We start from the raw sequence: 69,011 nt of genomic DNA, 5'->3' as shown, positions 1-69,011 counted from the left end.
GCCTTGCTCCCACTCCCCCCCCCCCCTCTCTCTCTTTCCCCCTCTCTCTCTGTCTCTCTTTCTCTCTGTCCCTCTCTCTCTTGCTCTCTTTCTCTCACACGCTTTGGTTCACCTTCTCCACGTGTTTGGCATGATCAAATCGCCCACCAGCTGAACACAGTTACACATCCCCAAACACAAAAAGCTGCTCAACTACAGCCCCATACTGCTGACTACACCACATGTCTAAGGTTCAACCAAATGAGTCAAGAGAAAGCAACTCTGCATCGAACAACTCGTTAGCTATGGTCAGCTAAATATTTCACCTTGTCAGTGTTTTTTTTAGGTGAACATAATATAACAGATGACAAACCAAATGGATTTATCTCAAGTTCTTACATCCCAGAAAACAATGTGGTGTTTGGCTTTGTATTAATCTCTTTCCCTGTATTCTCACTCCTTTAGTAGAAGGGCAAACAGCCTCTAGTTTGCTGGGAGACTTGTGGTGCTAAAACCAATAGGAAGTAGGTCAATGAACGTGTCTTGAGCCGCAAGACAAAAAAGCAGAGTAATAGACAGGATCCCTGGGGGTTAGCACACAGCTCTCCCTTTGCCCTGCGCTCTGACAAACAGCACAGTCACATTATTCTGAATTCCCTTCATCTGGAAAGAGACTCTTTCAAAAGAGTGTGTGTGTCCGTGTTGTTTGCATGTGTGAGGAAAAGTAAAGAAGCTGATTGTGTGTGCCGTTTGAATGTGTCAACGTGTGCCCGAGTGTGCATGCGTACACTAGCAATGTTTGTGGTTTTCTGGTGTGGGAATGGAGTGTGTGTGTGAGTGTGTGTGTGTGTTTGAGTGTGTGTGTGAGTGTGTGTGTGTGTGGGTGAATGTGTGTGTGTGTGTGTATATGTAGGCGCTCTTATTCTCTTCAGCCTCGGCAGGGAAAGTTTGTCCTGGTTTGAAGTGACCAGGTCTTGACCTTCACTCCCACCACATGGCACAATGTACACACACACACACACACACACACACACACACAGTAGTTGAACCACACATGCACATACACAGACACTTTGCATGTCACACACACATGACTAGCATACCCACACACAGACACACAGACACACACACACACTCTTACACTCACACACACCTACAATTATGATACAAATAAAGTTCATATTGTCTTGTTCTCTCATGTCCCCTCTTCCCTCCTCACCATATACGCTCTCGATTTTTGGTGTTCTACAGAGCGCAAGCCACAGTGAAATCTTTATTTTTTGGACTCAAACTCAAAGTATCTTGACTATAGCATGTCGGAATATTGATATAATTAGCTTTTTTTAAAACCATCACCATGACAATCATGACACACCATTGACAGGACATTGAGGCACCATTGTTGTGTGGCAGTATCTGGCTAGCACTGGTACTGGCTGTCCCATACACAGAGTGGGTAATTGTTTGACTGGTTGACAGACAGCCCAAACATTGGCCTGATTCTTTCCCTGAGCAGAAGGAGACCCTTGGAAGAGAACATTGTGATGATGGGCCGGGTTTTGTTACACTGGGAATCCATAGAGTTAGCTATCATGGAGTTTCCTATTGGAAACGTTCAATGCCGTTAGCTACATTGTATAGTTAGCATACGTGACTGAAAAATATACGCGCCTTGTATTGAACTCTTCTATCAGCTGCTGTGATAATACAGTTTGTGCAGTTGCTGTATAACATGACATCTTTCAAAACCACTGTTCAACAAACACTCGGCTTTGTTTCCCCGTGTCAGTCGACCAAACGCATTGATTTACAGTTTGAATCTCACATGTTCCACCTTGATAACACCATCCGCAGCGCTGTCTTAGATAACAGTCAATCATTGACATCACACACGGAGTGTGTGTCCTCTTCTTTTATTTGAATGAATACACAAAAATCCCAGCAGTCAAACCGTGGCCCCCTGAAGATAAATCATCTTTACCTTCTGCCCAAAACCCCCCCAATCACTACAGCTGGAGTCTCCCCTCTGTAACACTGGATGCCTGTGGTCTCCATTACGGCTCCAACGAGGATACAGTTTCCTGGGCGGCTGCACGGGGGCATGTCTGGACAAGAAGCAGAGTAAATGGATTTGTGTAACTAGACCTCTCTTCCTGCATTGCATTTCTTTGCCCCCCCCCCCTCATGTTTTGCTGAACTGCTTTAGGTTTGATGCAAATTAGCCATATTGCTTCTTCTGGTTGAGGGGAGTGGGGTTCGGTGTCCTTTGTTTCACCCTAGACACCGGAGATGAAAACAGTTGTTGCGCTATAGCTAAGATAAAATAAGGCACCACCATAGTTGGCAATGTAGTAAATGATTTGCCTGTGGGCAAATGTGACACTCAACTACAAAGAGTGAGAGCCTCGTCTCTCTCCGGCCCGTAAATGTGATTTACTGTACACCTCGGAACTGGAAACCCTAACTCTAGCCCTTACCTCACCCTGAACCCCTGCCTCACCTGAATGAAAGACAGATTTAAGATTTCCTGCAACGTGTGGGATTCCTGACATATTTAGCTCATTGTGCCATGGCTTGGAGCCAGCAGCCAGCTGTGCCACACGGCCCCATGTACCAGGTGTGGATATGCTGAGGTTGTGCTGATTGAGTAATGGGCCTCTGGTGAGTGGAGGCCCATGAAGAGAGTTGGTTTAGGGCACAAATGAACATGCTAAATCAACGCAAAGCTAATCACAGTGGAGTTCAACTGCTTGTGTGTCAGAAGCTCTTTGTGTGAAAGTACTACAGTAAACACTGTTAAATATTGAAAGACTTTCATTTGATGGGTTGATATTTTATTTGGTGTGCGGCCTTTTGCAATTTACAGTGAAAGGAAACTTATTTTGAAGTATATGAAATCTGTAAAGCTGGACTTTGAAAACATACACAATGCTATTAAAATGATTGCCTAGCAATTGTCCAACTGTGCAAAGTGCCTGTCAACGGAAGTTTGTTTGTGAAAGCATTTCCCTGCCCAAGTTCTTGTGGCAAGACTGCAGAAGTGACTGAGGCCTGGTGGGTCAAAGCACTTAATGCTTTCAGGAAAATAAGTCTGCCTCATAACCTGTGTTGCAGAAAGACCCACTGTACTGTAATTTGAGAGTTGGTGTTGACTGAAATAATGTTTTGTGAGGGGTGCCATAACCCCTCCTAGCCAGGTATAGGGGTATCACTGTACAAGAACGTCTCACAAAGTTCTCAAAGCAGGGGGCCTTCAGCAGGCTCTCAAAACCTACCTGACCCAGTTAGGCAAACACTGGTTTATTTAAACATCTTCGTCAGACAAGTCTCCATTCCCAGCATGCCGGCTCGCACTTCTACTCCGCCACTTCCTGACAGTAAACCCTGTCTACAGTCCTCTCTCTCTACACACACGTACACAGAGAGTGGTAACAGAAAAGAAGCCTTTGAATAACTTATCAAGCTCACTCGCAAATGAGTGTAAAAAAAACACACCCCAGGAAAATATTCGGAAAAAGACTAACAGTGTCCATTGTGTTTATTTTCGTCTCAATAAAGCTTGTTGTGCTTTTGGTCTTCTCCTGTTTCCAATTCCGTGTTTGGATATGCTTGATTGAATTTGGTTAATGATTCATACGTTTTTTCCTCCGAAAGATTCTTGAGCTCTGAGAAGAGTAGAGGTTATTCTATAGAGCTATTTCATAAAGGAAGCAACCAGGAAGCCTGTGAGTTTGGAGGGATTTGGCCAGGGTGAGGGGAGGGCGGATTTTGACTGGGAAGACAAAGACAGAAAACGTTTTTGAAGGAGGTTTTTCTGGTCTGTTCGTTGTGATTATTGCGAAGAATTGCCTTTAAGTTACTTTGACCTTATCCTCCATTGAAGTGTGAGGGACACAAACTTGAATTTATCAAATGTGAAATATGATTTAAAAAATGTACAGTCATATGAAAGGTGGAAACGGTGACACTTCCAAATATAGAAGCAAATCTTTTCACACGCCATTTTGCCCCAAACTATATTGAGTCCAAAACAGCATAAGCGTGACCTTAAAAAGGTGAAAAATGTGCGTGCCCCTCTCTACACACTACCAGAAGTGTGGCTAACGCCAGCGTTATGCCAATTCTGCCGCATCACACCATGCTAAGCAAACACACAACAAAGTTCCACCCTAGTCATTATTTAGCTACTCTCGGAACAGCAAAAGCAGCAGGCCAGGCACGATGATTCGAGTGCTGAGAGACAGATCACCTCGGATTGATGAGGTGATCCGACACCACGCCCCCTCATCTCCCCAGGCCCCCCTTTCTCCCTTTGTCGCTGTACGCCAGACTTCTCTCTTACACACACCCTCACACACATCACAAACACACCACACAGACAGAAAGGTCTCATTGGTTCTTATATAGCTCCATATCATAGAGCATCTCCAGAACTTATACACTCAATTCTCCTTTCAAACAGACAACCTTTAAAGAACCAACAAAACAACTAACTGGACTGTATGTCAAGGGAGGCAGGGACAGCAATGGGATTCAAGGTTTCAGATATCCAGCTGGCAATGATACAATACAAACTAGACAATAGCTCTTTTGGAAAAAGAAGCAAGCACTTTACCAGTAAACAGGTCGATATGAAAATATTATCCTTGGACCCTAAATTAACCAATCAATATCCAAAGCACTGAACATTCATTCTGAAGATCTAGTGCGCCCTCTAATCCGAAGAACCAATTAAAAATGTCTGTAGCCTCATAAAGAATCCCTACAGAAACCTTCAATGGCGATTATCTATACTAATAAACACGTTGTGCGCTCTGATTGGTGGTTTTGTTGCAGAGAGGAAGGAAGGCCGGGCCCAGGCTTGTACACCACTGGCTGTGGTTCCCTGACTACTCAGAAGGAAAGGCAAATTACCATGCGCTCATTGGAAATGGGTCAACTGGGATATTATCATACATTACTGACATGGTGCAACATCAAGGAAAACTATTTTTCATTGGAGCTTGTCATAGAACAGCATTTCCATAGTTGTAGCTGCAGCACTAGGCCTCGGAGGAGCATGTGCCATCGATTTACAAAAAGTACATAACACATGCGTACATGGCTTGACGGTCTTTATTTTGATTTTGTTTCTGCCACTTCATTTTATGAATCAAAAATACTCTTTGAGCTGCTTTGAATACCGTTTATTCCAAGTGCTTCAGTTGGAGCTAGAGCGAAAATGATTTCCCAATCTATCAGCCATTTCCCCCTCTCTTTGTGAACATTTAAATGCCCTCGGAAATCGTTCTGGTCATAATTCTCTTTTGCCGTCATCCAGTAAAAGCCCAGTTGAACCCACTTTATGATTAAATGTTATTTTTTGAAGTAGCAAAACAGGAAAATGAATTATAAGTTGATCGAATCTCCTGTGGTCCGTAATGTCTGGTTAAACATCTGACTGTTACACAAGAACGCCCACACTAGACCGAGGCGAGGTTCCCTGCCGTTCTAAAAAAGGGTCAAAGTTAGAAATCGATAGAGAAAAAATGAGACTCCGCAAAAAGAAACCAAAGGCCACAATTTTACCAATTGTGTGAAATCTAATTCACGTCAGATAACATTTGGATTTGAAAACATGTCGATTTTAAATGGAAGTTCAATAATAGAAAACAGTCACCAAAGCTTTGGTTGCTAAAATGTTGCGTGCATGCACACAATGATTGAACAATGATTGAACTCTTAGATTACTGGCACACAATATGGAGAGGATGAGGCACCTAGTCAAAAGTAAATGCCTGTTAAATGTCAAAACCCAGAAACCCTCACCATTGAATGTGCGTGTGTGTGTACACCCATAATAAGCCCACCCACTCATTCCCCCCCCCCCCCACACAGACAGAGCAGTTGCGCCTTGGATCCAAATCTAAAATAGCCTTCCCTCTGTCCGCTAAAACCCCAAACAAAACGAACCACAACCAAACAAGTGGTCGGTCCACGCACCTGTCCTCCGCTCCAACCCCACCTCCCCCACCTCGCCCACCTCCCCCACCCGCCGCCCCGCGACGCCCCCCCCTCCTCCTACCATCATTGTAGAACACGTCCTCCGCCTCGTCGCGCATCACTTCATCGAGGTCATCCTCGCCGATGTCGGCCATGGCCATGGCTTCTCCTCCCCGGCCCCCCCGCCCCCACGAGTTGTGCGGCGCGGCGTGGGGCTTGTCTGAGCGAGGGACTGGGCTGTAAAATGGAACCAGGCTTCTTCCTCCAGGCACCGGGGCTCCAGCTATCCCTGTCAGCTGAGTGAGTCCCAGCACAGACAGCTTCTCTTCTGCTCACTGCACCAGGGTGAGTGTGTGTATGTGTGTAGGGGGATGGCAATGCGAGGGAGTGTATATGTGTGTGCGTGTGTGTGTCGGTCTATGTGCGGACGAGAGTGAGCGTGTGTGTGGGAGAGTGGAGTCCAACCAACCACCTCTGGCTACTTTCATCCACAGCGATGATTTCATCATTTCCTGTGTGAAACTGAAGAGTGTGTTGGAGCTGGAGTGCTCTTGTGTGAGTGTGGGGTTAGTGCGTGGGGGAGGAGTTTTGGGTTAGTGTGTGTGTGCCCGTGTGCGTGCGCGCGGTCAGGAAAAATGCTGTCCACAGTGAGTCAGCCCAAGTAGCAGGGTGATTAACAGGAATAATTAGCTTCTTTATTTTGAGCCGGAGGGACATGAGGAGAGGTGGTATGTGTGTGTGTGTTGGCGCCTGTGTGCGTGTGCGCGTGAGGTGGTGAGAGGTGTGAGGCTGTCTCTGCTTGGCGTTCCTTCACAGCTCGCTGGGAACCCTGGGATTGCTCGCTCCTCTGTCTCTCTCCCCCCTCAGCACAGATAAGATAGGCTGGTGGCGGTAGGTGAACGGAGGCAGTCCTTCCTGTGCCTCAGTCACAAGAGGAACCAACGGGGTTCAAATCCGGTGAGCCGGGACCAGACTACCCGCCAAGCTAAAGCTAGTTTTCAGTTTTCAACATCAATGAATAGGACTGATAAATTGTTTGCCTACCGAAAGTAGAAAGCCTACTGTTTTTAAGTTTGGGGTCCTAACCTTTCAGTTTTAATGAAAGATCATGTGGATCCAACAAGCTAAAGCCTGGGTCTCGTTCCCTGAAATGAAACACCCTCCCGGTATAACAGTTTCCTAAAGGTTGAACAAGAGAAAGTTGAAAAAGGACCCCTGGAGAAGTTAAAGACGAGAGCTTCCTCTTCATCCTCTTCCTCTGCTACCTGTAGCTCTCTCCGTGTCAGGTGATACGTGGACTCCCATGGAGGACTGGTACCCAATCCAATGCCCGAGCCAAAATAGAATCTAGGCTAGTTTTTTTCTTTCCTCCTTTTGCTTTGTCCGACTTTTATGGATCCAGTGAGCACCTTCTAAGAAGAAAACCCAGCGGAATAGTCCCGGTGACAAAACTCATTATCGAGGAGGCCAGCCCAGACAAAACCAAGACGAGAAGCAGGCAAAAAACGAAAGTAAAACACGCCCCCGATAAGCGGATAAGAATAGATGCACCAAATAAATGCACTCGTTTATTTGAAGTGAAAAGGTCAACGCGTTTGAGTTTTTGTAGAATCTGTGACGCTAATCGAGCTTCATCATCCCGTCCGTTCCTGGTTCGACGACATCCGCGTGTGAGTGTGTGTACGTTGAGTGTTTCCCGTTCACTAAACAGATGTTTGTCTGTGCAAGTTGGGTGTATGTGTGCTTGTGTTTACGCACTTCACGTTTGGTGGCTACATGTGTGCTCATGGGTCATTGTATGTGCTCGCTGAAGTGTGGACTGCGCATGTCTTGGTGTGTCCTATGAACAGGACACTGGCCCCTTGGCCTGCGCTTGGGAACCTGGGAGGTGCATCTGGAGTTCCAGACATGAATAATAGAGGTCCTAGAGGAAACAGGAGCCTTGAGACCCACACGCACACACGCACACAGTCAAAGGGTCAGTGTGACTGTTTACAACAGCACACAGCTCAGTAAACTGCTTCAGAGATGAGTATTGGTGAAGACAAAGGCACAGTTGATATACTGAAATTGTGAGGAACCACCACATATTCTCCTTTGAAGCTCTGAGGGAATATTTATCGCTCCAAAAATCTTTTGGAGATACTTATTTGGAAGGTTTCATGAACGATTTCAGTTTCAGGAATCAGCGAGGGAGTAGGCTGGTTGAGAAGAGGTTAAGGCGTGGGCTGTGGTCGTCTGGTGGTTGTCGGGCAATGTAACCACAACGTTGGGTTGCTCTTATCATAGAGCCTCGATGGACACAGTGATTATCAAAGCCATCCTTCAGACAAGACCCTTAAACACACACACACACACACACACACACACACACACACACACACACTCTCGCCAACACATCCTACTCCTCCCATCTGCTTACTGCAATATCACACATCCTGTGTTTTGTTTGTGCGTCCATCACACATTTTCTGGAGTCAAAGACAAAATGACAGATTCAGAAGAGTAGGTGTATGACTCACTCACGTCAGAAGAAAAAAAACGAATTTACAAGCACTGAAGCCAACAAACTAAGGTCATGTTTGCTGTGAATCCACTCTGGAATCTCAATGACTGGATACATTGTTACACAGAGAAAGCACCCCTAACGTAGAAGAAAAAAACACACTATTGCACACACACCTAATCACACACACATAAACAAACACACACACATGAACACACACAAATAAACACACACACATGAACACACAAGGAGGGAATACAAACAGTCACTTGGACACGCACACCCTCACGTAACACAAATTGTTGCGCCCCCATTAACACGCTGTGCTAGAGTACAAACACGGCACTACTAAACTGCTCTGCAACAATCCAGCAGCTTGCAACAATACTGCCAGAGCACACACACATAAACAGCACAATTGGACCTGCTCGTACAATAGATTTTTTTGAATGGTCTTCAACAATGGCACTCTTTGTCATGAAACAAGCCAGATGATAGTGTTCCACACAGCTGAATAGGGGTTTCAGCATCCTACATTCGGCATTCTGTTCCTAACAATGTAGATCAGTGTGCTAGCTGTCACTGCACGCTGAAATATAGCTTATTAGCATGGATGCTAGCACAGCTAATTGGCATGAATGCAAATCTATGCCTTGTGAATTAATAGCAATGACGCTACCACAGCTTGTTAGCATGAAGTGAATTATTTGCTAGCTCTGTTATGGAAACCATTCATCAACACAGCCACTAATAGGCTTCGAATACGTTGCATCTGCACACATGTGAACACCAGGAGCACTGTGGAAACACTCGGGGTTAACGTCATTCCGGAGGGTACTGGAGTTGTGAAAGAACACCACTAATGTAACATGGCAGCACAATCTGTTCCCATGTGAAATACGTGTGAACTTCAAATGAGGAAGGAAGGGGGGAGAAACTTTAGGGTGTCTTGAACGAAAGCTTTCACTCAAGTTTCAAGTCTTTTGATGTTCTCAACAGTGTGCTGAACCAAAGAGAGAGGGTTGCCATCTCAGTTCGACGGTCGAAGTAGGGAGGAGGTGCCGGAGAAGGGAGGGAAAACTAGACACGGTGGGAAAACAGCAGGAGAGATGAGAGAGGGGGGGGATTGAGAGAAAGAGGGAGAGAGAGTCATGTGCCAGCAGTAGGTAAAGTGGGCGACAGCACCTCATTTACAGACTGCCACCTGACCCCACTACCAAGACACCCTCAGTGAATTTGTCCACAGAGCTGTGTAATACACACACACACACACACACATCTCCATTTTCTACACAACGAGAGATATGATTGCATAAAGGTTCGCCTGGTTTCTGTGGTAACCGCAATGAGGCTATTGCTGGGTTTAAAGCATTTTATTTCCCGCTCTGACTCATTCTGAGGGGTGAGGGTGAAAAGGTGGTAAGCTGTGTGTGTGTGTGTGTGTGTGTGTGTGTGTGTGTGTGTAGGGGAGTCAACAAATGGAGTCACATGAGACACAGTCATTCTTTAGTGCAGATACCTTTAGGATAGCACTGCTGTACATTCAATAACACGTGCATGCACTTCACAGTAGATATCAAGTGGCACACTAGCCACGGTAGACATAAAACAAGCAATATAATCTAGACTAGAGAGAACAGATACTGGCTGCCACTCTCTCTGTACCTGTTCCTCTCCCTGTGGGGGAATAGAGTGGGGTGGCTGTTAGATGCCAGCTGTGCTGACTGGCCCAGCTCCGGTCAGCACGTGTTTGTGTCCACACCCGGACAGTCACGTGCGACCAGGCTGCGCCACACCTTCTTCTGTCCCTACATGTTCTCGGGCTTCTGGTTCGATGAGAGACCTCGGAAGAGTTTTCCGTTGATGAGGTTTTCAAGGAAGCCGGTTGGTGGACACTGCTTCGTGAAAGTGATGGCACACTTTTACAAACATTGCCCCTCGAGATTTGGGGGGGAAATTGGTTGAGATTTATACTTCCACCTCATCAAAAGTCCTTCCACCTTTTCCACCAGATTTCTTCAGATTATTTCTATTCGGGGGAACAATGTATTATCAACAAACCTGATCGATATAACATGAGGTAGTGACAGAGATTGACAAAGCCTCTTCTAGGGCTCTGCCCCCTGGTAGTGCAGGCTGGATGGGGGGTTTTCTTCCTCCCTGAAGATATCCCCACAGTGATATGCAGATCAGGATAGGGTGGGGTGACACCCTAACAGATGTGACCGCCACAACTTCCCCTCTGCTGATGCTGACACACCTGCTAACTCCAGGGTCCACGCTACCGCTAATGGTGGGCCAGCGCTAATGCAACCGCGGATGCGTTTGCTAACGCGTCTGCTCATGCTAATGAGACCATGAGTTCAAATGCCAATTGCCATTGCGGTGATGCTATATGCAGTTTATGCTACTGCTAGACATGGACTTGCTGTGCCACCACGCCCGCAGCTTCCTGGGGAACAAGACGGTGCATGAGCCATGACAAATGAAAAAGAGGGTGGCATGTGGGTGGTGGCTGTGGTACAAAGGTTAACGAGGGGACAGGAAGGGTAGCATCGAGGGAGACATTTAGGGTGCCTCTCACTAGTTACAACACCAAATGATTCTTAGTAAAACTGATCATGTTGTCGAAACAAGTGTTTGTTTGTTTTTATCGCGGAGCTAGTTGATCTTGCCTCATCCTGTCCCTTGTCACGGGGGAAAGGACACAAGGGAAGGAAGTTCATGTGCACAATTGAGACACACCTATTCTCTATGTTGTATTATTAGCCTCAGAAGCACCCTGGAACCGAAACGCGTGTGGGAACCAGGATGTTCTGCAGAGCGGAACAGGAGGTTGGGCAACAGGACAGAGATGGGCAGGGCACAGAGGTGGCCCCAACCGAGTGGCAAGTGTTGCACCGTGACCAGCATTAAATATCTCTGCTTTAGTGAAGTCGAGGCACCACTTCCACTATTGCAATAACGGATGTTCCAAAGAGCATAGGGGTGGGGAACATATTGGGTGCCTGAGAATGGCAGAAGTACGGTTCCTGTTACACCCCAGGTGTTTCTCCACTACTCCCCCTATTACTGTCTCCATCGCCTCTCCCCAACCCAGTAGCCTGATGAATGAATCACAGTAGCAAGAGACAGCTTGTGTGTGTGTGTGGTCTGGCAGGGTGTGTAGGTCTGCAGTACACGTGTGTGTGTGTGTTCTTATAGGGTGTGTATGGCTGTCTTGACATCTGTGCACTGATTGGGCCTTTCTGTGTGGGTGTATGTGTGTGGTCTAGTAGGGTGTGTGTTGCCCTACGTCTGTGTTGGGGATTGTGTGGTTGTGTGTGTCCATGTGGGAGTATGGATATGATTTTGTGGGTGTGTCACAGTGCTTTCTCTGTCTGCCCACCAGTCAAGAAAGATCGCATCTGGTTTAGCTGCTCATCTATCCCCAGGTCACCCACGGTGACCCACATTTGAGCCATGTTTCAATGCAACTGTCGATATCCATTTGGCATCATAAAAGCTCACTCCACGGAGTCCAGACATGTTAGTCTGGTGGAAACCCGGACAGGGTTTGCTTTTCCAAAGGTTCACCAAAGGCTGCTCAATTTCTCTCTTTCATGGTTTTCCCAGAATGGAGAGAGAGAGAGGTTCTCACACAGAGTTCCAGAGTTCTAGACAAGGAGTATTTTCCGGTTCATCAGCATGTGAATGTTTCTTCCCACTGGTGGTGTGTGGGATTCACCCTCGACTCATTCACCAGAGTCCAGCCAGAGGGAAGCGCACACACACACCCGCACGCCACCAACCCCACGTGCTTACAAACACACACACATGCATGCGCGCACACACACACTGCATGGGCAGCTTGGCAGTCAGTCTGAAGGGAACCACTCCATAAAGCCACATCCTGTCTGTCATGAAGTCCATGAGGCCTAAGAAGCCGTCAATGAGAGCTCCCAAGCAAAACCTGGCAACCCGGCCCAGATTCTGGCAAACCAGTCTAAACCCACTGACATGAAACCATGAGCCCACCTTTTAGAAAAAGAAAGAAAACGTTATTCTACTCTGAAGCTACAATGCCAGATAAACCCCTTGAATTTATGTTTACCTGCCAATATAAGTGACACTACGAAGGAATAAATCCAAATGAACCGAAAGGAATAAAATGACTTTTATTTTGTTAAGGGCCAAGAATTTGGCTTTGGAAGTAGTGTGGTCAAACATTTCCTCTATGTTGGAAGCTGTCAACACTGAAAACCACAGAAGAAGAGCGGTGGAGAAACATCCTAGTTTCATCATGACAGGAAGGGTAACTGGGCATGTATTTTCTGGCTGTATTCCATTCAAAAACTCGTAATAGGAATGCAAAACACAATCACTCACAAGTGGAAAGCCAGTTCAGAGCTGATGTCATGCCATTGTTGTCAGATGTTTACCTGTACTGATAATTATGTGTGATGACAATGCATTATCTATATAAAAGACACTATATAGTGTGTGTGCACGTGTTTATTGGCAGTCTTGGCATAATCACAATGACTCCTGCTTGCTGACGTTTCACTGGGAAATAGGACAGAAATGCCAGCAAGAAAGTATGACGACTCTCAAAGTGGATTTATCTGAAGGCTTTGACCCTGCTGAGTGTAAGACAGAAAGAAAGACAGACAGAAAGAAAGAAAGAATGAAAGAAAGAAAAGAGAGTGAATCTTGTGAGAGTGAATGTGAAAAAGACAAAGGAACAGACCGAGAAAGAGAGAGAGACTGAATAAGAGAGGATCAAAAATATATATAAATGAGTGTCCGAGAAAAGAGTGAGGAGCTATGTGCTCATAAGGCAAGAGGCACAGAGTAAGAGAGAGAAACAACAAGGAAAGAAAGAGAGAGAGAAAAGTTGGGAAGGCAAGTGTTCAGAGAGCCGGTGACTCAGAGACAATCTGCAACGATGATGATGTTGTTGTTCTGGAACTGTTGACTGCTCTATGAGATCCACTTGGGAAACAGAGGGAGAGAGACAGAGAGAGAGAGACAGAGACAGAGAGAGAGAGACAGAGACAGAGAGACAGAGAGAGAGAGACAGAGAGAGAGAGAGAGAGAGAGAGAGAGAGAGAGAGAGAGAGAGAGAGAGAGAGAGAGAGAGAGAGAGAGATAGAGAGAGAGACAGAGAGAGAGAGGCGTGTTGCCATGGAGTGGGAGGATGTTCCTCACTGTGAAAACCATTACAAATCACATCACGGCTATAATGCAGAGAGACAGTGATGGAGACAGATGAAAGCTGGGGAAAGTAGGAAAATGAGGCCGATGAGAGATGGAGGTTTGAGACAAAGGCGGGGGGAGGAAGGAAGGAGGAAGGAAAGTGGAGAGGACGGGACGAGAAGGAACGGGGAGAGGGAGGTGACCAGAGTGGAGAGTGGGAAGGAGGAGAGGGCTGGGGGGGGGGGGGGTGGCGGAGGGCAAGACTGAAGGGAAAGTAGAGACAGCAGGGAGAAGACCTGGAAGGAAATCTAGAGGAAAGGGTTGATGGAGCCCAAAAAAGATTAAGAAAGAGGGATGGAGGAAAAAGAGAGAGGAGGTCACAGGACAATGGACTGCCCGGATGACTCAGTGATGACACAGACACAGCAACAATGCAATGTGGTTAGCTGGCAGTATCCAGGTCTGAAATGGCACTTCATCCTGATAAGATTTGCAGGAAGAGTCTGACGACTTCACATCGACTTGCACCAGACAAACATGTCCCTCATGGTCAGTAACACGGTGGACATGCTCCTGCAGAGTGAAGGTGTTTCACATTTCTCTTCTATTCATTCACTTTTTGTGGAAATTCCACGGTGGTGTTGTGTTAATGACATACCATCAGTTTGTCTTTTCACCGCCATTTGCCTACCGTCTACCTTTCAATCCAAGGAATTGCCTGTCAGGGTGAAGACGAGATGAGTGACAACGCTTTTGCGATTGCCTCATAAACTTGGAGACGGAAAATAAAACTGCAAAAATCTGCTTGCTGAACCAGTTTATGGAAGTCAAATGCAACCACGAAGGTTAAGCAAACGCAGGAAACGAGCAGATAAAAAAAAGGGTGTGGTGGAGAAGGTATATTTCAGTGTGAGCAGGATGAGAGTGCGTATGTGTAAAATTGGACATGGCCGATTATATTAGTCGCTAACAATAAATTCACATTACTGTAGGCCCTCAAACTCAAGCCCCCTTGTGGTCACTATTGGAGTCTCCCCAAGGGTCATTTCAAAAGGGAAGAATCCCTCTTACATCTCATGATGTCATGTATGTCATATATAACACATCCACACACAGATAAGCTCACATTGCCTTCATAACAGAGCTTGAGGAACCAGGGATCAAGGATTTAGGAACAAAGTACTAGTAGGACTCTAGAAACAAAATATGATATAAGCATAGAGACTGTACGAGTATGTAGGGAACAAAGGAATAACAACTAGTGTTCGAGAGTTGTCTGATTGCTAACACACGTCACCATTGGCAACTAATAATAGCATCTTCCCTCTCCAGAGAGAGCAGGCAGTAGGGAACTGGGTTATCAAAAGGAAGGCAAATATCTATTTATGGCTGCTCCTAATCAGTGTTTCATGCATGTGTGTCGTCCCATGTATTTTCCATACGGAAACTCCATTCCATTCATCGGAAATGAGGCTTTGAGCATGTCATGTTTCAAAGATTATTTTTTTTGCTGATGTCTAGGTAAATGTTCGGAAATATGCCATTCTCTATATAAGCTGGAAAAAAGTTTCAATGAAAAAGCTTTATAAAAAATAAATAATCTAGTTTTATAGAGAATTCTTTAGCAGACCCATGTTTGATTGCTCACAGAAGATGTCAACAACAACATGTTTTGTCATTTCAAGCCAGCTCTGCGCCTGTCACACACTCACGCACACACGTGCACACACACACACAAACATACGCACACACACACACGCACACACACACTGTTCGGGGACCTGTGCTCTCTCTGACACAGCCCCTCAGATTACAGAAAGAGAGAGAGAGACTGATCAAGAATACCTCATGCCACCTCCATCCTCTTGTCTTACTTGTTAAAACACAAACCATCAAAAACATGGCTTTCAGCCTGATAGGAGTCAGACAGGGGGCCAGTCCCCAATGACATGAAAGGGGCTTTGAAATTAAATGAGCCCCACAAAGCCCTTTGGCCACAATGGGGCCTGGGTAGAGAGTGTCTGTGTGTTAGTGTGTGTGTGCGTGTGTGTGTGTGTGTGAAAGAGAGAGAGAGAGAGAGAGAGAGAGAGAGAGAGAGAGAGAGAGAGAGAGAGAGAGAGAGAGAGAGAGAGAGAGAGAGAGAGAGAGAGAGAGAGAGAGAGAGAGAGAGAGAGAGAAGTAGGGTGTGTGTGTGTTGGAGGGCTCTGGCTCTTGATCGCTGTGATGTGTTCAGAAACAATCTCTTTCATATGGAAAGGGAGGGGTTTGAGATATGTTCCTTGGGATGATCCTTTTAGCCCTTCTCTCTTGTGCATGGCCTCTCCTTGTACAAAAGGCTGATGGCAGACACAAGGACACTTACTATACACTGAAAATCCTCTGATGCCATTTGGTATAATGGCATTATAGACTGGCATTTGACAGAAAAATGCACATTGCTTTGGGGATTTACAGCAATAAAATTGAGATAACTGTATTTCTGGACTTTTAAAACCCATCATTCACACTTCTACAGACCTTGTGGTCTTTGTGTGTGCACCAGCATGTGTGTGCCTGCATGAATGAGTGTGTGTGTGATGTGCGTCATGCTCGACCAACCAAAAATAGTTGGTTATGAGCTGATTCTGTGTGCGTGCCTGTGTGTATGTAAAATCCAGAATGCCATCCTTAGTTAAACCCATGCACAAGCCCTGTTTGTGTCATTCTAGCAGAACCCTCATTAATGAACTGTGCCATGAAATGGTCTGTGTGTGTGTGTGTTGCAAATTCTCTCCCTGCTGTCACTGGCTGTTGAACATGGCATTCAGCTGATAAGCCTGAACTAAATTCTCTCTGTCACACATGCAACACGATTGCCCCCTCTCTCATCCTTCCTGTCCTCTCTTCTTCATTTGCATCGGGAGTAGCATTTAGGCAGCTCTATTCTCTCTCTCTCTCTCTCTCTCCCTCCGTCTCTCCCTCTCCCCCTCCCTCTCCCCCTCCCCCTCCCCCTCCCCCTCCCCCTCCCTCCCTCCCTCCCTCCCTCCCTCCCTCCCTCCCTCCCTCCCTCCCTCCCTCCCTCCCTCCCTCCCTCCCTCCCTCCCTCCCTCCCTCCCTCCCTCCCTCCCTCCCTCTCTCTCTCTCTCTCTCTCTCTCTCTCTCTCTCTCTCTCACTCACTCACTCACTCACTCTCACAAGTCTCCCACTCTCCTCTTTTTTTATCCTTTTCTCCCTCATTTGCATGGTGCACTTAATCTTTATCTTTCACTCTTCCCCCTCCACTTTTTTTTTTTTACCTTTCTCCGTCTCCTGTATGTCCATGGTGCGGCCGTACTACTGCTTAACACACACACGCAGCAGTCACTTTGTACATAGGCTGCTGTCACATGTTGAGCAGTGCCTGGAACATGGCCATGTGAGAACCAGGACCGGGTGGACGACAGGCAGGAGAAAATGGACCCAGGATCAACCCCAGCCCTCCCAGCTGCAAGGGGAAATGGAGCGTCTGCAGAAACGTCCACTAACACTGATCTACCTCCCTTCTTTCTCTCTCCCCCCCCCACACTCCTCCCCCCCCCCCCTCCTCTGGATGTTATGAGGGTACACTCAAAAGGCAGCATGGATAGACATGCTCAGTGGTCATTTCAATTCCAGCACACACACAACTCACGTGAGAGACCTGAGGTTGTAGCATACACACAGGAACATATACACTGTTGATAGTATACACTGTAGATGGTATACACTGTAGATGGTATACACTGTAGATATATACACTGTAGATAGTATACACTGTAGATGGTATACACTGTAGATATATACACTGTAGATGGTATACACTGTAGATAGTATGCACTGTAGATGTTATACACTGTAGATGTTATACACTGTAGATGGTATACACTGTAGATATATACACTGTAGATGGTATACACTGTAGATGGTACACTGCAGATGGTATACACTGTAGATAGTATACACTGTAGACGGTATACACTGTAGATATATACACTGTAGATGGTATACACTGGGGCATGTGTGCACACCCATGGACAAGCAGACGCCTGCATACCAACACACCCATTGAGCGGAGCTTTTAAGACGAAACCGCTCAATAAATGGAGACACTCAAAGAGGGGTAGGGTAAGCCAGACTTCCACCACTCAGGAAAAGTTGCGGAGCAAATCGTTTTTTTCTGGACGGGTCAGCAACACTAACCGTTCGAGAGTGATACAAGGTCTCTAAAATGGAGGCGTTACTGTCTTAATACACTCTGTTAGCACGATTGTAATCTGCCATTGAACCATTTTATCAGGGGTCTGTCGCGTGAAAAACTTGTAATTAAATTGATGCCCGATTTACAAGTATGTCTTGTGTGTGTCGGTTTATCGTGCCACTGTTTAACTTCATCTCGGTAATAGTGTGCCCTTTTGCAAACACATGAATTCGGAAGTAATCACAGTATCATGTGTGTTGACCGGCACGTACTCGACGGATCAGATCAGCAATTCGTCATTTATTCTGTCGGGCCTGATCTCTTACACGAGCGACCGTATGCTTTCTTAATGACATCTTCCGATCAACCCACCCCAGACAACAAGATTAAATAGCACCGCAATTAAGTCAGCTGACACGACAATACATTCTGAAGTAAGGACACTGGTTTTAAGCAGATTTTTTGGATTAGGGACATCTACTGGACTGGACGTACACGCATAGAGGACACACACATTCTGACATCACACACACACACACACACACACACACACACACACACACACACACACACACACACACACAGAGACTTTCAGAGAAGAGCCATTTCACTCACGCCATTAGCAACCCTGGCTCAAGTGATGGGAGACATGGCTGGCTGGTGACTTCATAGGTGAGCTTCTCCATTTCACAGGACGTGCATACACAATCATGCACAGGGTGAAAAGCCACTCTCGGACAATGGACGCACTAATGGAGTGTGTACACACATAAAACACACACACACACACAAATGCTGCATACGCACAAACACACACACAGCCGTATGGAAAAATGTTTCCACAGGCACCAAACTACAAACTCACCAACTGAAAATCCATCCATCCATCCATCCACACACATCCACACACACACAGAGCAACACTCACGGTTGAAGTCTCGGTGGCGGGCCCTGGCCCTCCAGGGTCTGTTGTGTATCCAGTGCAGCCGTCTGTGCAGCTCCATGGCTGGGGGCCAGTCTCTGGTGCTGTGGGCCTCTCATCCAAGGGCCTCACCCACTCCTCCGACCTACCTCACCCCCAAGAAGGGGTCTCATCCCCGGGCACCAGCACTGTCAGTCCCCCCTACCCTTCCCTTGGGCTGTCTTGGATCTCGAGAGCGAAAGGTTGCCAACAACCAGGTTCCGTAATGGCGTCCGCTGAGGCTGTATAGCGTCGGCTACTGCACCTTGTTGGTTTGGTCGTGCTAGCTGGCTTGTCTCCGCTCTAATCTTTTATGCATGAGTCAGTGGAACCCAACTCCCAGGGAGGGAGAGGGAAGATGAGGCCTCAACCCAGGCCAGAGCACCTATCCCTGGGCAGCATCAGAGATGAGGACTGCACACCCCTGGTGAAACGTGATCCACACACAATGCTGACGGGACTGGGAGGGGCTGGTTGGAGAGTCATTAGAAAATGCTGCTAAGTGCACCAGCCTCTCTCAGACTCATTAGCCCGGTGAAGTCTTTTATGTACGCCACAAACTCACTTTATTCAACACACAGCATTCTCACTGACAAGCGCACACACGCTCGTTTTACACACTCACGGGTCACACAAAGGGCCGTAATTCCCACTTAGTACACAACAGACTCACTAAATGCATGCTCCAACACGCAGGTCACACTCCCTCACTTACATATTGAGCTGTCTGGTTGGTAACGAGATCAATTCATTTATTCCACCGAAATACTCAAAAGCACGTGATCCCACATTTACCTCAGGTGAACCAATAACGTTCTCCCTCTACTTCCATTCCAGAGCTCTTAAGAGCTTTCATTGGGAAAAGGGACCCTCCTAGTGGATAGTCCTGTAAATGCAGGATGTGAGGTGACCCAAAACAGAATCAGGGTCTCTGTAACACATAGGGTGAATGAATTACATTGGGTCACTGGCAGGGTAGACCAGAAGCCATATATAATTTATTTTTTATTTTATATAATTATATTAAGTATATAATTAAGTATATAATTTATTTTTATATATGTAATCTTGGGATCACTACTCATAGGTTTACATATCTTTAAAACTATGAGCACTTTGAAAATGTCTCTTATTGGGGGTCCCCCAACTTTTGTGAGAGGTCGTTCCAGTCAATGGATATTGGTTCCAGGTAAAGAACCCTATGAGATGGTTTGAGGATATCTGACAAAACAACATTGTGAGAAGCCAGGACCAACTTCAAGTTACTCAGATCAAGCATTCTGTTGAATATTTGATTCAAATAAATCCACATTCCAGTCAGTCAGAGATTCCACCAAGAATTCCTTTACGTTCTAAAGCTAGTCATTAATCGTTCGCTGTATAAAGAACACTGACAAAAATAATAAATAAAACAGGAGAGCAATATGATAGTGGAATCTCAATCTTTAACATTGCAGTTTGACGACCCAATTGAAAGACTGGGCTTCACAACAGGACCTAAACAGTACCACAACACAATGGACAACACAGTACAGACCACCACCTTCTTTGTAGGAATGACGGACCAAATGACCAAAACAACATCACGTGACCATGACATTGACCTTTTCTCGAAGTACCCAATTTATTTAAATGGTTTAGAAATGAAATTCAAACTTTCTCCACTTTTATTTTGGGGAAAACTACAAAATGTGTGCATGCATGATTCAGATGCTGGTGGCACAAGAAACAGTGGAAAGGGTCGTCTAATTGTCCTTCACATATTCTAAATATGCACAGCACATGATGAAGTGGGTGAGGAAATTGAACACTGATGCGATAAAGAAACCCCTAGAACACTGACATTCCAGAATCTTCTTTTATTAAAGAGGAAACGCTCCTACGCTCTTCCATGGCTTCATGGCAAATATCTGACGCATAAACACAGTACACAAAAGGTTTGCATAACAATATCAACCATCAAGGCTATTTGGTCCAGGAGTGATGAAGGCACAACTGAAGACACTACAGCACACTTACATGGTGAACACACACACACAACATTTTCTTCAAGACAGCAGAGAACGGAAATTTCACATATGCATTTTTTTTTCTTCTTCCTATAAAAAGGCAACTTTCACGTACTAAGACTGAGGGTTGATGGAAATGGGTCTCCTGCAGTTCTGCTCTGGACGCGGTGGTCCTTCAGAGGAGTGTTGGAGCTTCTGAGCAGCAGCTTCTGCGCTGGCGTCAAAGCCTACGTCTAAAGCACACAGTACATGACTTGATGCAGGAGGACAGAACTGGCAGAGTCTGCCAGCTGACCTCATCAGTTAAAACATCACAGCTCACCTGGAATACAAAACCAGGCAGTAGAAGAAGACGACAAGATCATGTCAAAAGGTTACGTTTGTATACGTGGTTACACACACTGCAATCAGAGACCTGCGTGCACAGACTGATGCATTACAACATGATATAAGAGTGATTGAGAAAATAGAACCTTTAGGTGTCTAAAAGACCCCAAAGAGTGGGAAAACATAGTACAGCTGATTTATAGTTCCATTCACCTAACAAACAGACAATATGGTGAGTCTTAACATTAAAAAGAACGCCGCAAGGCATTTTATTCATAGCATAGTTTCCAACTATAACAATGTTCAACTGAAGGCCTTCAAATTGACACATAAAGGTACCATTGCAAACTGCCACAAACAAGAAAGGAGCTAGCATGCTACACTTAAAGCTACATTTAGGCAAGAGTCAGGTTTGGCATTGAGAAAGGGTAAACAAAAGAAACTTTGGATGGCATCAAATGTCAGACGCGAGCGAGCTCAGTAACTCATTTGTACAACCCGTCCCTGGATCGAGGAACGAACAGCATCACAGTCCCTCAACTGCAGTTATCTAAACCTACCACTAGAGGGTGCATAGGAACCATGTTTTGAGCCCCTGGTTTGGCTGAAGGCTTCAGAAACATTGCACGGTAAAGGATAATCTGGCATTCCTTGTGAGGCCAGAAGGCAGGATAATCATCCTATGTTGGTTGTATGGAGGCGCACATGGCTAAGTCCTTAAACCTACTTATACATCCAGTGGATTAAGAACATTCCAAGATACATGTACACCAAGGCAACTCTGCTAGCCGATCAGCAGGCCTTTGAAATTGCAAGCACATTAGCCAAGCAGGGTGTCGAGTACCACCCCCAATCATTGTACAGGACTCAGACAATGGATAGCCTGTCTTGATAAGGAACTTCACACAACGGAATTCCATTCATATCTTTCTGACATTCGACACCAGAAAGAAACTGTTCCCCTTCCAGAAACAGTGGATTCCTCTGGTTTGTCTGTCCTTAAAGATCATGCTGGATGATTTGCATTGAAACATTGATGGGGGGGGGGGGGGGGGGGGACCTGATTGGATCAGGCCTCTGGGAACTGTAGTTCCACTAGCAGGTTACTACAAGTCTTCAATGCTGCCGTTGGTGATTGTGGACGTGATAAAGCTAAAGGACAGCCAGCTCTGCACAGAACCGGTAGAGTGAAAAACACATGGGCAACTTCAGTGAACAACAAACAGCGGCAGCAGCTCAAAGCGACACATTGCAAAGCAGACGAGCGTGTGACTTTGGGGTGAGCTTTGTGCCAAACTGTGATTTAACAGGCAACCATGTGACAGACAACAGAAAAAGAACTAACAAAAAGGAGTGAAAACAAATAAGAATGATGAAGCTAAGAAGTGGCTTTTTGTCCCAGTCCAGTTTGCCTGTCATCCAACTCACGCTTCCTATAAGTGTATGATGTTTCTACAGGGCTCAGAGCTGCCATGAAGCTGGTTCTAAGTGGAGAGACGCAGACAAACTTGGCTCGACGGACACCGTGTCCAATCCGGCCTCTGGAAATGAACATGGGGTTAGAACAAGCATCCTTGGACCGACTTTAAAACCTGGAACGAAACAAGAGAGTCAAAAATCATTTCTTAATTCTAAGTGAACGGACCTCAAGAGTGATTTTCAGTCATCTTCAAAGTGCCTTAACCTATGTGTTTGAAACTTCAGAATCAAGACAGCTCAGCGATGCTGAGGGGCTATACTCTGTCTGACTGCTTTCAACAACCGGTGAGCTGCACTGGTGCTTGCGTGCGCGCTGGTGAATTCCACCCACAAGTCACCTCCGTGCTTAACACACACAGGAACTGCACGGTACTGTACACCTAATAGCTTTGCTCATAAATATAGTTCTGTTCAAATCCCGGCTCTGCAAGGCTCAATTGTCGGGGAGGAGGGAAGGAGGGGTGTTTGAGTGCGAGGTCCACCTTTCCGCTCAGTCTCTCCTCCCCCTCTTCTTCTCATCCCTCTCTCCTCCCTGTCCACTTCTTGGTTGTCCACTGCCATCCGTTCCTGCCCCTCCTTGCGCTCCGTAGCTCGCTGTACCCCGTAAAGCGTGGGGTCGATTCATGCCATACCTCGCCTCAGTCACTCGTTCATCCGTCCATTCCCTCCCGTTTGGCCGTCACTGCATCTTGTCCGGGTCGATGTTGTCCAGGTCGATGTCGGGCGACGCCACGCAACACAGGCACACCTTCTGGGTGTTGAGGGAGATCATATCTGCGGACGACCAGACAGGAAGTGAGATCGACGAAAAGATTCGACCCCGGAGGAGCGGCGCCCAAAACCTGCTGCCGTTCCCGACATGTAGATAAAAGGTTGTACGCAAGCCCAGCCCAGGAAATAACGGGTGACACTTTCAACGGCATTGGGCGGTTTCTGGCTGCTCGGAGCTCTCAACAAGGCTCACGGTCTAAAAGGAGCGCGGGACCTTCAAATACGAAAGAACACTTGGGGGGAATGTGAGTACGTGTGTGTGTGACCAGTGCTCACCCAGCATCCTGCTCAGGAAGGCGGGTCTGGAGCTGGGCGGCAGGTGGATGCAGACATAGTAGACGGGGGCGCCCGACAGCGCCACGCCGATGCCCACCAGGGAGTTGATGGTGTCGCTGTACAGGGGCACTATCACCAGGAACAGGGTGCAGATGCAGTACACCACGGGGAAGAACAGGCTCAGCTGGGGAGGGGGGGGGTGAAAGAGGTGGGGGGGGGGGGGAGGGTGAAAGGGATGAAGAGATATTAGAGGAGGCAGAGAGATGGAGAGATAAGGAGGAGACAAAGAGATAGAGAAAAAGAGATTGCAGCTCGCGTTACCTTGACGGGGCGGTGCATGTCGGGGAACTTGACCCTCAGGTAGATCTGGCTGGCAATGGACAGGCCAATGAACAGCCAGTAATTGAAGCTGAAGTAGTTAATGAGCTGGAAGACGTCCCTCACGCACAGGTAGATGAGAGACATGCCGCCCTGGAGGGGAAGAACACACACACGATAAGCAACACATCCTACTGATAGGGGTTGAAAAACAAATAGACCTCATGTACAGATCCCTTCTGCGTACACACATCAACACAAGTACACACACACACACACTTTAGTGGAGGTGGCACACTTACGTTAAAGAGCAGGGCTGGGATTGGGGTGTAACGTTTGACATGGATCATGCAGAGGACATTAGGCAGGTGTCCCTCTCTGGAACCCACGAAGAAGAGTCTACAGGTGGGGGAGAGAGAACTACCGGTCAACAACAGCGCTCGTCTGAGAAGACTTCTATCCATTTCCTAGAGAAGCTTTGGTCTTTAACCATATAGTCAATAAATACAACATTCATATCCTTTTTGTATGATAAGATGCCCGGTTTCAGATCCTCCACTTTGGTCAGTCTTGGTCTCTACAGTTCTTACAGATTCCCCAAGCACGACGTTTTGAGGTTGACCCACAACAGAAAGCGCACCATAGCGATGGCAAAACACGAAGGATCTGTGTAACACAGTGTTTACACCTTCAACAACCTGCTCTGAGATGGGGGGGGAGGGTACTGACCTGGAGGCGGCGATGATGGAAGAGTTGAGGCCGCCGTAGCAGGATATGGCCACCGACAGTGGGATCAGCCAGCGGGCCCAGCCCAGGACTTCGTCCGCAAACGTCTGAGGCGCAGGAAAGACAATGAACACCCAGTTTGTGCGTCTCGTTGGACTAGTCCCTTCGGACCAACCGTCAGGAAACGCGTCTTATTTTCTTCGACATTAGATGGCACCGGCCCCAAATCATCACACTAGTGTACTGTCAGAAATATTTTTTTGTATAAACATCTATATTTACCCCTTCAGTTGGGTTGTATCTATTTAAGAAATACATCCATTTCAGTACAGATGGGCTTCATGTTGACACAACTCCTCCCCCCCCCCCATTTCAGCCCCTTTTTATTTATTTTGCTAATTACATTTAGTCTTGATGTGCCTCGTTCAAAGCCTTCTCTAACTGCATCAGGAGATAACTTTGTAAGCTAGCAAAAGTCCCGGTTGACATTGTCAAAGGGAGCCCGTTAGGAATTCAGTTACCGGCAGTGGCTTCCAGGCCAGACCAGACGAGAGAAGAACAGAGATCAGTTAATGGTCTTTGAGGCTGAACAGATGCTGCAAATGAGGACAGAGCCTCATGACTTGCTAATAAGGTTGGTGGTTTAATCAGGGTGCATGTGCATTCTTTTTTACTGGACTGTCCTGTGTGCAGCATAGCCTCAGAACCTTTGTTTCTAGTTAATAGAGCAGAACCTTTCCATCGCAGATCTAACCTTGCGATACAGCTGGATTGGCAAGATCAAGACCACAGGAGAATCTAAGTGGGCGGTTCACGGTTTGTTTGTGGTTCACGGAGGTTCAGACCAATCAGTGTCCTGTGAGGAGCTACTGGCAGCTACAGAAGAGGTTGAAGTTAGCCTGGGATAGAGAGATGGATTCACTTGCTAAGTGTTTTTTGAAAGCGCCTGCCCTTTTCCAAGCAGATTCCAAGGACGACTCCCCATATGGTAAAGTGTAACAAACCATCAGGAGAGTCAGGTTATCGCAAACGACCTTTCGACAGCATTTCCGTCGCTACACACCCCTCAACACAGCTGACGGCTAGTCAAACAACACCTGCTCACCACGGCTACAGCCTCGCTGGCCAACACAGTGTCCGCGTCCATGACAACGTAATAAGCGATGTTAGTCAGGATGTAGATCACCGTGACGATGGGCATGGAGATGGCTATGGATAACGGGAGGTTCCTGTTATTGGATGAAGGGTAAAAAAATATATATATATATACATATATTTAAAAAAATATATCAAGCCACAGCATAAGGATGTTAGACAACAGAAAAGAAAATTGCGCCAATGCTAACGGCCAAACGCACAATGTGTGCGCGCGCGCGTCACGCACCTCTCTGGGTTCTTGATCTCCTCCGTGATGAAGTTGAGCGTGTCCCAGCCAGAGTAGGAGTAGAGCGCCGCGTACAGGGCCAGGGCAATGTCCCCGGGGTTCCACTTGGAGCCCTTGAACGAGTCCTCAAAGTTCTCCGTCTTGCCTGTGGAGAACACAAGGCCGAGACATCACGGAGGGTCTCCAGGTAAAAAAAGCTCTACGTGCAGTACACGGGTCCCATACTGGATGTGGTGTGGACAAACGTACAGGAAAGAGGATTCTCAAGGGAAAGGGACGGCATGTGTTTGTATGTGTAACTGTAAAGGTGTGTGTAAGGTGTTTGGGACGTACCTTGTCCTAGTTTCACCATCCCGGCGATGATGATGACTATGAGGGCCAGCACCTTGGCAAAGGTGGAGATGACCTGGAGGATGGCTCCCCACTTCACCTTCATACAGTTGATGCACGTCAGAAGACCTGGGGAGGAGGGATAGTGCAGTCTGTCATCAGGCTTTCACACGCGAAAGGGAGAGGAGTTGGACCAGGAATTAAACAGGACAAGAAAAAAAAAAAAAAAAAAAAAGTCTGGTTCAAACCAGGCGCGTGGTCATATCAAGAAACCTTCTCGTTTAAAAATCTTTACCAAAGAAGCACTTTCGACTCCTATGGAATATTAAATTGTAGGTTCTCTCATCTTGGTCAACCAAACTGTGGAATACATTAGAGATAATGTGAAACGAGCAGCCACCAGAACACAGACTGGCTCTGATAAAGCTAACTGCCTGGGAATGGCTTCAGATAAAGAGGCAGATAAACAGCTTCTCTCCCTCTACGCAGGATGACCGACAGCTGACGAGCAGAGGACGAATAGGCCATGTCAGACTTTTATATGCGATCGATTGAGCTTGCCTTTCACTTTAGAGCTGGACAGGAGGAGGAAATATATCAGCAAAAGTGTAGAGGCACTTCTGTCGCGTCTGGCAAACGGTCAACGTGCTTGAAAGTACGAAATGCATGAGGGCTTGACATGTTCTACCTGGTGCAGGTCGCATGCCTCAGACTTCCCTGGTTACAATTTGACGACGTTTAAGAGCTGGGTCTTCCCCTTCCACGAATGATTAGAAATATCACTGAGGTAGAGATAGCTGATCCAGGACCAGTCCACCAGCAGTGACACCGGTTTGAGATCCGGGTCAATCTCCTTCGCCGACGTGGATCTCAAACCGCTACATTTGAGTTTGATGACGAGAAGAAATCGGTATCTCATCTATTCAAACATTCCTTAAATCTTAAATCTTCCTTAAGTGTGCAATCTCGGAAAGAGCTGGTTAACAGTGCACAAGAAAACTGACATGACCAATGAAGTAACTTCATATGAAAACACTACATTAAGCCTATACTTTAACACAGGGGTCTCCAACCCCTGTTCCTGGAGAGCTACTGGCTTGTAGGTTTTTGCTCAATCCCTAATCTAGCACACCTGATTGATCAGGTAACTGGTGTTGAACCTGGTCAAATGAGTGTGGTTGGAGCAAAGCCAACAGGCTGGTAGTTCCCTGCTTTGACCTCTCTTCCTAAGATGGAAGGCTGGATATCACGCTAACGAGCTCCAAGTCACACCAAAGGCTTTTCGCGTGCATGTGGCAGGAAGTCGGCCCCCAGTGGTGAACCGCATGCTTGGATGGTGGCTGTGTGGACTGTGTGGACTCAGCAGACGCTTATTTGCCGGTCCGAACAAGGCCAGGATAACAAAAGGGGTTACAGTGCTCGCTGAGGTAATCTTTCTAATGGCCCTGACTTTAAAGCACATGACGCGGGATTTACATTCTAAAGCACTCATGAGAAAAATACATCATGAATGAAGCATTGCCCAGGCGCTACATGGCAAACATGTTTCAGGTCATTTCACAATTCACTCTTTGGAGCACTGAAATTGTTGGCAGTAGAACATTGCTCATTACACCAGTGTTCTATTGGTATTTTATAGCGGTAGATGGGCCGGATAACTCTTAGTACACAGCAGTCTAGTGAAAAGTGCATTGTGCTTCAGGCTCCCTGCAGCTCTGACTGGTGGAGGAGGAGGAAGTGTCAACATTGACATAGTGGGTGTACATCATAGGTGCATTTAGATTCACTTCTCAAGCACATTGTGCAGAACGATTATAGAAAAACACCCCAAATTGGACTAAGTCTGTTTTTCCAAACAATACAATGTACTCTGACTTGGTGTGAGCTTCTCTAACAGTGGCCACAGAGCTGGATGGTAGTAGGTCATCTCTGCATGTTCAGTACTGACAGTGTTCGCAAGAATATGGACCTATGACGATACTAAATTGTATTAACTATAAATCTGAGTGAAAAGGTCATAAACATACAAGTATACTTAGTTGACTGTGCTTCACAAAGTAAACCTTGATTCGTTCAAATACACATCTGTACAAATTTCGGACCACTAATCAAAATCTTTTCTGCATTTATCCGATTTCCTTTTTAATGCATGGACTCCACAACTCCAAGGCACTAGATTAGGCACACTCCTCAGGCTATCATGCACGCACAAAAACACACAAAGGGGAACTCCTCACCAAAATACGTTATTCATAATCTAGTGTAAACATGCTCAAAGATAAAAAATAGGAAGTCTAGGGTGAGAAGAAAAACAGACTATTGAGTTGCACTCCCTCTCGGAAGGCTTTCCGCGTTAGAGCTCATGTCTGCCTACTGCTCAGTGGGAGCTTGTGTGTGAGTGTGTGTAACATGTAACATTGTATAAATGTTCTCTCAATACACACTGGTCACACTCCAACCTGGTCTAGAAACAGCTGAAGCTTCCATGTGCAGCGACACCAAAAACATGAACCCGAAGCACAACTAGAATGAATGTCAAGAAAGCATTCCTTTGCTCATGAACAACATGGAGTGCGAGATCACGATACACACCTAAACCTGTATTCTACATGGGAGTGTATCAGCAGGCATTGAGGAGAAAAACGGTTCTGGTGGGTTTACAGAGACTAAAATGAAATCGGAGCACTTCCTGGAGGTACAAATGAAAAATCCGACATGGCCTCAGAAACGGCCCAGTGGCTGACTGAGGTACTCCTCCTACCAATGATGGCTGCGGCTATGAGCCGGACGGCATCGTAGGGGGCGGAGCAGGTGGGATAGAAGGGCTGGACCAGGTAGGTGGAGAAGGTTAGGGCTATGACCGCCTGGCACGCCGGCTCCACGATCATCAGCGACGTCCACAACCTTTCAGATTCAAATCATCCAGAACTTGAATTATGCGCCTCAGGCAAACATGATGCAAAACACATGACGCAAAACATAACATATATACACATGAGGATCAAGATAAATACGGGAAATAATTGATACGGGTCGGAACTGAGATACTTTCCTTCTGCAACTTTTGCTTTTTCCTCAGTCCCTACAAACCATAACATTTAGTTCAGACTGTAACACACACACACACACACACACACGCACCTGATGAAGGCCAAGAAGCCACCAAAGGACTCTAAAATGTAGGCGTAGCTGGCCCCGGACTTGCGGATTGTGGTTCCCAGCTCTGCGTAGCACAGGGCGCCGAACACAGAAAAGACGCCTCCAATGGCCCAGACCACAAGGGACAGCCCAAACGACCCAGTGTGCAACAACACACCCTGTGTAGAGACGGGGGGAAGACATCACCAACAGGTAGCAAAGCCCCCATGTTCACTCCCTAAAACATGCTTACAAAATCTTCCATAGCATACTGCCATCAGGATTTGTCTGATAGTATGACTCTGAAAATGTGAAAAAATGTACTCTCTTAATATGTGGAAAAAAAAAGTACTGTACTTTATGCTACAACTGATAGACATAGCCATGAGTAGCCGTGATGTCCCAACATGAGTCTAAAACAGAGCTTCCGACCCCGTTTCTACCACCCTGTAGGGCTTCACCTCCACCCTAACCTAGCTCAGCCGATAGAATAGGGCGATACTTTTTCATTCCTTCATTCCTGTATTCATTGTCCAGTCCTCTGAGATGCTCAGCTTGAGTGCATCAGACACCTGCACCTACCATGCATGTAAGAAATACTTTGATTTTGTCTTGGACTTGGACTTGGCAACTGCCTTCATTAACTTGACACTATCCCAGCAATTGGGCCGATAAGTCTTCTTCAATCGCCTGGCTTTAAAAAGGGCCGCTACATAACAACGAGCAAACCCTGCCTCTAATAAGGACACGCTACATAACAACGAGCAAACCCTGCCTCTAATAAGGACACGCTACATAACGACGGGCAAACCCTGCCTCTAATAAGGACACGCTACATAACGACGGGCAAGCCCTGCCTTTAATAAGGACACGCTACATAACGACGGGCAAGCCCTGCCTTTAATAAGGACACGCTACATAACGACGGGCAAGCCCTGCCTTTAATAAGGACACGCTACATAGCGACGGGCGAGAACTGCCGTACTATTGGCGAGACGAAGATGCCCGAGCCGATCATGTTGCCCACGATGAGGCAGACGCCGTGCAGCAGGGAGATCTCCTGCTTCAGACGCATCGACTCCACCGACGTGGCGTCCCCTTCGGCCGTCATGGCTGCTCGGCGAGCACGCGGCCCGGAGGAAGAGAGGGAAGCCCCAAGGGGAGGGGCGAGATGGACGGGTGGACGGCGAGAGACGGAGGGGCGGAGGACGAAGCCGGGAGGCAGAGACGGAGCCGTCTAGGCCGGGCGGAGGGTGGAGGGCTGGACGAGAGGGTGTGTAGACCAAGGGAGGGGGCTCGGCTCAGGGCAGGATCAGGAACCAAGTCAGGGTTGGGGAAGCCAAGCTGGGAAACCTCAGCTTGTAGTCACAGCATCTCCCTTCACCAGTTGTCCTTTGAGGGGAACAATCTGAAAGAAAAAATATATATAGTCAGTGTGGCCACAGGGTTCCCAAACACGTTAGCAGGTTAATCAATGACTAAGTTCTACTACCTAGCCAGCAGCATATCTTCCAACTAATCAAGACAGGAGTAGCCTTTTTGTCATCCATTGAGAAACCACGGAAAACGCTCGACAGAAGCAGAATGCCACAGTATTGACTGCGCTGGCGAAGTCAGCACCCCTTTTGAAAGGGAGGGTCGCTGAGTTTCTATGGCCCAAATGCAGTGCGTCACGCCTACTGATGCACCAGGCGGCAAGCTAGTCTTGTGACAAGTCTTTCTGGCCTTTTTTCATTAGCACATTGCTGGACCCAGCTGAACCTGTTAATTGGCTTCAGGAGTTAGAACCTACGTGTTCAAAAAAACAAATACCTTTAGGTGTATTACTATACTGTACATTATATTCTGGTATACAGGGTTGAGTGTGCCTCACTTTTTCCAACCCATGCTTGGTGGGCAGTTGGAAACAAGTGACGCCAATGAACTGCTTGGCTCCTGTGGGACTACTGGGAACACAGCAGATTTCTCAAGGTCCTTTTGTCTTGGAAGAGAGAAGGATTCCTCTCTGAATCTTCAAATGTTTCTGGTGCTGTCGGAGGATTTACTATGTCGGGCAGTTGGTACATCAATGTAACTGTGGAACAGGCCCTTTCGATTCAGCACATAGATCTGGCATAATATCAACGGGAGATTTCGACATTTCACAAAGTGATCCATCTTATAATACTCGATATATACACTACCAGTCAAAAGTTTTAGAACTTGACATTTGTGGAATAAATACATTGATTTAGGCTTGAACTCATCTTCACTATTCCTTTCATTGACTTGGTACTTTCAGAGCAATTAGGTATTATCTAATATGTCTTCATAAGCGCTAAACTGCCAGAGGTTAAAAAATAGCTTAGGTTTGTCTTCCTTTGTTAATTGAAAAACCTAAACTTGATGGTTGAAAGTGATAGTTTGGAGGCTCTTTTACTGGATCCAGTCGGCTGCTTCCACAGAGTGAGTGGCACCCTGAACCAAAACTGCTACCACAGCATTTTGCAGCATTTCAACCATCAAAAGCTGTGCTTAAGCTGTGTTTGAAGCTGTTGTCCTGTGAGCCGCCTATCACGCAAACTGTTGACTCTCAGAAACTTGTCTTCTGATTCTGTTGTTGTGGCTTTGGGTCTGGCAGACCTCTTACCGCTTACCTATGTACCAATTCAGGTCATTCACTGGACTTGAACTGTGTAAAATTAAATACAAATTTTAAAAATTGGTGTATTTCGAATAGTGGCCTGACCTTGTAAATAGACTTAACTATGAGAAATGTACATTGAATACATTTCAATTACATGCTGCTGTATAACTTGGATAGCCTTGACATTTACAGCAGCAGTTTGTCAAATATTGGGGGTAAAGAACACCTGCAAAGACTTTGCATAAAGGCCTCCAGTTTATACATTTACAGCTGATCTTTACACTAACAGTGTACCGACAAATGGGCAGGAAGTAAGTGAATACAACTGTCAAGGTGTTGAGGCATTGGTCCCCAAACCTAAAAGCCATCAAGCAATTATCCCCATCAGAAGCAATAAAAGGTCATTGGAGGGGCAGAAGACAATAATAATATAATTCGATTTTGGTAGCATCTGGTTTGAATGCTTCTTTAGTTCCGAAATTAGGCTACAGATTGCTGTCGGGTTACGAATTATTTAGTTGTACCTTTACAAACTGCCTGGTTGTGTCCTGTAGTCATCCGTTTAAATGTTGAAAACATGAATCATGAAAAAGCATGCCAACATGAGTTCCTATTCTGTTCTTGGAGATGTTGGCTACCTCACTCATCTTCCGCCACAGCAATAACATGAAACGTGGACACTGCTCTACCGGCACTAGCTAAAAATGCTTTATGTAATACCCGGCATTGCTTCGAAATCTGGATTAAGGCTTCCTTCGCGATGCAATTTCCGTTCTCGTAAAAAGTGATTATTTTAGTTAGATACTTCTATGTATAACGTATTAATAGTATAGTTTATCTAAAAGTCAACGTTGAATATTAGTAGCTACTATAGCTAGTTAGCTCGCAACCGACTATCCTAAAAAGCAGATCTACTGTACTGTAGCTCGTCCTATGCTACGTCACCCATAATAATTGGCGCCGCTTTCATCATCTCCACATCTGGTTGTAGGCATGCTAGCAAATTTAATAAGTTGTTTCCAAAACACCACACTTAAAACATGCACTACAGCAACCGCCCTCAGCAATTACTTACTAGAAATTACAAACCGCTGTAACTGGAGGACACATGGATGCTGGGCATTTGAGAAGCTAGCTAGTTAGCTCAACAACCGCTAGAAAACAACAATCAATTAGAAAGTTAATGCTAAATACGTTTTGTACTGTTCCTTTAGTAAAAGCAAGTACTGATTCATTAATTTTAAGTGGTATATACGAGAAACAAACATTAGCGGTATCATATAAGATATAGTAAATCCTTAACCACAAACCTTCACTCAGCTCCTCAACTTCCTTCTGTGAGCTTGCTAACAAGAAACCCATGTGTCTGAGCTGATTGACTTTTAGGAAGGAGGCACAGCTGGCTCACTACATCGTGTCGTCATCATAACGGGGTCTCATGACCCCGCCTCATTGAGACTTGCTGCTGAGGATAAGTGGTGAATGTCAGAAGTAGCCTCGAACCAAGATATATTTTATTGTCTCTTGTTCCCCTTGATTATCTGTTTGTATGTTTTACATCTTTCTTATCCTTTTCCATTTCTTTTGTCTTCTCATATGTAGTATATGGTATATGCAGTGCAGAGATCTTTGTCCTTATGGCAAAAAACATTGTATATTTCCAGGCTACTTCATTTTACTCTCTAAATAGTCGCCGTTACTGTGTGGCAGGTTAAAACATTCATTGTACTGAGGTACATTTACCCACTGCTAAATGATTCCATTATGGTTAATCAGTGACTTGAGTGAGAGGTTTCTCGCTCTGCACTTGACATTTGTTTATCATTCACTCCAAACAGGGGCAAAGCAATAACATTGATAGAATCTGTCCACAAATTGTAGACACAAACAGTCAATGTCTTGTTTCAAGGAGAAGAATAAAAGGCTAGAGCAAGCTAACATTTCAAAGTGTTTTTTTTTATTTTTATACCTGTGACCGTGACCATCTGTGTCTGCCGTGATTGACCAACTCTACCTCTGAACATAAAAGTTATGGCGAGTCTTAAAACCTATTATAAAATGTATATAATAGTCCAGTGTTTGCCCAGAAACATCATGGCACACAGGCTTACATAATAAGCTACACTTATTGAATTCAACAGACCGTGTGGACAGACTGGACTACACTTTCTTTCCAAGGGCTATCAGGCTTCTGAACGGACATTGATATGGATACACTCAACACTTTTTCACTAGCCACTTTACACACTGTCACTTTCAGCTACTGGTTGCACCAGCAATATTGCACAAATTGTACCCCACTGTCTTTAGGTTAGTGGTTTACAAGGTTAGTATAGGTTACTACGTGTAGGCTATTAGAGGTTTAGTGTACTGTATTTTATATTGTATATTTAAGAGGTTTCTTATATTTTAGCTTATCATTGATGTGTTACGCCTCTCGATGGCTCGGGGTGGAAGTGCGCACATAGGGCTACAGGTAAAGCCAGTGAGGGTGCAGTCACACAAACCAAGAGACTCACTATGAATAATATGTCGTTTATTCGGTTTTCACAGCAACACCGGGATCAAAGAGGACAATCAGTGGCACCAAAGAAGACAATCAGTGGCACCAAAGAAAAGAACATAAACAAACCCGCCTGCCCCTTAGACCGCTGCTTAGCACCTAAAAAAGACAGTGGGTGGCGCTCACTGCTAACCTGGGGAAGTAACATAGGATAATAACTACGTGGGTGTGGAATGTAGACCCGGGGTGTCTTACCTATCCCCGTTTGTCCCGGTGCGCGCCACTGAAACTGAAGACACGACACAAGCCGGCCTCTAAACCAAACACACAAATAGACGTAAACCAGAAAGGGGAAATCGATACCAAACGCAGAGCTCTGCCACAGCTCAACACACAACTCTCTCCTACATAACACACAGACCCACGGGCTTGTGAAGGGAACTGGTTGATGGGGATCCGGAACAGGTGTGGCGAGGAACTGATGACCAATTGGACCCAGGTGTGCACATCTGAAGACGGGTGACTGATGACTGGGAAGATGAGCCAGTAGGAGGAGACAGAACACAAAACAACAACACAAAACAACACAGGACATGCAGGGCCACACAACGTGCAGGCACGTAACAGATGTAATCTATGTACAGAGTACTTATGTGTTATGTTATGTCAGGTTGCTCTGCGTTGTCTTGTCCCAACAATTTGACATTGTGTTGTTCTGTGCATCTCACAATAAAATATTTTAACTTGAACTACATGTAAAAAATAAGTTTGACCAGGAATTGACGCATGGCTATCTGCTTCCCTCTACCGGTCTAAAGTTGAAGTAATCTTTTTGCATTCAACTATATCTTTTTCAAGCAATTCGGCCTGCATTATAAGCCCATCGGCAGCGAAATCTGGAAAAGATGACTTCAGTGACAAATAACTTCGGCTTATGTCGACCTGTCTTACATACCTCAGACTAGATCTTAAAAAATGTCGTCTGCACAAACTTCGCAATTCAATAACGCGTCTTCAGCGGGCTAGTAGGCCTATCCAAAATAGTCTATTGGAGCATAGCCTGGCCTGTATGATTTTTGATAGCCTATGGTAGCCTATGTTTCATATCAAAAACATTTTATTATTTACTTTCTTAGCCTACCTTTAGTATAAGTACTGTATATTATTGCCTATATATCTCTACAGTGGCCTCTATTGAGTATAGCCAGACCGCTATTGTCAAGTTCCTGTGAATTATTTTTAAAAGGTAGCTCCCCTTATATTGGTGATATCGATATGGCTGATGTGTTGTAGCCTACGTAGGTTATTTGTTTCATATATAAACGTGTTGTTAAGTCGCTATTAACGATTACATTGTGATCGACGTCTGTCCCCCTTTAAAGTTGGGTTGACTATACCTGCTGATGAATTTCAGAACCATGGACAGAGATAGTTATCAGTTACTAGCCTAGAGGAAACGTAATTTCTTGAAGAGTTTGCACCATTAATGAGTGTGAACACCCTCTCCCTGTCCTTTACACAGCGGTCGCTTGTATACTCTCTAATATAGCAACACAACAAAATAGGCGATACTGGAGAGCAACACTCCCTTGCTCAGAGATACGCGTCAGGGGTCCTTGCAGCCAATCTGCTCGAGCACGTAGACGCTCGTAACTCACCAGCCCCCTGTCTCGCGTTCTCATTCCCCACATAGCAGTGATCTGCTGACTCAGTGCCTTATACAGCAAGCCAGTCCCTTCTCCCGCGCCGCCGAAGAGAACTGCGACCGACGCACGCTCCGGTATAGCTCCTCTTCAAGCACCACCGCACAGACCACAGACATGGCTAAAACCGCAATCGGTAAGATGACGGTTTCTGTATTTTCTCAGATTTGTGTGGGTGAATCTATAGGCTAGTTGGGCTTTTACGTGTTATGGATGCTGCGATGTGTAGCGGCAACACCCATGGTACAAAAGGATGCTCGGCATCAGTGGGGAGCGGTCAAGTCTGTCGCATGCCTATAAAGATGTTTCACTTGATTAAAATAAGTAGGCCGTGGCCAAGTGATTTTTTTCTTAATTCCCAGGTTATGACACCAGGCATATATAATTTCATTAGGCTAATTAAAAAAAGGGCGGATTGTAGTGAGCCCATATATGATTGAATATAGCATATGTAGTATTGCGCTACATTGTCAAAAACATGTTCGTTCCTTCTTCAAATTAGAACATAGGAACACGCATGGATATTGGCAAGGGATTTTCGTGCAACTATTGGTACTTTTATTGATACTGCGCCGCACCTGCCACTGTGGGCCGACACATGCACACTCGTGCAGCATAATGCAGACCGGCCCCACCCAACATCCTCTGCTCCTTCATCGCAAACCAACCTCTCAAGGGTGTGAATGGATTTACTGTGCCGAATCTTGCCATACAAACGGGGCCATCCTTTATAGGTAATACGATGGATGCAGGCAAAATAAAAGAATACGGAGTGAGCTCTAAAGGGGGGAAAAGAAAATGAATCTTCACGAGTGCACTTTGTATATATAGCTGTATAATAGCTAGCAAGCAAGAGTATGGCTCGGATTGATATTGAAATAGGTGATGCCTTTTGCAGAATGCATTCGTTGCAATCCAAACTGACAATGATGTGACATTTATTCACGACTTGTATGCGTCATATTGCCTACACCATTATGATCACTGAAATCGGTAATAGATTGATATTTGATGGCCTATAGCATGTGATTACTTGGATATTTCCATATTCTGCCTGCACATTTTGTATGATCTGGGTCTGATAATACGAGTCAAATTACTGCGTCAAACTCTAATGTTAAATCATTTTGGGAGGAAAAGATTGAGGCCTCAGTGAAGAGTACGTGTCTACACATTTGACGCTGCGTAGTGGAGCGTATTGACGCGCACTAAAAATCCTTCTTGGACATTGGAGCCAATCTTTTTCTTCTATCTGGGGACTTCCTCGATTCCGGATGAATTGACTGGTGATAGATGGTGGCACGTGCAGACTGACAGCAATAAAGGATGTCTTGATGTCTGTACCCACGACATGTGTTTTTTTCTCCTTGGATTTACTTTAGGGCCAAGTGGGTTTGGCCAGACACTCTTATAATAAGTATGATTTAATCATGGACAGTAGGAGCAGCTGTTGTGCTGTTGGACAGGTTTATCCTGTCCAATGTTAAACAACATTTTATGTCTCACTCCTGGAAATGGAGATGTTCTGATTGTTGATACAAAATCTTTTTATACAAATTTTTTCTTTGGCACACACCCTACATACACCATAGAGTCAGACCGACATTTGCCCATGTGCACTACAACTCTGTCTGATAAGGAATTAAATACTTTAATCATGATCCCAGGAGGACCATCATTCTCTGCTAGGCGTGGCTGTTTGTCATTACCTATTGTAACCCTTTTTATGTACTTGGTCTTCAGCCCCCAAGTCGTTCTGAGACTATGGTGGATCCAATGGGTGATGAACAATTTGTATCTCATGAGTTGCTCGAATTATCTTCAATCCACACTGAAAACCAAATGTTGAAATGGAAAAGGAACTGCACTTCTCCACCATGACAAATGACAATTCCAGATAATAAACTGGCTTTGCATGATCCTGTGATCTCATACGAACCGATTCTGAGGTTCTTAAGAAGCTATGTACGAATCCGTACCTGTGCAGAATCTAGCCCGTGACTCAGTACAACAGCTGTTCAATTTACCACCAGGCTACATTTTTGCTTTGACAATTTCCAGTTGAGCTTTGTCCCTTTGCCAAACTCCAGGTCATTACAAGGCTGATTAAACATGAAACACTGGGTGTGGATCTGGCTGAAAATAACTTATCTTTCCTTTTTTTTTTTGTCAAACATGCTCTGCTGTGTCCAATTATTGAGTTTGACAGTGCACAGTGACACAGCCCATGAATTCTAGACCCTCACCCCTACCCTTATACTTTACTAGCCAATTTTGTACTGCAAAGCCTCATCATAGAGCAGTAATTATATATCCTGCCTGTCCAGAGGGAGTGTGCTGTAAATGGTGGACAGTCTCTATTTGTTAGATAGCTACCTTTGTGTTTATGGAGCCCTGGGGAAGTATATATGCTGCTGAGAACAAGCGGTTCAAGCAATGGGGCAGAGGGGAGATTATGAGTGTGTGTGTGTGTGTGGGGGGGGGGGGTTATCAGGTTTATGAGAACGGATGCAGATCTTGGAGAGGGGTTCTGGGGGGGGGCAGGAAGTGAGTGGCAGCACAGAGAGACGAGGGGGAGGGGATGCTTCTGAGGGGGTGAGGCAGGAGAAAGAGGGGGGGGGGGGGGTATGGGGGGGGGGGGAGTGGGGAGGTTATTGATTGTCTGTGATGGCACGTTGATGGATTACTGCAGGAAGGGCAGTGTGGCTGGCTAAGTCACTGTGGTGAGTAACTTTCCACACAATTGCATGCAGATAGGGAGATGCTGAGTTGATGAGATGGGCCGTTTGACGAATCATTCCTAACTGAAAATGCGTGGCTTCCCTCTTCCAAAATAGTGTGCAGATAGCTAATAGATATTGTGTTTTCCGTTCTGTTGTGCAGGATAGCGTGCATGCAGTTGTGTGAAAACGAGAGCTATAGGAGAACACAAATCACCACAAACTTTGGAAATAATTTTGTCAGCAACTGAACACTGCTAACAATTTCAGACTCAGAAGTATTTCATTATAAATGTCAACTTGCAACATGGCTGTCTTCCTGCTCTAGAAAGTTCTCATCTTGGAACTTGCAACATCCCTGCTGTCTGTCTAAATGAGGAGCTAAATACCAATCGCGTGCTTCTGCTTGAAGAGCTGACAACCGCAGACTGAGAATCTCTTCAGACCTGACCAGAAGCCATTTAACCTGAATTATCTGCTCCACTGAATTGTCAATTGCCGACATCCATGCCTCTCGAGTGACTGTGAAAATGGCTGCCAGGGTGTTGCTATACACAGGTTTTAATGAGCCTGTGACAGCTAACCACCCACATCTCTTGTCCCCCACCACCACCACCGTGGTACGGTAATTAGAAATGTAAATCTCCTCAGAGATGACTGCTTCCATTAAACCGCTTTGGGGTATGTGGTCTCAGTGGAGTTTTTCAGCTCCGTTTTTTTTCCTCACTCTTGTTTTCCACAATCCCTCTTTTACCTCGGCCAAAGGGTTCAAGCCACTTCCCATCACTGTTTCCCCCTCCGCCCTCTCTCCTCGCCTCTTGGGGAGGTGGTTATCAGGCCCCTCAGAGAGGCCGCGGTCCTACAGGAGAGCTGATGACATTAGGGTGGCGTCTGTCGGTCTGGTTGGAGTCTGGCTAAAGTAGCAGGGGGATTTGGATGGGGGCTGAGTTAGCAGCATGGCCACCGACACTGTATCCACTATGGATTATAGGTTCATTTTCATTTCATTTGTTGTCCTCTCCATTGATCAAAATGGGCAAGATTCAGTTACATGAGTTTGACAAACAGAAAGTCATCCTTTTACCAATTGTATCCGCCCTACATTGTCATTTCTTTTGAAGATTGATGTCTTGCAGAGTTTGGATAGGGGCTCCCGCAGGTGAACTTGTCTCACAGGAAGAGAAATGTGGCCCGGTTCAGCCTTGAGGGCTGAAAGTGATTGATCATGCCTGGCACCTGCATTCTGGATGTGATTGTCCCCCTGTGGGTCTCTGTACCCATAATACCAAAAGTATCTGAACAGAAACACTGCAGTCGGAACTAGTTCCTTTCCCTCTCTCTCTTCCTTTGGGAATGGTCTAGTTCTAGAACATTGAGGCACTGTAATGCCTCATTTCAATAAAGGTGCCAAATATGTACAGAAGGGAAGAAAAGCAAGGGTAAGCAAGGTTACTTTTGACTTTTTTTTGTTGTTACTTTTTTCATTTTCCCAGGAACCCTTCATTCCCTTTTAGTGCACTTTTGTTCCTCCTCTTGCCTTGACCAATGCCAAATGCATATTAAACAGCTTCCAGATTGGAGCTGGCTCCACCATTAGTCGACAGTTTTAGATCCGGTGGCCCAGTGAATCGCACTGTGGATTTGGCTCATATTATAGAGGAAGTAATTTCTCAGATAACTCTTAATGAATTCATTATTTGCTTCAGTAGCCAAGGAAAGATAATGATGTTGAAATTAGATTGTACTGCAGAAGCAAGAAATCTGGAGTTTGTCCGCCCAGCTAAAACCAAAAGACTAGCCTGCATTAGCAGATGTTTCTAGAGTCCCAAACAGACTAGGTCAGGGGGGCAAAGTAGCACAGGCTGTGTAAATAAATTATAAGGTGAAACAAAATGCATTGCTAATGATGCATGAAGATTCCTGTGGGGGGTGGGGGATAAGGTTGTTAAGGAAACAAGTCCTTTCAAGGACAGCCCCACCCCACTTCCTGCTTCCATGCACCACGCCCACAGAGACCAGAAAAAAACTACAAAGCCCATGACAATTCATCCGAATCACGATGATGTTTTATTTGTTGTCGTATTTTTAGGTTTCGCTGAATATTTATTTTCCCCGAAACATCTAACGCTGCTGTTTGAACAATCCCTCGTAGGGGTTGGAGAAAGTGGGTTGATGTGTCTTTGATGTGGGGTTTTGTCTGATTGTTGATTCACAGCCTACAAAGAGAAGATGAAGGAGATTTCGGTCCTCTCTCTCATCTGCTCCTGTCTGTACCCTGAGGCCCGTAAGAACCTCATGGGCGAGTTTGAAGGTAGGCAACAGGATCAACTGCTTTGTCTCTGCAGTCGGATTTCTCTTCTGAAGGCGTCGGAAAACACGTCCTCTTTTTGAAGCAAAAAGCCATTTCAGGAGCGTGGAGTTGCTCTCTCTCTCTTTAGTTTTGTTCTGTGTGCTCATCGTCTCTCTTTCTTCTTCGCACCCTCTCCCTACCTCCCACACACATCATCAACATGCCTCCCCCCCTCATTATCTCTCCATGTCGCTCTCGCTCCTCCCTCCTCTTTCTCTCTCACTCTCTCCATCTGACCGCGCACCCACGCACACACGTGCGCATGCACACATCATGCCCTATCTATCTATTTATCTATCTATCCCCCCCAACACACACACACACACACACTCAAACACACACTTCCCCACCTTCCAGCAGACATGGAGGTCAAGCCCATCAACAAGCGGGCCTCAGGCCAGGCCTTCGAGGTGATCCTCAAGCCCCCTTCCCCGGTGTCCGACGCCGCCCACACCATCACCAACCCCCCGAAGAAGGAGGTCTCTCTGGAGGACATCCAGAAGAAGCTGGAGGCCGCGGAGGACCGCCGGAGAGTGAGTCTTTCCCCCCTCATCCTCGTCTTCCTCCCCAGGCTCGACCAGCCGGACGAGAGCCGGTCCGGTCCTGTCCGCCTCGAAATCCATGAATCGATTGGACCGATCAGTCATGCCGTTGATCGCTGTCTGTATTGATTGAGCAGCGGATCGTTGGAATCAGCGACGCAATTATGCGTTCGAACATATGGTCTTTCGGGGTACAGGGGGACGGGGGAGTTCTTGAGAAACGACGCGACACTAACGAGCTGTTTCCTGTTTCCTTCCCACTCCACCGCATCCCTCTTCTCAAATACACTCTTACGCTTTCACCACACACACACACGCACACGTTCACACACACACACACACACACACCAGTCCCAGGAGGCGTTGGTGCTGCGGGCCCTGGCCGAGAAGAGGGAGCACGAGCGCGACGTGCTGCTCAAGGCCATGGAGGAGAACAGCAACTTCAGCCGCATGGCCGAGGAGAAGCTCACCATGAAGATGGAGCAGATCAAGGAGAACCGCCAGGCCTACCTGGCCTCCATCATGGAGCGCCTGCAGGAGAAGGTGAGGAGCGGAGAGGGAGGGAGGTGTTTGGCGATGGGGGTGGTGGTGGTAGTGGAGGGAGGGGAGGTTGGGGTTTCGAAGGGAGAAAGAAGAGAGGAGCGAGGGACATTTCCAGAAAGTGGCTGCAATGTTTATCTGTGCTGACAGCGTTGTTTTTTTTTGACAAATGTACATATGTGTGTGTGTATTCAGGAGAAGCATGCCCAGATGGTGCGCAGGAACAAGGAGTTGAGAGAAGAGATCACAGCGTGAGCGGGACCCTCTCTCACCCACCTCCCCACACCCTACGAGTCTCCCTTGTAACCTACCATGTCCCCTCCCTCGTCCGTCTCCCTACCCCCACACCACGACCCCCCTCCAACCACCTCCGCTGCAACATCCCCCCCCCCACACACACTACCACCACCGCCCTGTGTCAGAAGTCGTGGAAAACACCTGTGAGGAGGGTTCAAATCCTAGTCTCAACACCTCGAACAGACAGGGGTGAAGTGAATAAAAATTCAAAAAGACAAAAAAAAAAAACGCCAATCCTCTCACTCCTCTCGAAGAATGTTTTTGCTCGATTTCAATTATGAAAAAAACTTGTAAAAGTGGGTATCGTTTATTTATAGTTTTTTTTTTGTAAATACTTCTTTTTTTGTTATATCCAGTACAATACAGAAGCAAGTATTGATTGCAAGTGTGCCATTCTGTTCTCCATCTCTCTATTTGTGGATGTGATTGTTTGATTATCATTTAATCCCAGACATTCCTGTTTGCGGTTCCTATTGTTATCAAGCTTAGGTGTTTGTCGTGAGTTTGTCAGCTAGTGACCGTTTGCAGTATCTGGTCATGTCTGCCTTACTCTGCGTCACAAATCTCACACAGTTTTAGTCCGAGTGTGCACTGGTGAAGGCTTCCAATCCCTCATGGATCAAACCAACGTCTCGTTGATGTAACAGAGAGCCCCAAGGGAGAGGCCCCAACTATACGTGTTAGCATACACTTCCTGTGTAATCAACGGTGAAGTATGCTAGTGTGCACTTAGCGCCCCCAAAAAAGTGTCGGAAGAGAATTGGGACCCGGCCCATCTGTCTCTGTGTCGAGAACGCAAGCAGTCACTGCACACTGACTCCAGCGACAGTGCTTCAGGAGAATACTATAGCATTTATGAGCCCATTCTCTCGTATGTCTGCCTCGCGCCCCTTTCTCAAGTCCCGCCCCAACCACGCCCCACCCCCCCACCCCCCCCCCCCCCCGTCAGCCCACGCACACGTCCGCGACACACACACGTGCCCGCACACACGCACACACACTGTGGTCACACACAAACGGAGAACACTGGGTAAGCATAGTCGTAGTTCAAGGTCCTCTATGACCAACATGTTGGCCCGCCTGTAATTTTCAACTGCCATTTCCTAGACCCAATTGTAGACCACAGATTAATGCCTCGCTTCTCAATATTAGCCGAATGACCTGTCGATCATCTATTAGCATTCACGATCTCCGAGTGCACAGGTGCCATGACTGTAGAAGTTCCAGAAATGCTGAATTGACGTCACGTCAATTGTGAGGTTCTTAAGCGTGGCCGGAACTAGGATCAGTTAGACTTCCCGAGTATTCACTTAAACCAACAAAGGCGGGAAAACAACCACCTGATCCACAAATCTGCATAAACTATCCATTGTAAACAGACCCGTCCCATCTTATCCTTATCCAATAGGACATCCTAGGATTAGAATGACGAGATAGCACCATGCTAGACTGTGTCAGTCTGGTACCGCTAACGTCCAAACAGACAGAGGACCATCGACTGCCAAACATCAGTATGGTTGAACCCCAATCATTCCTTCCAAGTACTAAAGAACACCAAACTGCAAACGAAGGAAGGAGTTTGTTATGAGTAAAGCGGAGTGTTTGAAAAGTAAGATGTAGTGAACGTATAAGCCATAGGAGTGACAAGCCCTTAAAGAAGGTTGGGGGGGGGGGTTCAGTGAGCCTCTGGATCCTCTGAGCTAAAGCCTAGAGGATAGCGTTGCCTAGCATTGGTCTGCTGGATGATTTAGCAAAAAGGACAATGTTAAAGCCCTGTTGGTCACATATACAGGCGTGTGTGTTTGTGTGTGTGTGTGTGTGTGTGTATATATACAGTATGTGTGAGTGTGTGTGTGTGTTTCAGGATAGGTGGGTTGCCTAGGATTTGACCTTGAAAAGGAACTTTGTAGTAGGGACAGTTGCATAATGATCACTTACTGTTAACCTTCTCATGGGTGTGTCACAACTTCCTGTTGTGGCCCTACCTACCTGCCTACCTGACTTCCTCTCCCTGTTTGTGTGTTTCCCCCTTCCACATATATCTTTGTGAGCAAGCTGTGGTTAATAAAGTTTGGGGTTCAGTCAAAGTCCCATGACTTGGGTGTATTTTTTGCATTGCAGCCAAAAACTTTTGTAAAGTACAGCATGTTTGCACCATCTAACCTTAACCCACAAGTACACATAAACATAATTTTTCAGACATACATTTTAACTTGGAATTCCTTATTGTCACAAACTGAATTTTAAATTGTATTTCAATTTCAGACCTCAAGTGGCACTATAGGACCAGAGTTGTAATACCACTTGTAACCAGGAGGTGGAAACAAATCCTGTTTTTATCTAACATCTTTGCGTCATTGCTCAGTTAAGCCACACGAAACCTCCTCGCACTTTGCTGAGTCATACCTCGGTGTTAGCAAACCTTTCAGTGGGATGAAGGGTGTGTGAAATAGGGAGGAAGGGTGGTTAAAAGAAGGGAGGTTGAAGGAGGACTGAGAAAAGGGAGTCATTTTGTCACTGTTTTAAGGCGGCGGCCCGAGTGTGGACAGAGTGTGAGAGTAAGGAACTGGAAGAATGACAAGTTCCAGTAATGGCTGGGACAACACCACACAGCTCATTCTCTCTCTCCTCCCCCTCTCCCCCTCTCTTTCTGTTTCTCTCCCTCGCCTCTTTCTCTCCCTCTTTCTGTCTCCCTTTTTCCTCCCCAGCTCCCTTTCTCTCTCTCGACTTCTTCTCCTTCTCTCACTCTTTCCCTCTTTCGCTTCGACCCACTCCTCTCCCGCGCCTTTAGTTCTCGCTCTTTCTCTCTTCCCTCTCTTTCCTTCATCTCCCTCTCCTCGTCCTCCCTCTCTTCTTCCTCCATCCCTCCTTCACAAGTTCCCACGCACTGGGGCCAGCCAGGCTGCTATTGTCCAGGATATCCCCTCCTTGTTAATGGTTTCCTGCACACACACACACACGCGCGAACACTCACAAATACCCACATACATTCACATGCCTTAACCCTAAAAATAACTTTTCTATTTTAGTTCCAGTCATTCTAAAATACATAGACAGTTCTCTTTTCTAATAGGTCTTTTATTACAGGGAAATCAAAATCAACTTGGTAAAGCCAAGAAATGTGATTTGTCATCGCTTTTCTACATCACAAAAACGGAATGTCCAAAACGACTTTCTATGGTTCGGTGACACACACCAAGCAAACATGGTCTTGAAGGATGTTGGTAACGCCATGGAAACCACTGGGGTCCAGTGTTTCATAGAAACAAATCTACTTCTCTGCATTCTAATTTTAAACAGTATCGGTATCATTACAATTATGTTTTGATCTGTTTTGGCCTTCCAAGAGCATTGTCAAACTCACTTCAGGGGGATGTATGGTGGAATGGGATTCTACAGTACGAAAATGATGTGATAGCTGAATTCAAATGGCCTGCATAACTCTTTACAAACCCTACAGCCATCAGGTCTCAACTGGGACATGGAACCAGGGAGCTTAACTTAGAGAAGCTTATTAGTCCTTTTGTCTGTTTGGTGAACAGTTGACATTACTTAATTTGAGGGTTTCTATCAGGGGATGGGAGGTTAAATCAGGGGAAGCTTCAGTTCAAAACAAACAGACCTCAGTGACCATATGATGGTGCAGATAAATCCCAATTTAGACTGTGGACAGTGTCCGACCCCCCCACCCCCCCCCCCTTTGCTAACTTCTGTTCCTAACATTTAGTCAAAACAAGCACCTGGTTTCAGTTATTCCACCCCATAAACTACCGTGAAATGGGGGGTGACCCTCTACCACCTCAATGGCCCTGACACAAATACTCGCACACACACACCCTTAGTGACTATTTGCTGTACTCTTTATCTCTTTCTAACATAAGCATATGCACACTCACAGCCATAGTGCCTGGGGGAGGCACCGATACATTGTGAAACAAAGAGGACAGTTTCACTGAGACGTCGATGGGCGACTGACTGCCTGACCATCTGGAAAACGCTCTCTTGATTGGCTAACACCTCCGAACTTCTAAAGGAGGGGGTGGACAAGGCCTTCCAGGAAAACAACACACAGATCCAATCAACACTGTAAAACACTTTTTACTGTCATTTTTCCCTCTTTTTTTCATAAGAAATCACAATTCTCTAGAGAAAATACAAATCCTATAGCTATCTCCTCTATAGGATGCCAGTATTATATAAAACCCAAAACTTTTTTTCAAACTTTTTTTTTCATAAAAATCAAATCTTGTTTTGTGTAGGTCCAGCTCAGCCGGGTTTGAGTTCAGTCCAGGAAGAAGGGGGTGGAGTTACACGTTCAGAAGGCACCTATTTCCATGCCCCAGGGTCTATAGGGTTTTCCTAGGCTGGCGGCAGGGGCGGGGGGGCTGAGGGTGGTGGAGGAAGAGGGGGCGAGAATGGGGAAAGCACTGAAGGGGAAGGGAAAGGCAGAGAGGGAGGACAGGAGAGGGGGGGAGAGCTTGGACACGGCCGAGGAAGGGCTCATCCCCAGGGGGTGGGCCACGCTGGCCGAGGCGGCCGTGGGAGGGATGCGGATCGGCCCCTGGGCGTGCTCCGAATGGGACGTCCCGCCGCCCAGCCTGCTGGGAACGTGAGTCTCGGTGGATGAGGACGGGGAGGACGAGGAGGGTGTGGAGGAGGAGGAGCTGGAGGAGCTGGAGGAGGAGGTGGATGGGCTATTGGTGGCGCTACGGGGCAGCGACGCTAACGATGCTATCGTTGCTAGCGTGGCCCCTTGCTGCTGCTGGTGCTGGTGCTGGAGCATGAGGTGGTGAGCCAGGTGAGCAGGGGGGGAACCGAAGGCGGACCCCCAGGCCAAGTGACCCAGACCGGAGTGGGCCTCCCTCTGGGTTGCATAGCTGTTGAGGTGGGACACAAGGCGGATGCGCAGTGGGTCGGTACTGTCCAGCCCCTCAATGATACTCAGGTAGCGGGCTGTCTCGGCCAAGCACTCCCTGAACCCCAGCCCCCGGTAGTCCATGGCCAGGGCGTGGGCGTCAAAGTAACCTGCAGGGGAGAGGGAGGGAGAAACCTGTTTAGTCAGAAAATCACCTAGAGGCAAACTTTGAAAAAAAGTCTATGAGGATGAGTGGATTTCTTTACCAGAAATATATATCTCTTGCAATGTATTTGGAAGAGAAAAAAACGAAGACAGATCTTTAAGGTTTCAGAACGATTCCGTTTGTTTAACCGCGAGGTCTAATTTGAATTATTAACTAATTTGACGAAACATGCAGACGTTGACTAATGCCTGAGATTTTTTCTTTTGTACAATAACATAGTCTTATTTGTGGAAATTATTCAACAAAATACGATAACCAATCGATTGTGTGATTCAATTCATTTATTTAATTTTTTATAACTATAAATTGATTGTACCTTTGCCTCCAGCAGCGTGAAGCATCTTCAAATGATCCACCGTCATCTGCAGAATCTCTGCTTTCTCCAGTTTAGCTGAACCCTGCTTGATAAAAAAATTGAATGGTAAATTTAGATAAGTATTAAACATACTAATATTTACACCTCAGCGATGATAGCCACGAACCAAAAGTCCTTAGCAAACCTGACTTTGCATTTTATGCATGACGCGCAAGCCGTACCTGCTTTTCAAATGCGCTGGGAACCAGTCTTCGAAGCTCGGAGAGGCTGTTGTTAATCCGGTCACGGCGACGCTTCTCAATGATCTGAAGGCAAAATTGATTTGTTGAGTCATGGCTTCAATAAAATAGGAACAAAAAACTGCTTTTACGCACGTTTCAGAGCTAACTAGAAAGATGTACTCACTCCTCGGCGACGCTTCCTTGCTTGCACCTGCGTTGTTGTCGGTGGAGACATCGACCCAAGAGGCGAACTGAGATTCCTTTTCGTAGAAAAGAAGAAATACAAGCGTTACAATGTTTTGCGTAATTTGAGATACAAGACACGTATCCCACAATGTATGCTTTGACTTTATTGCCATATGCGGAAATTATTTTTCCATCCACAGAAGATCAACAGGCAAGGGGTGATTTTTACGCAAAAGTTGTAAAAAAACGTTTGAACATTTACACACATATTAAGCTAACTTACCCATTTTCGTCGCCACTCTCCTTCTCAACTTCGATATTTTCATCAAGCTCGCTGTCCGAGGAACTGAAATCGTGATTCCTTTTCATTTTATCCGCTGTTTCTTCTTGCTCAGGGTATAGTCCTTCTGTGCGCTTCTCTCGGACTTTCGTCTACTCGGTATGCCTGGATCTCGTCTGTTTGAGGCATTCTCGTTCCCACGGTATCATTTCTACGCTGCAGCTAGCCAAGAGAGGCGGGGCTTGGCACAGAACTAGCCAATTAAGAAGCGGCCGTGGGTTTAAGTGACAGCGCAGTTAGCCTAAAGACGGCTCTTTGAATAATTTTGACAGCGGTCCAATAGGCTTTCGGTCCGTGACTGTCGCACTCCGCCCCTGTGTGTCCGCGAGCACTGTGGCTGTCTGTCCCGGTTGTGATGAGGGGTGGCTGGCCGGCTGTCAGCACGCGCTAGCCGTGGGAAAGTTCCTTAGCCCAACGCTGATAACCAATCAGGGGCGACGGCCGTCTCCGACATTGGAATGAATGGGCCAATTGGTTGGGGCGACGGGCGGTCTGCGAGTGAGCGTGTGAACCTGTAATCTAATACTAACTCATCCAAAGGCGAAGTAGTGTGCAAGAGGAAGCTATGAAGTCTAATCTTACCCCACAGAGCGACATCATGCAAGGCAAAGATGCTTAAAAGACCGCGAAGACTGTGGATGTGTTCACTCACAAACACAACAAAAGACATAATGAAATTAAAAGGGTTCCCTAACTTCCCTCTCTGGTGACTTTGACACACACAAACACACACACACACACAACTCATACACACACACACACACACAAACACACGTACACACAACACACACACACACACACACACACAGACTACGTCATAGAAGGCATTGTTGTGCTTGTTTGTACATAGGGTTGACTCATGTGACAAACTGACGGAGCCCCTGCTATTCCACTTAGAGTGCTTTGATAGGAGTAGCTTTAGTCAAGGGTCCCCAAGGAGTCGTCTTTTGCAGGGACCCAATGGAGGAACATTTGCATACACACAGACACACACACACACGCACACTTACATAAACACACACACACACACACACCCATCGTAGGCACACTCGTAAACACACGTACGTACACAGCAACACACGCACGCTGCTTTGCCCACAGCGCCAGTACAAACAGTTATCCCAAATACTGTGTCCTGCGCACTCGCTGAAATCCATATCCTGAATGAGAACCAGTACACACGACTCCATGATAGAAGACCTCACACTACAGCAACTGTCTGCAGGGACCCAGAGACACAGGTTCAGAAAATTAATCTCTTTAATGTTTCCGCTAAACACTCATTTCTACCGATGGGCAAGGTAAGCCCAGGTATACCCAGTCTGTGAAAGACAATGGCTGAAGCAAGGTTCTTATCCCGGGTCTGGACGTCTCCAGTGACAGCGACAGGGGCTGCCTTGATGGTCACCAGGACCAGAGAGAGGATCTGCCTCTCTCCAGCTCGGTCGTGTGTGTGTGTGGTGAAGAAGAGGAGGCCCTCATCTGTCGTAGTCTTCCTACCCGGGAGCCTAGCACCATGAACACCACAGATATCTAAACTACAACTCCCATGTTCCCCCAGGCTGGTGGTCGCTGTCCGTGGATGAGGGTGCAGTGGGGGATTTGGGTGGGGTGTGTGTGTGTGTGTCTGTAAGAGAGAGTGTGTGTGTATCGGTGTGTTTGCGTGTCCGTGCGTCGGTCTGCGTGTGTGTGTGTGTTTGTTGGCAATGCATGTGTGTCTCCCGGGGTTTGACTGCACGTGTGTGTGTATTTGTCTGCATGCATGTGTGTGTGTGTGTGTGAGAGAGGTGGGCGGGCCAGTGCGCCTGTTGTATTTCAAGTTCATCGAGAGTTCCCACGCTGTTATTTGCTTTGTTCCTTTGCGTCTCATCACATGTTGTGATTAGTGCCTTTCAGAGGCCAGCCTTTGAAGGTGCGGGCCCTGCAACACAACGTTGTTTCCTGCCCCCTGCGAGCGAATCAGACCGGACCTCCAGCCCCTGGGCTTACGGACGATGGCTTCTCCTGCTGTGCTGTCGCTCAGTTCCTCCCTGTTTTCAGAAACACCGAAACACATCTTTACACTTTACGTTCCGCGCTGAAGTCAAGAAGCAGATGCTTTCATCAAAGCGACGTCATGCACGAGGAATGCACAGCGGAAAAGCATGTGCATAGTTCTAGGGCTCAGGCGCGGTGTGAAATGACCACATCACAGCTTCCAAGCAGAGTGTGGCAATAAGGTCTCAGCTCCAACGTGACATGGTGTTGTGCAGCAAAAACAACGTGCTGAATAAGCAAATGTCTACAGTGTCTTGCCTCCATGCCCTTTCGGTCACCTCATGCAAACTTTATCTAATTAAAAAAAAAAAAGAATTTTTTGATCCATCTCCACACAATATGTTATATTGACACAGTTAAAACAGTGCAATTGTATTTTCGAATCAAATGCAGAAACATCTCACTTCAAATATATCGCAGTGATAGCACCCCACCAGCACTCCCTAACATCTGGTCCCTCCTCCATGTTGACACTGGAAACACTTTGCATTTCTTTGTTAAATGGCAACAAGTCATTAAGGGTCTGAGGTACAATAGCAAAACATCCTGATACTGTAACATGACACTACTGATGCATGACAATACTGATACATTACTGAAATTACCAGGTAAAATAGGAAAACATCAGAAAAAACAAAGGCACTCCAGTTGGTGAAATTCAACATCCAGTATAGTCCTCATCGGGAGCAGCTGGATGGTGGTTGAACACTTAAACGTTTTCGACCTGAGAATCTTGACGACTTGCCAATCATCTCGTCAACTCGTCTGTTCCACAGCCTGGTCCAGAGTCGTCAGGAGCAGAGCAGGTCCACAGCTGGTTTCTCATTGAGAAACATTCACATGCTGTTTGTTTGTTTGTCGTGTCCACATGGAGCAGGGACTGATGATACTGAGGGCTGCTGGGACTGATGATACTGAGGGCTGCTGGGACTGATGATACTGAGGGCTGCTGGGACTGATGATACTGAGGGCTGCTGGGACTGATGATACTGAGGGCTGCTGGGACTGATGATACTGAGGGCTGCTGGGACTGATGATACTGAGGGCTGCTGGGACTGATGATACTGAGGGCTGCTGGGACTGATGATACTGAGGGCTGCTGGGACTGATGATACTGAGGGCTGCTGGGACTGATGATACTGGGGGCTGCTGGGACTGATGATACTGAGGGCTGCTGGGACTGATGATACTGGGGGCTGCTGGGACTGCATCTCTCAGACCATGCTAGTGGGTCGCAAGTGTTCAACAGCTCAAAGCGGGCACATGTGTGTGAAATGTGTGAAGTTTGAAACATGACTACCTTGTCGTTGACGCCGTCAGCAGGATGTTGTCACACGTCATGCGCTCCCGCTTGCCCTCAAACGGCTCTCATTGGAGAGGGCCATTCCAAGGCCCTGAACTGCACGCAACCGTATCGGAGTGTGTACGCAAGCGCATGAGCTCCTGACCCACTGCTCAGGTCCTGACACAGGACGTCCGCCGACCAACACACTGTCCCCACTGCAAACAATTCACCACGCAACCACGACCGTCCCCCCAGTAGGACCTCCTGGGGCCCGTGGAGGGGGGGTGGATGGGGGGGGGGTCTTACGATGGACGGGATAGTGGAGGGGGGGGTGCATGTTATTGTTTATAAATAGAGGCAGCCATTGAGTGCTAAACACTTGGAGGAAGGCTAGCTTTGTCTCGGCGACTGGGAGAGGAAGTGCACGCTAATTCTCTTTGAGACGGGTGCGACACCCTGGCATTGTACACAGACTGGGGGGGGGGGGGGGGTCACAAGCACACACCCACCCCACCGCACACACACACACACATTGTGTTGTGTGTTTATCAATGTGCGCGCGCGCGTTTTTCTCGTGACACACATGCATTGTGCAGACTAAGAGTGCGTTTGTGTGTGCGTGTGACACTCTCATTGTCCCAAGAAGATGAGGGGTGGCATTGTTTGTCCTGGTCGTCAGACACAGTCAGTTTCCCCCGCATGGACTTCTGGGATCTGTTTTGGGGGATCTTTCTCCACCCCTTCAGACTCCATTCTCCTGTCCAGTCCACAACGGATCGCACATCACGTGTGTATTGTATCCTTCATACACATTTGCGTGTGTGCTTGTCCGCAGATACAGGAAGTGTAAGATGTGTCAACATGTTGACCCATTGACACCCAGTGTCGCCCTCCCTCCTTCTCTTCCCAAGGGAAACGGTTTCGGGGTGCGCCCCTCTCTCTTTCTCTGCCTTTCTTTCTTCTCGCAGCTCTCCCCCCACCCCCCCCTCTCTCTCTCTCTCTCTCTCTCTCTCTCTCTCTCTCTCTCTCTCTCTCTCTCTCTCTCTCACCACACCCCATCCCTCTCAATCGCTTTCGATTTTGATGGACTGGTTTTGAGGGAGGATATCCACCCTTGCCAATCTACTCTCAATGAGCTCTCATTCTATTCAGTGTCTGTAAAGAGACTGGGTACTTACTTATTGGACAGAGAGGGATGGACTCAACCGTTTCCCACCATGAGCCCACAGGAAGTGATGTTGAATGATAACCAGCGGCCAAGGACACATGCCAAAAATAAAGGGGTTAAGAGGAAGCTCACAACCAGAAAGACGACTACGTCCCTGACATCCGTTTTCAGTCGTTCGAAGAACTCAATTCACCAGTCTGCATACCCGCTGATGCGCTCACGAGTGTCGCAATATATCCTCATCTAAATACGCAGAGAGGTGTTTTCACTTGTTGCTTTTGCAAACAAAATGTTGTGGATTGCCGTGGGCTGCCTGTCGAACAACCCCTCCCCCCCCATCCACCCCCCCCCCACCACCTCCCTCCTCCTCCCTCCAGTGCAAGTTCTGTATGTAAACTGTGGTTGGACTGAGACTGACTCTTTAGATGTGTGTGTGTGTGTGCGGGGGGGTGGGGGTGAGGGTGGGGTTACAGGGGGGTGGTGGGCGGGCAGACTCACGGCGAGGGGAGGGGGACGTCTGCTGGGTGGTCGGTTTGAGGTGTGTAGAGTGTGGACGTGGTCTGTTTCATGTTTAGCGTGTGTGTGTAGAGGTGGTGGTGGGGGGGGGGGTCACACATTATCACCCTCTGAGAGGGAAAAGAGTGTGGGTACAGGGGTGTGTGTGCGCGCGTGTGTGATAGTTTGGGGGCAGGGGCGGGGGTGGGGTGGCAGGGGTGAATACTTTACTGTTGCATTTCAGTTCCAAGCAGTTAGACTGGAGTGTGCCCATAGGCCAAGGAAATGAGACCTTGTTCATTTCAACACCTGGACTGACAGGCCGTCATGCACTGTTGGCAGTTGAAACTCTTCCCAGTTTCTCACCATGTTTCTCACCATGTTGATAAACACTTCCAGATATGTACGAGACGCCGCGGGACACGCATGAAAACCTCTCCTCCGTTACGCGTCCGCTCGCACACACGGTAGCGGATAGAGCAGCAACCGAAGCACAAAGTCTGACGGCTGCCGTCGCACAGACCAAGCCACACTCGCATGCCTCCGCTGCCTGATTGGATAACGAGCACGCCACCGCCGCCGCCGTCATCATACTGGCGATTGACCCTTGACCTGGCAAAGCGGCCATGCCCTTGCCCGCCCCCCCCCACCGCCCCCCCCCCCCCCCCATGAGATTGAAGTCTGGGAGAGCTCCCCTCTCCCCCCTCCCTCCCCCCACCTCTCTCCCCATGCACAAGGTCATGACCTACTGACCCAGGGTAATGGCTGAGGGGGTCAAATGCCAGGTTGTGTGACAGATTACCCCCCCCCCTCCCCTCCCTCCCCCCCCCCTCCCCCCCCTCATCTGATGGGTCTTGCAGGCTGGGAACCAGAGCCAACTCTGTGATCCTGTGAAACCGATCCTGAAGGGTGTGTGTGTCTGTGAGTGTGTGTGTGAGTGAATGTGTGTGTCTGCAAGTGTGTGTGTGACCGAGACGGGAAGGAGACGCTCCCGGAAACAGACCTGGGGTGAAACGTGCAGCTGCATGACTTGAGTCTGTCTAGTCTGGTCTGGGTGGAGACAGAGAGACAGGGAGAGAGAGAGAGAGAGAGAGAGAGAGAGAGAGAGAGAGAGAGAGAGAGAGAGAGAGAGAGATGGGGGGTGGGGGGGAGAGACAGAGGAAGAGAGAGAAAATGAGGACATGGAACATGAGAAAAAAAGTATGAGAAGTGAGACAGTGAGAAAGAACAACAGAACAAAAGAGAGAGTGACAAATAGAGAGAGATTCAAAATGTAAGATAGCGAGAGAGCGAGAGGGGGGGAGAGACAGAAAGAGACAGGTAGAGAGGGAATGGGACCGGGAAGAGAGAAAGACCGAAAGAGGGAGGGAGAGAGAGAGAGAGAGAGAGAGAGAGAGAGAGAGAGAGAGAGAGAGAGAGACAGAGAGAGAGACAGAGAGACAGACAGAGAGACAGAGAGAGAGAGACAGAGAGAGAGAGAGAGAGAGAGACAGAGAGAGAGAGACAGAGAGAGAGAACAAGAGACAGGGAGGGTGAGCGAGGGAGCCTGGAGCAGGTCTCCTCTCTCCTGTCTGGTGCCCGCTCAGCGTTCCCGCCCTGACCCCTTCAATCCCGTCTGACCGTCATGACGGGAACCCCAAACCCCATCCCTCCTCACTGTGCTCAATCACCGTGGAATCTGACTTAAGCTCCCTAAACTGTCCCCAGCGTGGACCCTTTGATGAAACATTCTGAAGCAATCAAAATGTAGTATTAGGTATTAGCCCGCTATGTATGATCTGCCTTAAAGTGATCCCTGGTTCGACTTGCCTACAGCTTAATATTGTTAGCTGTGGTTTCTCCTGTTGGGCGCGTTTCCTGTGAATGTTGTCAGGCAGTTCTCTCTTTTTTTCTTTCTCTTCTCTCTGGTTGTCCTCGACACCAGACAGAAACTCTCTGAAGACCGGTAAAGGCGTTAGATGAAAAAATCAAAATATTCGGATTTGAAAAAAAGACGTACCATTATGGCTCCACAGTCTTTGTATCGTATGCACACCCACATAAGCAAATACACTGCTGGTGATCAAAGTCAATTTGACAGCTGCCTCGGCCTCCCCGTCTGTGGTTTTGCCTTTGGTTAACCTGTTGTCCCGCTAGATAAACAAGCACGGCTGTTCGTTTTGCGTCACCCGACAACTATCTGCGGCCCGCTTCAACCTGCACATGACTCACAGACTTACAGTAATGACATGGGACCGTTAACACAGGCACACGCACTCACAAACACACACGTACACACGCACGTATACCTTCTCCTTCAGAATGGCCAGAACTCAAAGTTTATACTGTCGATTAAAACGGATGAAATTCCATAACACACAAAAGCCAAAGGGCTTGTCTCTCCTCATGCTTGTGCATGTTTGACAGAGAATCCTGGCCAAAGCCTCGAAGAAATGAGCTAGTTCTTTGTAACAGATTAATTTGTTGTTGATAATCCTGATAATCTGTGTTTTTTTGTTTAAAGTTCAGCAGAGGTCAAACCTTGTGGGAATTAATGCTTGGAGCCACATGAAACCGTTTCACACACAAATACACTGCACTCATGTCAGGGTTGTGAGTACATGTTGTAATTATCTTATTTAGAGGTCTTGTCACTGAACATCAATTAGGCTGTCTGGTCTGGTTTGTTTGCATTCGGGCTATGAGTGACGTGTGTGTGTGTGGCGTGTGTTAATGTGTGTCTCATCTTACGCACGATGGGTGTATGCTATGTGCGTGTGGCTGTCTGGGTCTAAACATGTCTGTGTCGTGTGAACTCTTTACTGATGTGAGTGTGTGTCTGTGTGTGTGTGAACTCTTTACTGATGTTAGTGTGTGTGTGTGTGTGTGTGTGTGGAGAGAGTCACAGTGTGGGGCTTGTACAGGCTGATTAGTGTTTATTTGATCTCTCGTCTGACACTGAGCACAGCAGTCTTGAGTAGCGCTGACAACACTGTTTTGAGAAGGTCCCCACAGCGTAGCAACACAAACAAAGAGGTCACACTCTCAGCCCTGTCACCAGAGCTACTACACCTCCAGAGTCCCCCGGCGCAATCATACATGCAGACCCCTCCTCAGGCAGGCTCTGGGAACTTTGGAGTGATACCATAAATATTTGCCTTTTTTGTCCAGACATGGAATACCCATGTACATTTCAAGTCTGACCTCCACTTGTGATTTGTTTATTTGAGATAGGATTACATTGATAGAAGACTAGATGTATAAATAGGTTTGTCTCGATCAAAAGTAAGCGTTGCGGATGAATAAATGATAAATGTGTACGTGACTTGGTAATGGAGGCCACTTTTAAGGGTTGTTCAAGTCAAACAGTGACACACACATGCACCCAAAGATCACACACACACACACACACCATGTGCAAGATGGCACCTCGGCAACAACTCAACCGCATGACAAGATTTTGTGTCCTCTGACGAGACACATGGAAAAGCTTTCTCTCTCTCTCTCTCTCTCTCTCTCTCTCTCTCTCTCTCTCTCTCTCTCTCTCTCTCTCTCTCTCTCTCTCTCTCTCACACACACACACACACTCCTAGGAGGGGGTCAGCGCTGTCCCGTCTGGTGACCCCCTCCCCTGCCCCCGACCCCCCGGCTCATCTTATTCCCATACTGTCCCTTCTGCCCCTACGAGCCCTTCACAAAGCACCCCCCCCTCCCCTCCCCTACCCCTCTTGTCTTGTCCCTGGCCCCCCACCCCCTTTCCCCCCCTACCACTCCTCACCCTGTCCACTCTGCCCAAACCCCAGAAAACTCCCCCCCTTCAGTACGACACCCCCCCACCCCCACCCCCCAGCCCTGCAGTAACGGCTGCTAGCAGGGCCCGTCTACACAGCTGTCTGCCAAAGTTACTGTAGCCCTCCCCCTCCTCCTGGCTGGGAGCTTGGACCCCCCCACCCCCCTCCTGCTGCTTCCCAGGCCCAAGGAGTGGGGGCTGGGGGCTGGGGGCTGGTGGGTGATGAGAGAGGACACATACTACTGGGTCACTTGTAGTGCACCCCAGTATTATTCATGTTATTATAAAAAATCAATGACACAGTCACACACATTTGAATTCAAATGGAATTGAATCTTGAATCAGTGTTTCAGCAAAACACACAAACACCCTTACCCTGATTCGTATCTCTCTCTTTACCACTGCCACTGTTACTGCTGCATAAACACTAATTATGCACACACACACATGAAAAACATTCATTGAAACGCACACACACAGTCGACCCGGCTCACAGGCACAAACCACTCCCAGCAATCAGCCAGTGCAGTACAGAGCACGTATGTCTGTGCATGTGTCTCTCAGTTCCGTATGTTGAGCATATCTGGCTTTGAGCCACTGTCTTCCTTTCACTTGTGTGTGTTTATGCTTTCTCTGTATTAGCTGGAAGTGTGTTTATTTCCAAAGGTTATAAGAGTTTGTCGACACTGTAGACGACATGTGTGCGAGTGTGCAACTTTTTGGAGTAGATTTGTCCACAGTGATTGTTCTGCTGCTTCGCCCTCCACCAGCACATCAGGTGTGTGTTGAGGAGAGGAGGAAGAAGACGGGGTGGGTCTCAACCATCTCGTGGTTGTCTCCAGGAAGTTGTTCACAGCTCACAGGAAATGGTCTTTAAACTCCAGAGGGAACCAAATGCATGGATAAAACCAAAGCCTTGTGGTATCATTTGAGCGTTAACTTATTGAGAAAGGAGAAAGGGAGTCCACAAAATAGGGGGGGGTGGGGGAGAAAAGAAAATGTTCTTGTTCTGAATAACTTTGTTTTCGCTTTTTTGGGATGTGATTATTTGCCGAGAGACAACTTTTTGTTCACCGACTCATGCCTTTTGGAAACAGAGAAGCCGTGATTCTGGAACATTCTTCTGCCAGTGTTTAAACCTGCACTCTCTGCTGTATTTGTTTTCTCTTGTGATGAAATAAGACGTGAGCGCAGTTTCACAGACGTGGACAAGTCTATTTTGGCAGCTGCGCTGTGGCCCTCATCTCCCAACGTTATCGTTGGGCCATCCACAGCAAACAAAAACAAACTGTGAGCTCCCAACCTCATTCAGCTGCCTGCCTGTTACTGTGAGCCCCTGCCATAGCAACTGACCATCTCATGTGAACTGCAGCATAGAAGGACTATTTGGAATATTTTTTTTTACAGACTGTTATTACATTTTAAATAGTGTGACAGTACTGCCACATTTCCCTCCATGGCTCCCCACCCCTTTGCCCCCCCGAACCCTCTGTTTGTAATGTTTGGTGTCGACCACACATACTTGCTTTGTTGTTGTGGAGGGATGCTTCTCATGGCTGCTTCTATGCCGCTTTGGAGTGGGTGGGTCTCCGTCTCTGACCACTTTTAGCTGGTTTGCTGGTATCAATGGATTGTTTTCCTAGGGCCTGGCTTGGGGATGGATGAGAGGAAAGAGGGTTGTGAGTGAGTGTGAGTGAGAGAGAGAGAGAGAGAGAGAGAGAGAGAGAGCGAGAGAGAGAGAGAGAGAGAGAGAGAGAGAGCGAGAGAGAGAGAGAGAGAGAGAGAGAGAGAGAGAGGAGGAAGAAAGGAAGAAAGGAAGAAAAAGAAAAGAGAAAGGGACAGAGAGAGAATTAACAAGACAAAGAGGACACGGACGAAAATTGGGGAAAACAACAAGAAACCGCCGACAGAAAGTAAGACAGGAGGAAAAACGAGAGAAAGACGGATCGAAGCGTGGAAAGAGAGGAGGAAGGGAAGGAAAGGAAGAAAGTAAGGGAGGCTCCAGGCCCCCCGGGTGTTTTGTCTAGGCGCTGCGGTGTCGCGCAGACACACAAACACACACACGCAGCCCGGTTTTGGTGTGGCGTGTCGTGGTGGCAACCCTATCCTGTGGGAACCCTGCGAGACTGTCATGAAGCCATAAACAGAACAACAGGAAGGGAGAACAATCACTGTCTGAGCCGGAATGGAGCCCCTGGCCTCCCCAGAGCCAGGCCACCAGTCCTGGGTGTGCACACACACACACGCACGCACGCACACATGCGTGCAGCACGCAACAAACGCACACACACACACAGGCACATCTGTCATCCCCCAACACGGACACATAACGTGTTATTATGAAACATAAAAACAAACGGTGACAGATATATTGGTCTGACTTCATGTGCCAGCCAGCTCTCTCGAAACATTTCGACTGCAACGCCCGCCCGGCTCCATACTGTGTGTGGGTGTGTGTTCTGGATTCTGGAGGCTTTGCACAGCAGCTGTTGTCTCAAGCTGGCCTGATGTGTCCCCAACGTCCCTCCGTCACTGTCGTCATGCTTCCTTTATTTTGGCCATGAGTGAATGATGTCACTTCCTGTGTTGGGAGTGTGTGGGCGGCCAGAACAGCGCCTGGCTGTGTTGTGTTCCCCACCCCCCCACCCCTCCCCCCGACCAGCTGGGTGCGATTGAGTGCAACACTTTTCAGGTGATGCTTTTGAAACAACATCAAATCACGATTTGAGTTGAGTACAATGGTGATTATGACGAACTACGGTTGTTCAACAATGATAATAAAACGGTTTCAAGGCCTCACGGCCACTCCCTGAAACGTTCCCGAATCTGAAAACACTAGAAATATCTGCACGGTTGACACATTTAGGGCTCACTCAAGTCAAAGACTTAACTTGTGAGAACGGTCTCTCTCACAGTTGGCATCACAGTATCTCCTTGGGATAAAGCCACCCATTTATCCTCTCCCTCTTTCTTTCTTTCTCTCTCTGTTTCTCTCTCTCACTCTCTCTCTTTCTCTCAATGTGATTTTCGATGTCTCTCTCTCTCTCTCCCTGTCTTTGACCCTTCTCCTCTCTGTGTGGTTGGCATCCGTGGACTCATTGCCTGGGCTGGTGGGACACGTGTTTCATTGACTGGGAGAGGACTGGGAACAAAACGCTCTATCACAGAACCTTTTATCCTCCTAGATTTGGGGTCCTGGGAAGTCTTGCTTACACACACATATGTGCATAGGCACACAATTGACACATAGACATGGACACTTACACACGCACACACACACACACACACACACACACACACACACATACAAACATGCAAAAACCCTTTCTCACCCCACGCCCTTGACCCCCCACACAAATACTCTCACTCTCTCTCTCGCTCTTTCTCACACACACACACACGTACACACACCAACGCTACCAGGGTCCCTCAGCAGAGTCACACAGATGTTCTTCTTGGCACCTCGGCAGGTTGGGCGGGTGGGGGGCCAACGGGGCCCCAGAGTCTGTGTGAGAGCTTCCTTTGTGGGACACAAAGCATTGTCTGTGCTGGGAAAGGGAGTATGGATGGGAACATGTCCCAGAGCTGGACACAGTGCAGGGTTTCTCTCTCGCTGTATGTGAGTGGGTTTGTGTGTTTGTGTGTGTGTGTGTGCAAGGGGGGGGGGGTTAGGGGGAGAGGCGTTGGGGCAGAGGGAATGTGAGGGGAAATTAGAGAAAGAGAGAGAGGATAAGAGAGAGCAACCGAGAGTATTAGTGTGTGTGTGTGTGTGTTTGTGTGTGTGTGTGTGTGTTTGTGTGTGTGAACAACGGTATGTACGGAAAGTACGAGGGCCTGTTAGACCGCACCTGCATTTAGACACATTTCATTTCATGCACTTTTCATTGCACTTCACTGAACCCGCCTTCATCGGGCTTCTTTGAGGATTGACCCTGGATGGGATCCATCCAGAGAGACCCCAAGAGAGATGATCCACTGCAGGCTTGACGTGTGGTGAGGTCACTGAGGTGTGGCTTTGGCTGTCAGGACCTGGCCATGGTGCTGAACCGTCAGTCTCCAGCCCTGTCAGGTGTCGGTCTGCAGGTGAGCAGGACTAACTTGGGGGGGATCTGTCCTTGGTGCTGAACGACAAGACTGAGGGACATGGGCGTGGCCACACCCGGGTGTGACGATCTGATGCAGCGGGAACGGCTCGAATGATTGATTGATTGATTGCGTTTGTATTGAAGGGATTGCCCCGCTAATTACAAAAGGTTTTCAGCTGTTGTCAGTACTGCAAGGGGCACTCAAAGGCAGCCCCTCCCTCCCTCCCCCCCCCGGCCCCCCCCACCCCCCACCCCCCCCCACCCCCCCTTTTAGAGCATGATTAGATATAGTGCCGCTGAAGGATCAGGAAGCTTGAATCTATTTTGGGAAACTGAGCGCAAAAGCTACTTCCCAAAGTCAGAAGAATTGTCATGGGCCCCAAAGGTTTTTCTGGGAGAGAAAGAGAGAGAGAGAGAGAGAGAGAGAGAGAGAGAGAGAGAGAGGGGGGGGGGGGGTTGCCCAGAGAAGAATGTCAGAAAGCGCCCAAAAAAAGAAGGGAAAGAAAGGAGAAAAACAACACAAGTGGTTTCGAACTGGGCCCAGCGAACAAAGCTGGAGGCTGAGGAGGGGCTCTAATTGGCTTTTTCCTCACGGTCCCAGACTGAGAGACTCAGGGCAGGAGTCAGAGGGAGAGGGCCACCGAGGATCACACACACACACACACATGCTCTCTCTCTCTCTCTCTCTCTCTCTCTCTCTCTCTCTCTCTCTCTCTCTCTCTCTCTCTCCTCTCTCCTCTCTCTCTCTCTCTCTCTCTCTCTCTCTCTCTCTCTCTCCCTCTCTCCCTCTCTCTCTCTCTCTCTCTCTCTCTCTCTCTCTCTCTCTCTCTCTCTCTCTCTCTCTCTCCGACACAGGCTTCCTCGGACGCACGCGCACATGCTGCCTCTCTCTCTGGCACACACACACACGTTCGACCTGGCACGCACTCTCGCTGGCACGCACACGCATTCTCACGCGCTCTCTCTCTCTCTCTCTCTGACACTCACACAATTGTGCGCACTAGGCATATGTTCAGTATGTGACCATTCCACACACACACACACACCACAAAGGCGATCTACAGAATCTCAGGGCCAGACGGCGACAGACACGAGGAGACTGGGGTACAGTGGAGAGGTCTATTGAAGTGATGCAGGAACCACTGTCCCCCTCTAAATGATCACTGTCTACTCTGCCGTCGCCACCACTGCTCCACTGGCCAGCCACATCACACACACACACACACACACACAAACACACAGACGCCACGCAAATAGACACTGCACCGCACTGCTGCACCACACCAAAGACTTGGACCCTTTGTGCGAAAACGTATCTACAAGCACGCATACACACACACACTCGCATATAGAGTACATTATGATACGCTATTGTTGCGACTGCTTTTGTATGTATGCGTGGATGTGTGTGTGTGTGTGTCCAAACCACAACATAAATATGTGTGTCCATTCTGGAAAGCCCCTAGGCTCACTGTCTGAAATGGAGCCTTTCAAACTCCAAACAGCTCTGCAGCCAACAAGACAGGCCAACCGAGTCTCAGCCAGCTCTTGTTATGTAGTTGGTTCTGAATCTCAGTGTTTCCCCAACATTTGCACATTTCAAAGAACATTCTCAATGACCCAGGTCACCACCACCACACACAGATCTCGCCCGCCACCACACACACAGCCTTGCCCAGACACCCACACGCACCCCTGCAGAGAGAGGATCCAGCAGCCGGCTCAGTAGCCGTGTTTTGTTTCACATGATTAAGAGGTAATCCTGGGCAGGTTCCTGCGAGCGGCTCTGTTTTACAGTCTCCATGAGTCATCTCCTGACACCAGGAGAGAGAGAGAGAGGGAGAGAGGGAGAGAGAGAGAGAGAGAGAGAGAGACAGAGAGAGAGAGAGAGTGAGAGAGAGAGAGAGACAGGGCATGTCTGTGTCATAACAGGCTTACTGTCTGACACACACACACCACATACGCACACACACACACACACACACACAAGACGATACACACCACATACACACGCCACACACACACACACACGCCACACACACTGTCTCAGGGTTCCTCGCCCTCCCAGTCCCTCTTCTTCTATGGTTCGTGTCCAAGATTCCCACGGGCAACCTGACAGCTGTATGTGTCCTGAGCCCTGGACTGTTGGGTCACCACTAAGTGGGTCCCCAAAACCTCTGGGGCCAATCGCCTGGGGTGGACTTGCTCCGACCTGGTGTTTAGGTGACTTTATGGGGCCTCTGTTGGGGTATAGGAGAGAATGCACTTCTCTCATGTCATACAGTGTGGCTGATTGACACTCCCCCCCTGTTTTATCTATAATGTTGATCTTGTTATTTTAATTAAGACAACATGGAAATATCAGGTTTCCAATGTCTAGTCTATATATATTTACTGTGTGTGTATATGTCTATATATATATACTGTATATATATATATGTCTATAATATCTCCATCTATTAGTGTCTCTTACCACTGCTTATCTAGGGATAAGCTACCTGTACGTGAGCTTAGTTATTACTGTAGCTAAATACATAAACCCTACCATATGAAACTTAGCTAGTAAACCAATATCCCTATGAGAAAGCAAATCTACAGCTTCAGAGACATGCATACATGTCAACACCGCTCGACCCTGCACATGACCCACACCCCTCTGTTGGGTGTCAGTGAGAGAGACATAGTGTCAGAGATGGAGAGAGGGAGTGGGTGATGGGCGTGCAATTCCCATACACAGACGCCCCCTTGCTTCATTTAGGAAACAGCTTCGAAGAGAAATCGCCTTCAAGCATCTTTAAGCAGGAGCATTGCCAAGTGAAAGGTATTTCCCACGCCAAACTTTGAAGCGCGACGTGAAGGCTTCGTATGCGGGTGCAGTGAAAAGTGGTCAGATGTTCGGCTCAAACTCTGGGTGTTGAAGGTCCTTTCCTTTGGAGCAGGACACATTCACCACCTCATCCGGCTCCAAGGGGAACAGCAGTCACCTGCAGGTGCAGGCCTCAGGTGACTTCATCCACACCTGAGGTGACTTATCTTCAGCCGGGTTAGGCCAGCTTGAAAACACCCTCCTGTTTGATCTTCAAGTGTTCTCGACAAGAACTTGACAAATGGTCCGGGGTCTTTGTTTTCTCAGCCTTGGGCTGGAAGATCTGAGCTTCTCGTCAACAATAAGAAGGGAATCGCGTTCCGTTTTGATGTGTGGTGCGTGGTGTGTGGGTGAGTGAGTGATGTGTGTGTCTCTGCGTTAGAGACTTGGATTAGATGTCAGCATGCCGTGTGTGTGTGCATGGTTGTGTGTGAGTGTGTGTGTAGTGGCTGTGCTGCGTAGAGGGGTGTCATTTAAACTTGGTGGGGTGGGGGTGGGCTTGAAAGAAAATAAAAGACAATAAAGAGAATGACAGAGGAAAGAACTAACGGAGGACAAAAAAATCATTATAAAATGGATACCACAAAATAAAATTGGATTTGACAGAAGAAGGAAGAAGCTAGGGTGGATTGAGTCATGGACAACAAACCCCAACAGGACAACAACATGGGATGAGCCAAATATCAAAGTGTGCAAACTGTTTGTAACGTGCCCTACCTTCACCTCGATCCAGGCTGGGTTGAGAGGTGATGCGTGGCTGGGTTTGTGGAAGCTGGTGCTTTCTGACGTGGGTCTGGATGCCTGCCAACGACCCCAAGCAGGCCCCCACCCACTCCCATCCATACACACACATGGTCTGACCACCCTAACACACTCCCAGGCATACACACACATGGTCTGACCTGCTCCCCTCACTCCCACTCACACATGGTCCACTACCCAAACACACACACACACCCCCACTAACACACACACACACACACACACACAGATGCGTAGCAAAGAACAATCACAATAAACAGGGGGCCTCGACGGGGCTCCTTGTGTAATCAAGCCAGGGCTTCCACACACGCACACACACGCACACACCTCGTAGTGGAGAACGTCCACCCCCTGCCTGCTCGTTCTCCTCTACCAGGCCCTTTACCACCTTCACAGTTCTACAGGAGAATCCTCGCCTGTGTGGGGGGGGGGGGGAACAACTGCAGAGGATGGCTGTGCATTGACCCCTCCCCCCCCCCCTCCACCCCACGACCCCTGACAGCATGGGAAAGTGGGTCCCCTCAGCTGCTGGACCCCCGGTGGCCCTCAGACCTCGGCCTCAACCTGCCACAGGTCCCAGTTGCTGGGCTAATTGGACGGGCATGTGTGTGTGTGTGTGTGTGTGTGGCACGGCAGGGAGGTTTGTGCGTGCCGTCCATTTGTGTGTGGGGGGGTCTGTATGTGTGCGTTTGTCTGTGAGCGTCTTCGGCGTTATCTTGACCTAACCAGCACTAATGTACTGCGGTGTGGGACAACGCGACCAAGGTCGCTGTTACGGTTGTTACGGTGTGTGTGTGTGTGAGTGTGTGTGAGTGTGTGTGATTTTGAGCAAACACACGCATGCCTGCCAAACCCCTCTCCACACACACACACACACACACACACTTTTGTTCATCTCGGCCTCTGTAAGGACATTGAATATTTTTGCTGTTGCTGTGGGTTCTCACAGTCCCTATGTAGGAATTCCAGCTATCTGGGACCCCCCCCCAAGTCTGTCTGTGTGTGTGTGTGTGTGTGTGTGAAAGGGGGGGGGGGGTCTGAGATTTTGAGCACGACAGCTCCTTCCCATGTCACACACTGAAGGGGGCATGTAGAGCGAGGACCACAGTCATGGTTTAATAAGGTCACATGTGCTTATCTATAGTCAAATGTTGCATGTGGTCACCTCACAGAGAGGGGAATTTAGCAGGCCTGTCGTTCTCAGGCCCACGTTAGGCACTGACAGAGCACAGGCAGCCAACCCCCTAGCAAACTGGGAATCATCTGTCTACCCTCTCTCTCTCTCTCTCTCTCTCTCTCTCTCTCTCTCTCTCTCTCTCTCTCTCTCTCTCTCTCTCTCTCTCTCTCTCTCTCTCTCTCTCTCTCTCTCTCTCACACACACACACACAGGAAAGAACTTCTGAGATCTGTTCGGAAACTCTCCAAAGAAACGTCATGCCTTCGCTTATCTTCACTCTGTGCAGACCTGCTCCATCCCCAAGGACTCTGGCTGTCTCCGCATGACGTGAAACCCAAACAGATATGGAAGACAGAGTTACCTTGACGGCTTTGGTAAACAGCCCTGCAAACATCCTCACTGCTGCCTGTCTCCCCTCCTCATTAGAGCGCTGAGCGCCAGTGGCCAACACAAGCACTGTGGTGTTCTGTCAACTAAGATATGGCTTCAGACACAATGAGCACCGTCTCTCTGTACAAGGGTCGACAAGTACAGAGGGAGACTTGTTCAACTCAAAACTGGATGAATAGGTATGAAGCTGTATACATTTTGGTAAAGAAGTGTGAATATTTCAAGATGTACAAACATGCTCAGGAAAAAAGTCAAAGGCACTGCTCACAGAGATGGAAATATAATATAAGTCGCATCAAATAAATAGATGTTTCAATCAAATTTGCCTTGCTTCATTGATTATCAAATGATACGAACACATCCAACTGGTCCGCCGTGAAAGAGGGGCCTTGCTGGTCCCTGGCACCAGGCCGTTTGAGGAGGTGATTTGAATCGTTCCTCTGATTTCACGTCTGAATCGACAAACACCCATGTGACAGGAAAACGCGCTACAGCTGATGGCACAGCTCGTGTTCAGCAGGTTACTGATGTGACCCATAAACCCTCCTTCCCACACACACACACACACACACACATCCCCTCGGGGGAAATCCCAGACATGGACTCACAGATGTACAAGCAGAGAGAGAAGGGGAGGAAGGGGAAAGAGCGGGAGGGAGGGATTAGGATTAGAAGATACGGGAGGAGAAAAGGGAGAAAACAGAGGGAGAGATGGGATGCCATTGATTGGACTGAGCGTGTGTGTGTGTATCTGTGTGTGTGTGTGTGTGTGTGTGAGTCAGTGTGCCCACCCCCCCATCCGTCTCTCACATGTCAGCAGCTGACCCTGGTTAATATTTCATTAACAACAAATGGGGGCCACCTTTGCCCCTGATGGAGGGTGTGCGGGGGGTGGTGGGGGTGGTGGGGGTGGTGGGGGTGGGGGTGCACAGTACCGAGTGAGGGTTGCAATTACGCCAATTACACTGCTGTCACAGCTTGGGTCGCACGCACATGCGCGGTCACACACACGCAAACACGCACACATGCACACACGCTCTCCACAGTGGCCCCACCCTCCAACCCTGCTTCCTGAACACACACACACACACACGGGTCAACGTATTCTGACTATTGACAAAGCTATTGTGTCAGGTCAGCTACAGGTTGTCATGTCCTCATTATTCCTCTGTGGTTGCAGAAGGTCAGAATTGATAACTAATTGCGATCCCAATGAAACTAGCATAAATCAAACATCCGGTATATGTGTTTTCTGTGTTACACAGTCATGAGTAGAAAATAAATGACAAGCTCATTACTATCCAGCCACATTATGTTTCCATACGGTCACTTATTGTAGTAGCTCATTTTCAGTTGTCCAATGAGCACAGCCTACAAATACAGCCCTTGCACAGTACAGTAGTTAGAATTCGGACTCCATGCTACCGATGCATGGATGGTGAGGTGAGTCTGATTCACACCACTCGTCTCTTTTTAACCACTCACTCTTTCATCACACATTCTAATAATCCCTTTAGCAAGTCGGAACCAGATCATAGCCGACCAAAGAGCAATTAACCGTCCTCCCCCTCATTACCATCAAAGGAGGGAATAATCAAAGCTCTCTAATTGTCAAGATCATATGGGATTCATTTATTAATTTTTATTTTGCTTCAGACACGTTCATTAAATGATGCCTTATTCTCAGAGTGCAACACTCCACAACCCATATTCAAAAGCTGCTGTTTGATGTGGTCTTCTGTGATGACATGACAAAGACAACCATAATCACAAACATGCATTGTTTAATTTCCATGATAAAGTAGTGGTCAAAATAGAAACATATGCTATATAGAGGGAGTAATACTTGTATGTATTCACATAGAACACGCAAAAGAAAAATGTGTGGTCGGAAAGCTAGAAGCGGTGTGCGTGCGCGTCTGTGCGTCTCTATGCGCCTGCGTGCATGCGTCTGTGCGTCTGTGCGTCTCTATGCGCCTGCGTGCATGCGTC

At 47.5% G+C, this 69,011-nt stretch overlaps 3 protein-coding genes across 9 annotated transcripts; 1 reads left to right on the top strand and 2 right to left on the bottom strand.

The window, feature by feature from the left end:
• Nucleotides 1-20,227: 20,227 nt before the first annotated feature.
• Nucleotides 20,228-33,609, bottom strand: LOC146295168 (Y+L amino acid transporter 2). Of its 5 annotated transcripts, none has more exons than XR_014753280.1 (13): nucleotides 33,497-33,609; nucleotides 30,546-30,968; nucleotides 29,564-29,739; nucleotides 29,184-29,326; nucleotides 26,426-26,551; nucleotides 26,093-26,237; nucleotides 25,814-25,937; nucleotides 24,712-24,815; nucleotides 24,285-24,381; nucleotides 23,986-24,135; nucleotides 23,665-23,848; nucleotides 22,784-23,391; nucleotides 20,228-22,679 (listed from the first exon to the last, which is right to left on the bottom strand). XR_014753280.1 is itself a non-coding variant. In XM_084695907.1 (13 exons), exons 2-12 carry the CDS (start codon nucleotides 30,669-30,671, stop codon nucleotides 23,297-23,299), a joined length of 1,470 nt encoding a protein of 489 aa, XP_084552033.1. In that variant the 5' UTR covers nucleotides 30,672-30,968; nucleotides 33,497-33,609; the 3' UTR covers nucleotides 20,228-22,730; nucleotides 23,250-23,296. The 5 variants fall into 5 exon arrangements, 4 of the variants coding, with proteins under 4 accessions (XP_084552033.1, XP_084552034.1, XP_084552031.1 ...); XM_084695907.1 differs by having other exon boundaries at nucleotides 20,228-22,730; nucleotides 23,250-23,391; XM_084695908.1 differs by having other exon boundaries at nucleotides 23,250-23,391.
• A 2,786-nt stretch (nucleotides 33,610-36,395) lies between these two features.
• On the top strand, nucleotides 36,396-43,746 carry stmn2b (stathmin 2b). Of its 2 annotated transcripts, none has more exons than XM_084695910.1 (5): nucleotides 36,396-36,528; nucleotides 41,328-41,423; nucleotides 41,823-41,995; nucleotides 42,356-42,547; nucleotides 42,740-43,746. In XM_084695910.1, exons 1-5 carry the CDS (start codon nucleotides 36,510-36,512, stop codon nucleotides 42,797-42,799), a joined length of 540 nt encoding a protein of 179 aa, XP_084552036.1. In that variant the 5' UTR covers nucleotides 36,396-36,509; the 3' UTR covers nucleotides 42,800-43,746. The 2 variants fall into 2 exon arrangements, with proteins under 2 accessions (XP_084552036.1, XP_084552035.1); XM_084695909.1 differs by having other exon boundaries at nucleotides 41,820-41,995.
• A 2,152-nt stretch (nucleotides 43,747-45,898) lies between these two features.
• Nucleotides 45,899-49,303, bottom strand: hey1 (hes-related family bHLH transcription factor with YRPW motif 1). 2 transcript variants are annotated; one of them, XM_084697188.1, is made up of 5 exons: nucleotides 48,929-49,303; nucleotides 48,644-48,719; nucleotides 48,460-48,543; nucleotides 48,239-48,323; nucleotides 45,899-47,866 (listed from the first exon to the last, which is right to left on the bottom strand). In XM_084697188.1, the coding sequence occupies exons 1-5, from the start codon at nucleotides 49,012-49,014 to the stop codon at nucleotides 47,157-47,159; spliced, it is 1,041 nt and encodes a 346-aa protein (XP_084553314.1). In that variant the 5' UTR covers nucleotides 49,015-49,303; the 3' UTR covers nucleotides 45,899-47,156. The 2 variants fall into 2 exon arrangements, with proteins under 2 accessions (XP_084553314.1, XP_084553315.1); XM_084697189.1 differs by having other exon boundaries at nucleotides 48,239-48,320; nucleotides 48,929-49,300.
• Nucleotides 49,304-69,011: the final 19,708 nt, after the last annotated feature.

Source organism: Hypomesus nipponensis, chromosome 4 (genome assembly GCF_054491055.1).
Source record: "Hypomesus nipponensis isolate SF chromosome 4, ASM5449105v1, whole genome shotgun sequence".
Lineage (NCBI taxonomy): Eukaryota > Metazoa > Chordata > Actinopteri > Osmeriformes > Osmeridae > Hypomesus > Hypomesus nipponensis.
Note: the sequence above shows the minus strand (reverse complement) of the source record. Positions and strands in the feature narration are given on the sequence as shown.

What these genes read in the sequence shown, in the direction of transcription:
- stmn2b (XM_084695909.1), top strand. An exon ending in CCTCATGGGCGAGTTTGAAG is followed by an intron (nt 41,424 to 41,819) that starts GTAGGCAACAGG and finishes CCCACCTTCCAG; the next exon opens with CAGACATGGAGGTCAAGCCC. An exon ending in CCGCGGAGGACCGCCGGAGA is followed by an intron (nt 41,996 to 42,355) that starts GTGAGTCTTTCC and finishes CACACACACCAG; the next exon opens with TCCCAGGAGGCGTTGGTGCT.
- hey1 (XM_084697188.1), bottom strand. Translation starts at nt 49,014, where the DNA reads ATGAAAAGGAATCACGATTTCAGTTCCTCGGACAGCGAGCTTGATGAA. An exon ending in CAAGGAAGCGTCGCCGAGGA is followed by an intron (nt 48,544 to 48,643) that starts GTGAGTACATCT and finishes TTTTGCCTTCAG; the next exon opens with ATCATTGAGAAGCGTCGCCG. An exon ending in CCAGCGCATTTGAAAAGCAG is followed by an intron (nt 48,324 to 48,459) that starts GTACGGCTTGCG and finishes TTTTTTATCAAG; the next exon opens with CAGGGTTCAGCTAAACTGGA.
- LOC146295168 (XM_084695905.1), bottom strand. Translation starts at nt 30,671, where the DNA reads ATGACGGCCGAAGGGGACGCCACGTCGGTGGAGTCGATGCGTCTGAAG. An exon ending in GCATCTTCGTCTCGCCAATA is followed by an intron (nt 29,740 to 30,545) that starts GTACGGCAGTTC and finishes GTCTCTACACAG; the next exon opens with GGTGTGTTGTTGCACACTGG. An exon ending in CTTCCTGAGCAGGATGCTGG is followed by an intron (nt 23,392 to 23,664) that starts GTGAGCACTGGT and finishes GGTCGTCCGCAG; the next exon opens with ATATGATCTCCCTCAACACC.